We start from the raw sequence: 71,768 nt of genomic DNA on the forward strand, positions 1-71,768 counted from the left end.
AAAGACTCCAAGGGATAGTGATGCTAGAAACAAAAGAACATAAATTGTATCTTTGCACAAGTTCAGTTGCTGCAACTCGTTTGTGTTAGAATTTACAAACGTAAGTTCTGTGAGTAGCTGCTGTAACAAAGAAAAACCCTTCTTCATAGGGGGAAGAGCAGAGAGAACAAAGGAAAGAGTCTTACTGAGTTCAAGAGCTTTTTGGCACTTCTGTGGTCTGGAGGAGAAGCTGTATCAGTTTTTGCAAGTATTCAGCATGACTTCCATGGAGGTCTATTAAAATTAATATAGCCATGAGAAAATGGTTAGATATTATTAAACTAATAAAATATGGAAGCGTTTAATAGGATAAAATGGATCATTCCTAGCAAAAATTTTGCCCTGGTTTTAAACAATAAGGTTGTTTTGTTTGTTGTTCAAATAAGATAGACTAATATGTTTGTACAATGGAAACTGGGAAATAATTTACCATATGAGACCTCACAGTCATGTAGCCATCCCTTGAAACAATGAACATAATCTCTTCATTCAAATTGAGAACAACATAATCTGTTTCCTGACCTTACAGTGGGAGTTGCACATCCTGAATCATTAATTCTTCATTTTATGTGTTCTGCTTAAGACTGTCCTTAAAAATCTAAGTGTGGTTGCAGTCCATTTCTTTATTTCCTATCTTTGCAACTTTTTCTTAAGTTTAAAAATAAAGTATAATTGTGCAATATAACTATTTTTTTCAAGTGCTTTCAAAATCATTTTCATTAAAAGATTTTTAAAGACTTTTTCAAGTGTTAGTGGACTGTGCAACACAAATACTTTAATGGCTAGTTTGTCATTGTAAAAGCTCGAGTTTTGTCACAACTGAGTGATGGGTCATTCTCCCTCTAAAGTTAACATCCATCTGAAGCTGTTCTAAAGACCATTTATTTCTGTTTCTGCAAGCAGCAGGTTCTATAACAATTTTATTCTAAATATTGTCTTTCTGTGCTTAGTTTTGCTGTGGTTTTAGTTTTTAGTTTGGCATTTTCATCAATTAGTTCCAGTAGCATTTAGCTCCACCAAACTAAAAATCCAGATTATGAATGTCAAATGTACGATGTAAGCAGCTTCTCAAACTTGCCAATAAGTAAAAATTTTCAAGTGTCACAAATTCAGAAAAGAAATCTTAGACTGGAAGGATTTTCTGTTGTGATTAGAGGAGAGCTGGGGGTAAGAGTATTTGATTCCTGTTCTGGAAACTGTATGCCCTGTTTAAACATCTTGCTTAGCAAGTACTCAAATTGAGAACAACATAATCTGTTTCCTGACCTTACAGTGGGAGTTGCACATCCTGAATCATTAATTCTTCATTTTATGTGTTCTGCTTAAGACTGTCCTTAAAAATCTAAGTGTGGTTGCAGTCCATTTCTTTATTTCCTATCTTTGCAACTTTTTCTTAAGTTTAAAAATAAAGTATAATTGTGCAATATAACTATTTTTTTCAAGTGCTTTCAAAATCATTTTCATTAAAAGATTTTTAAAGACTTTTTCAAGTGTTAGTGGACTGTGCAACACAAATACTTTAATGGCTAGTTTGTCATTGTAAAAGCTCGAGTTTTGTCACAACTGAGTGATGGGTCATTCTCCCTCTAAAGTTAACATCCATCTGAAGCTGTTCTAAAGACCATTTATTTCTGTTTCTGCAAGCAGCAGGTTCTATAACAATTTTATTCTAAATATTGTCTTTCTGTGCTTAGTTTTGCTGTGGTTTTAGTTTTTAGTTTGGCATTTTCATCAATTAGTTCCAGTAGCATTTAGCTCCACCAAACTAAAAATCCAGATTATGAATGTCAAATGTACGATGTAAGCAGCTTCTCAAACTTGCCAATAAGTAAAAATTTTCAAGTGTCACAAATTCAGAAAAGAAATCTTAGACTGGAAGGATTTTCTGTTGTGATTAGAGGAGAGCTGGGGGTAAGAGTATTTGATTCCTGTTCTGGAAACTGTATGCCCTGTTTAAACATCTTGCTTAGCAAGTACCTGGTGAGATTCTTCTGTCATACTAGTGCTGTATAATTTGGGGCAAGTATAAGTTTTTCGAGTGAATTTTAAAGTTGGGGGGGGTTTATGTTTAAAAAAACTTAAATCTTGCAACCTCCATACGTGAGACACCACTTTATTGCCTGTTTGTGATTCTCAGTTCTGGTAGCATACATAGCTGGAAAGAGGAAATGTGTCTGTCTTTTCTCCTCTCTTTGATTTTAAATAACCAAAAAGGACTATTTTGTGACGTACTGCAAGGTGGTTTCATGTAATTGGACTGAAAGAAAAGCATGGAGAAATTTTCTGTGATGCTTGTGCAGCAGTAGCTCTGTACAGAATCAGTTCATGTCTGTGAGGAATTACTGACAGTAGCACAAACCTGAATGGTGTTGCTGCTTCTGCTGCTTCTGGAAGTAACATGAGCTGGGAGCAGCCTTTGGAGCCTGACCATGGGAAGCAGAGACCTGAGCTGGCGACTTATAGAGCCTCCTGAAATTTCTTGTCATTTATTCCCACGTGCTCCAGGTTCTAGATGGGATTACAAGTGAGGCCTCGTTCCAAATGTGGTTATTGTGTGGTTACAGAGTTTTGTCCCAAAGCTAAAACTGGTTTTAGGCATTCTAGGGGAGTTTTGCATAGACACCCAGGATAAGGTGGTGGGAGCCAATAAACTTGGGGGAAAATGTCTATATATAGGCATTCAGGCATTTGACATTTGCTGTAAATTTCTTCATATGTTCTTAGTCACTTTCTTACATTTTTCAAGATGTCAAGAAAGTGAAAATATTTAAAATTTAGGTCAGTGTTATTTTGCTTAATCTGAGTTCTTGTCTGCAGGTTTAGAATGTTGTTTGCTTTTTTTTTTATATGATTAAAATTGGGGGTTACGATTTTAATTTTGTATGACACTGCTTTTATTGCATGGAGGAGCTACATTTAGCTTTCTGAACTACCTTGGTTTGGTACCATTTATATTAAAGTCAGGCTGAAGAGGGCCCTTGTGTGTCTTTGTGAAGGTAATGGAAGAGTTATGTGAAAGCTTTTTCTCTTCAGTTTAAAGACAAAGAGCAAAACAAAGTGGGTAAATACCTGAAGGGAAGCAGGAGGGGCAGCTGCTTTTACATATAAGTGCTCTTGAATTTTTGGCTTCTTAAATGAAGAGGTTGAAGTATTTGGTTTTAACTCCATTGTAGCACAGATGTATCAATGCCAATCTTTGACCTAATTTTTATTATGAAGTTTTTGTCACTTAAATTTGAATTATAAATAGCCTACTTTTTTTTTATTATTATTTTTCTTTATTGTCATTGGTGTGAATTCTTTTGTGCTATTTTAGGCTGGTTTTTACTTCCTTTGAAGGACTATGCTGGTCAACATTTAATGAGATATTAATGTCCAAGGCTAAACTGTGGCTCTTAGTGAACTAGAAATGAGGCTTACTGAATTAGAAGTAGTCTCTAGGATTTTTTTACAGTTGGCTATTTTTTTTCAGCTTTTAGGCAGTTGTAGAAATGTATGGGTAGTTTAAATACACGTTGTCCAAGAGAACATCCTTAAAAAACAGCTGAAATAATTGATAACAGCAGTTTCTTTCAGTGTCCATTCACCTGCTGTAGACAGATAAGTAGAAAGCACATGTGCCTCCCTACAGCAAGGGAGGCACTAAGAACACACCAAAAGAAACGTTTTACCCTTCTCTGCTGTCCTTGAGGTTATGCAGGGTGTAAAGGCTCAAAAAAAATCAAGGTAGATTTTGAAGAAGGCTGGCATATATTTGAAACTTGGGGCTTTTTCACTGTCATTTTTTGCTGGTAATACAGGGAAGATGTGAGTTGTGTCAGTACCTTTCTTTACAACAACTACTTATAGTGGAGTGAGGAGTCTAAAAATTCTGGATTTCTTTTTTGGACTGTCAGCTATTAAATTCATTGCATAATGACTAGGTAGTTTTGTGTCTTCATCTCTGGTTTTAGCCCCCACTTTGAGAACACCAGACTGTGTTGGTATTCCCTGGATGCCCCTTGCCTGTCAGGGGAGGAAAAAAGCCCAAAAGAAAACAAACCACCAGCAGAGTTTGGTCAAAGGGTACTGGATCATGAGGGAGAAGTCATGATACCAGAAACTTCTGGGCAGGAGAATTACTGGGAGAACATTAGTTTTTGATGTGGTGTTCTTGAAAACTGTATCCTTGAGAAATTAATGTAATGCATGGAAAATGCATCTCTGTGTTCTGGAGTAAAGAAAATGAAAGTAAATGCTCTGAAGAAGGGGATTGTTACATATCAAGAACTGCCGGGGGTGGGAGGGCCATTTGTGATATCAGCTCTACAATAACACAAATTAAACTGTTAAAACTACTTCCTGGAAATTCTGTCAGAGTGAGTTCTCAAATTTCCTGAGCCCCACTTTTAATGGGAGGGTGTGTGTATATATACATATGTACAAAATATTTTTCTTGGTATAATTATATTGTTTATAAATGAGTTGTGTTCCATGGGATTCCTTAAAATCACATTCTTTTTAGATGGTGTTAAAAAACCAATTTTTCAAACAGAAATTTAAAGTTTGTTTTTTACTTTTCAGATGGTTGTGGGGGGAGATCTTCTGTTTCAGATTCTCTGGTAGCAAACAGAAAAGTGAAGATATTTGAGATTTCTAAAGAAAACACATCAGCAAAAAAAAGTATTGATTGCAATGTAGAAAGTTAATTTATGGAATTTTTTACTTGATTCTAGGCCTGTGGATTCTAATGTTCCAATTCTTGTTAACACATTTAAGAAAAGTTTGTTGACTCTATTAGAATGAAAGTTTTATGTTTCATAATCATTTTAATATATATTGAGATAAATTGTTCCTCATTCCTGCTTGTGTGTTAATAAGTTTGGGGTTTATACAGAGGGTTTATACTCGAGGGTTTTTTAAAGTTTTTTAACTTACTAAATAAAGTTTTTGAATGAGAGCAAATGAAGTAGTGAAGGATGATGTCTCAAAACAGCCACACATCAAATTAATGTCACACTTCCGTACAGAACTGTCTGTGTAGTTATTACTCACTGACAAAGCCTTTCCGCATAGAACCAACAGTAACGGTTGGAAATTTGGCTCACAAATTCCTCTAAACTTCTGTTACATCACCAGCAGCACTTGCTACTCTATTACCAGAAAGGTGGTGCTGACTGATCAGTTTAACAAGAGAAGTGTAGATATTTAAAATAAGGGAAAAAAAAATTTAGTCATGTGCATGTAAGTAATTCTGCACAAATTAAATTAAGCATGTTTAGACAGGAACTGCAATTCAAATTTCATTCACAGCTTTGTTTTCAAACTTCTGAATATATTCAGTGTCTTCCTCTTTTGTTTCTGGTATAGTTATGCAGGAGCATTGGAGTGAGAGTTGCAGAGCAATGTGTGCACAATGAGTGCAGCAGGGGAAGGTGAAGAGTCTTACCAAACTAGATGGGATTATACCTGAACTATTTCACATTAAAGATTAAACCTGTATATTAAAAATAGTTCTTCAGTTAATTTACAAGCAGTAAAGGACCAATCAGCCCCTTTTTCGAAGAATTACATTTTTCTGTAGCTCATTTAAATAATAAGCTAAAAAATGTATGGAAAATAATTTTTTAACCAATCGTTGTAATTAAATTTTTTAAATAATCTCTTGTTTACAAAAGCTCCCACTGGAGAAGTTTTTATGGGATTTTTCTTCCATTCTGTAAAATTACATTATATAAACATTTTATCACCTGCCTCATGTCTAAATTTTTATTCTACAAACTTCTACAACATCTGTCACTCTTCTTCCTGTTCTGTACATTTCTTAGAAACTCTTTTGAGTAGATAATTCCTTACACAATTAAAAAACTTTGAGAAATCTGCTAAGTTATTTAATATAAACTATATGCCCTACTTATGTTGGATTATATCACTTCAGCTCTTCAAATGGAGCGAACAGTATAACTGTTATAAATAGTTATGAAATCTGGTTTCAGCACAGACACATTATTAATTTATGTGAACCTGGTAGATCTGCCAGTATTTGGCTGTAGGGATTAAAATTCTGAGCTTGAGGGCATCCTACAGTACTTTAGAAAAACTTGTGCAAACAGTTCTGCCAGTCTCAGAGCAAAGATTGACCTCGTTGGGTGGGAAGAGAGGCCTAAAAGCCTGTGCAGTGAAGAAGTGAGTTCCTTCCATGATGGGAGAGCTCATGTTTAGGGGGACCAGGGGCAGTTTCTCAGAGTCCATAGCTGGGAGCAGAGCTGAAGGTTTCTGAATCCTTTTAGACCAGCAAACCATCATCACATAGCTCTGAAACAGGTGGCAAGATGTCCATCATTTTCCTCTGCTTTTCTTCGTGGGAGGTGATACCCTGTTTCTCTCTGTATCATGTGTTGGCAGAGGACTATGCAAGTAAATCAGTAATTTCCAAACTTGGTGACTTGTGAGAGGCCATCCAGCATAGTTTGAGGTATCTATATATATATATAGATACATATAGTTGATAAAAACTTGGAAAATTTCTTCCTGCTTTGTACATGCTTCCAGATTATTGATATTCCTATTGAAAAACAAGCAAGCAAAGCATTTGGTCAGCTCTTCAGGTCACCTTGCCCTTTTGTGACTTGGCTTTTTCAGCAGGCTGGGCAGTGCTTTTGCTGAGTGTATTCCCCTGCCCTTGAACGTGCTGCAGAAACTCTACCTCGAAATCTATTTGTTTCATTTTTGTCATTGTTAATGTGTTCAGCACTGCTAGAATTGCTTCTCAAACTACAATACAAAGTTCACAAGGAAGTAAAGCACAAGAACATTAAGATCCAGATCAGAGTGACTGCTGAGCCAGGCCAAATAAATTGACAAATTTGGGTTTGTTAGAGTATTTGGATGTATTAAGGGTCATAGAGTGTAAAAGTATAGCTCAATTTGAGAATATGAGTTAAAAAGCCAAAAATACAGCACTTGAAAGATTAGTCACTTACCTGCAGAAGTTTTAGTTGGTTCCATGTGGCCCTCAGAAAATGTTGCCTCTTATCAAAACACGACATACTTGTAGACTTTGAATTACTTGGGAGCACAACTTTCAGTAACCAGTTTGGTAGTAAGTGAACCTTTGGTTCCTTGATGCTTCAAAGAGGTATGAGAAGATCCATCTACACAAAAGCAGCTTTAATCAAAGAAATGCCTTGTTTTCTTTTAAAGTTACAGAAAATATTTGGTGTGTTGTTACCAACTTGTGTACAGAACAGTTCAATTGTGTTTATAGTAGTTGCCTGTTCAGCTGCTCAACAGCTTTTGTTATCTGGATGCACTATGGGCTGACTTCTAAACCAAAGTAAGGACATTTTAGCTAGTTTGGCAAAAATATTCTAGAGTAGAAACCTATATACAGCCCTGAACTGCAGTATGTCAGAACAGAGGTTTGGAGATTTCCAGTTCAGGCTTGTTGTGTAGTTTTCATTTCTTGGCCTTTATATGAATCCCTACTGGATTTGTGTCTGATGTTTTAGCTTTTATTAAAAATATTATTTTTATTTAGTAGTTTAAAGTTGGCTACCTATTTGAGAGGTTTTAGGTGGATTGTTTTTTTAGGGTCTTTCAAATGTCTAGTCAAGTGTCTGACATGACTTTACAATACAGTGTTTAACTTAAAGGAGGGCTGGCAGAATTGCTAAATGTTGTGTTTTCAAATGCAGCCATTTTTGTGTTTTCAAGTTACTTTAACTAGCTCATAAGCATATATCTTACATAAGATAAATGCTACAGAGGAACCACCCCTGTAGAAAACTACTGGAAGTCCTTCAGTAAAATAAAGAAACTGAAGCATTTGCAACATGAAATGAAGCTTCCCTTTCTTTCCAGTCCCAGTGCTGGGATTACCAGATGTTTTGTGTTGGATTTCTGGCCTAGGACACATCTTCAAATGCAAAACGTGTCCTCCTTTTGTTTGTCACAGTGGTTAGGGTGTTTGCCTGGGAGGGAAGGGATGGGATGGGATTTGGGATATGTTAATGCAAAAAAAGTGATTTTCCTACTTTCTGGTCAGCTGCTTTAACCACTTTTGATGTATAAAATGAAGTCATATCTTTCTCTTTCATACTGTATTTTTTTGTTATTATTTTCCACAGACTTTTTTTCAAAGAAGGGGCTGTATTTTGCTTTTGCAAGAAGATGGTTACAAGCTTATTTCTGGCAGGATTCAGCGTTATTTGAGAGAGTTCTTGTTTCTAGATCTGAATGCCTGCATTCCAGAAATGGATATTACTGTGAGCAGTGTTTCTTGTGGTAATCCTAGATGACTGTCCAGTCCAGAGTCTGCCTCCTGGATTCTGTCTTCAGTTGCATGAGGACACGGTTTCATGTTACTGGTTTATCATGTAGGCACCACTAAGGGAGTGCTCCTTCCCCACCTTGCTGCACACTGGTTTGTCCCTGTTGCTTTCCCCATGTCAAATGTGGTGGTCTCACCACTGGGGTGTTTTAGCCATTTCAGCTGGGTGATCTGGTGAAACCCTTATGCATGGAAAAAGAAGGAAAAAAACTTCTGAAAAGGTTCTGAAGAGCTTTTACTTGATGATTACCAAGGTCATTCAAGGGGATTGATAAAAGCAGTTGGGGGAAGTCCTCAACAGAGTAAAGGAAGGTTTTTGCACAGACCTCTAGATTTATAATAAATTCTTTTTGAATTTCAATGTGAGGAACTGTAAACTTTAAGAAGAAAGAGTCTACTAAAACATAATTTTGTTTTTGCTGTGTATTAAAATATTTGTTCACAGTGGTGTGATGAAAAATGGACTAATACATGCTGGTGTTATATGTAGATTTTGTGGAAGGGGAAAAAGATCAGAATTTTCTGTTGGTGTGTCAAAGGGGAAAAGTTCATGGATACACTTAAGCCATTCTACCTGTTTCATGGCAGTGTGTGAGGAATTGTTATACCTAAAGACAGTTTTGTGTGTAGTATAATTTGGGGGCCCTGTGGAATGATCTGTTGTGTATCAGAAGTTTGAAACCATTGCCAGAGTCTCTGAGTTGGAAAGGGTAATTAGTGTTTAACTTCTGAAAACTAAAATTAGATCTAGCAACTAATCCCCAAACCAGGTAGGTGGTAAATGGAGAAAGGGGAATCTGAGTGATTGTATGTGAGAACAAGAAAAAATATCGAATCAAACAAAACCAGACAAAAACTTGTAAATGTTGAGCAATGTGCTCCATAGGCCTCTTAGTGAGTTTTGAATTACTCTAGATGACAGGGTATGAATAAAAATAGAGAAAGGGTTTTTTGGGGGTTTTTCGGGGGTTTTTTTGGGTGTTTTTTTTAATGTTCTGAATTTGAGTTTAAAAATTATATATAAAAAATATTATTTCTGGAACATATGAATTGGGTGACTGTTGACATTGAATTAGAAAAATAAATAGATACATAATACAGATAACAGATACATAATACAATAGATACAGATAATCCCAATGAAAGTTTCTCCTTCAGGGAGAGGGCATGTCTTTATATGTAGGAGATCCAGCTTGGTTGGCATTTTGGATGTTTTCCTCCATAGCTTTTGTGACAGGGCTGTGTTAGCATTGAAGAAAGACCTGAAGATACTGGTGCTGCTTGTATTTTCCCTACTCTGTAAACGATCTGTGAAGCATGTATTTATGGTACAGGACAGGATTTTGTGGCTGTTGTTTTTGATGGAAACAGAAACAGAGCCTCTGCTACAGTAAAAGGACTGTATTATTTCTCTTGCTGCTGGTAGCAGTAGATAATACTAACTTAAATTTCACCTTTGTAACAAAGTGGCCAGTGAGCAAAATTAATGTTCAGTGTACTAGCATGTATTTACAGTTTCAGAAAGCTTTAGTTTCTTATAATGGTCTCTGAACTGCTCAGGGAAAAAAAAAAAGCAGTGAGTTGTGTCTTACCCTGATTCTTGGGTTGTCTTTTCTTAGAGACTTGGAAGGGCATGTGGCCATGTTTTTGAACCTGGCTGAGTTGTGGAAAATAAGCATTTAGTATTAGGTCTTGCAACACCGAAACACCCAAACAAATAAAACTACCACCATCACCACGGAAAGTTAAAACAAAACAGAACCAACAAAACTCCCAAAACAAAATATACAAACAACAAAAACCAAACAATCCACCCCAAAAAACACACCTCAAACAAAAAAATTACGTGTCTTCAAGACTTGGTTGTTTTTTTTATCTAACATCGGCTTGGGTAGTGTTTATGGTAAATATAGTTTGGCAAGCTTTACCAGCATATTTTGTTTAGAGATAGTTAGACCAAAACTACATTTTGAGACAGAAGTACCTAATTTACTATTTGTAATTGAAACTAAAGTGTGTGACCTCAGCATGGATAGTGACCTAACTAAGATAATGGACTCTCTCAACTCTCTGTAGAAGAAATTATGTTTTCAGAAACTGTAATATTTAAATTAAGAAGTCTTCAAGATTTGAATTTTTGATTTTTGTTTCTAAGCAATTGCTCTTACATGGTTTAGTTTTCTGTGTATATGCACAAATATTTGATTATCCCTTGGAGCTAAAAAAAGTTTTGCATAAAATATGAATATTTTTTAGTTCATTTGAATTAAAATGTCTTCAGCTTTTCTAAGGCTATGTGAAAATCTACTTTCAGTTTTTAATAGAATAAAATCCACCTAATTGATTTAAAAGTCAGCATCACTGGAAGAAAAGTCAATGTGCTGATTTACCCACTCTGTAACTCCAAAACTGAATTTGCTCTTCAGTGTCTCACTGAAATTGTTGGGAATTGGTTTGAGAGTCCATCTTAACTACAATATTGTTCTTTTTAAGGGAAGATTTCTTTGAACTGTGAAATTTCTTTGTCAAAAGCACAGAGAAAATATCAGAAGTTAATGGCTTAGAATGATTGTGAGGCAATAACACTAATTTAGGAGTAGAATTTTGAGAATAGAGCATTTATTGGAGAGAATTGACACTTTTTCAGTGCTAAGGAGCTGTTTGTGCCTGAATATTGAAAGCACAAGATTGTTTCTTTCCCTGGTATTTGACTACTGAAAAGTGTTCTTAATGTGTTATCATCTCTGTGGAGTAATTTCATTTTGGTTTATTGGTTGCTGTGAGCATATGGGTTTACTGGTGAAAGTAACTCCTGAGGGAAGACTGATGTTGGGAGGGAAACTTTAATTTTACTTTGAACTTGAAGAGCTTTACCTGCTGCATCACACTATTGGGAGAAAAGGAAAGGGGAAGAAACAACTCTGAATTTCCTGGGTTTATATGTTTTTCGAAGCTTATCATGGCTTTGCAAATTCCTTGTGGAAACCATTTTCTCTGGAAAGAATGCACCCAGTGCTTTGCGTCTGTGCGCCTTGGAAAAGGAGGTGGTTTGTTTCAGCAGCAACTCTAGTAATATATGTTTCTCATTTACAACAAAGACACACAGAGAAGGAAGACACACTGTTTCCTGGAAGAAAGCACAAGAAATGGTGATAATGGAGTCAGTTACTAGATTTTAAAAGCAATACATTGCCGGCATGTTTTCTGATCTGTCTAGTGAGCTTGTCTTTGTTTGCTGCCAGGGGTACTCAGTAACACAGTGTGCAATGGCTCACCTCCTTTCCAAGGGATATTGTATGCCCAAATCTTTAATTTCACTTTTTTTGCATTTGTTGCAAATGTAATGTTGGTCACGGTTTCCATAGTGAGCAATAATCATCTGGATGTATGGAGATTAAAATGCTTTAAGTCTCTTGGAATTTTGTTCATGTTATTATATTAGCACAGTTCATTAAACTGGTCAGTAACTGTATCTGTTCATGGAATCTAAACTCATGCTGCTCATGGGGCAGCACATTTTTTGTGTGCTTTCAGTTGTCAGAGACCTTTTGGAGTATTGCAAACTCTACTTTTGAAAAGATATTTGACTAATGGATTTTTCTTTTGGTTTTCCCCCTGCAGGTTCGATCTGTGGATGAGATGAATCATGAGTTTCAAGCTCTTGCCCTAGAATCTCGGGGAATGGGAGAGGTAATTATTAAGGGCTGAAAATCAAGTTGGTGGTTTGGAAATGTTGATACAATGTAAGAAGTCTGAATAATTCAACATGAAGCAAAGAACTTCTCTTAAGAACTGGTTGCTTTTTCAGGCAGCTGGAGATTTCTGTTGTAAAGTAAAGAAAAACTAAGTCCTTTGCAAGAACACTGGAATGGTTGTTGACTGGATATGCTGTGTCTGTGCCAGTCTTGGTAGATGACTGGTACTCTTGGGGAAGTGACAGGGTGATTTTTTTTTCAAGTGTGTGCAGCTGTATGAAAGGAGGCATGTTTTCAGTGTCACTGTATTTAAGTTAGTGAAACAATTGCATGCTAGTGAAATAATTGCATGCAAGCCAAGAAGACTGGGATCTGAAAAAAGGTTTGGCTCCAGAACTGGCATACCCAGCAGAAATCTGTGGTAATTTACTATTTTTTTTACTGGTAATTACTCCTTAAGAGAAGATTTTAAGCAGGGTGAAGAGTGCAATTGTGTAATTTAGCTAGAGAGAAGAAGGACTTTTTGTCTTATTGATTTGATTTGTTTGGGGTTTTTCAAGTCAGTGTACTTTGTGAGGAGGTATTTAAGATCAAGGAGGATCACTTGGCTCTTTCAAAAGCAGTTCCCTGAGCTGTTTAGAAAGTAATTGACCTATGTTACAGTTATTTGCCCTGACAGGACATGATAAAGAAATAAATGCATGTTGAACTAAGATTTCAAATACTGATCCTCTTGTCTTCTGGATATTTACCTAATTCAGTTAATAATGGAACAAGTGACAATATTTCAGCTTAACTTTCTTAAAATGATGATAGGACTGTGATCTTCATGGAAGCCATAACTTACTGATGAAAAACAAATGCCATGTTCTAATTGCTGAATGTTTCTGAGCTGACACATGACTGTTCTTACTTGATTTTTTTACTTTAATGAAGCATTTAAGCAGTCACTTCGCTTTTCAGCAGTTTTTGCTTCATCCAGGGTTGAAAGATAAAGATGTTAGTGAGGTATCTGTGGTAGTACCAGCAGTGTGATAGGAGTGGATGGGTGAAATTCATAGTGATGTTTGTTCTTTTGACACCCACAAAGTACTCAAAAGATTAAAAGCAGTGAAAGTGAAGGATGGCACACATACCTGGGAATTAAATTAAGGTGTGTATGGCCATCCATACTGCACTTCATTTAAGTTATCTGAGATGAGGGATGTATTTCTGCATGGTCATGATTCTGTTTGTTTTCATGGGTCTGTAAAGATGTTTCTAAAAACACAAAAAGACAGACCTTTGGTACAGTACTGCAGCATCAGAAATTGATACTGTACTGTGAGCCTGCACTTACCAGGTTATTTTGTTGTTCATTTCAAGAGTTTCTTCCATGTATCTTGAGGTGATACAGGTTCACGTAGCTAGGTTGACTTAGTAATTTTCATAAAGTATTGCTCAACAATAAAGTAGTCTGGGATAAATTCCGTGGCTATTTTAACCTTCCTTTTGATTATAACCTTTTAAAATATTAAAGGAAATGTCCCTGCAAATACCCTTGTAAGAATTGGTAGTTGTGTGTTCTTCTGTGCTTCCCTCTATCTGCTTGGAAAGGTGTGAAAGAGAGGTCATGTCAAGCGAACTGCTTCTAGCTATAGGGAGGTTATCTTCCTCATTTTCTCTCTCTGCATAGATTTTTCTCTGAACTGAAATTAATTTCTTGGTCATAATTCTAATCCTTCTTCATGCTCTTTTTCCCAACTGGGTGTCCATACTTGGCATTAGGAGGCTGTTAAGTCTTACTTTTCGTATCATTATGGAAATCAGGACTGTCTGTGAATCATCAAGCAAGCATCTCTTCCATGTGCTAATGTAAAGGACAGAGTATGAAATCTGTTTTCATTGTACCACAACACATTTTGGAAATGTTGTGTACTGGTAATCCTTCTGTTTATTATTGATGTGAGCTTCTTTCAGATGGAGCCTGGTATCAGTCAGTATCAGAAATAGGACAATGTAACCCGAGCCAGACCTGCAGCTTCCTTGATCTGTTTCTGTCCCTCAATTCTTTGTTAATTTATTCTGTAAAGAACAGGCTGAAGTTTTGTTAGCTGTATTGCAGATTGTCTCCTAAACTTTTAGCTATTAGATTGGTTATACACAGATGATGCTTCTGGCTCCAGCTCCCAAAATCTGTTTGTGACCCTTAAGGTCATGTTAATATTCTGAAGAAACAAGGACACGTGGTGCTATTTCTCTAAGCATCTGTTTGCTATTTCAGGGCCAGCATGGTGGGCTTCAGGACCTTAAGTGTGACCCAGTGCAGGCACACATAAAACTTAGTGCCAAACACAGTATAAAACTAAATCTTCTTTTGTAATGTCTGTTCTTATATTAGCTTACAGAGTCGAATCACATGCATTTCATTGTGGGAACAAAGTATTCATTTCTAGTGCCAAAACTTCATGCAGAGAAATTCAGCTAAGGTGTTCATTCAGCTCAATAGGATCAACTTCTGATCCTGAAAATAAATTTTAAAAAATAATTTGAAAATCTTAAATTCAAGAGCCAGTAATCAAGACTGTGCTGTTACTTATCAGAGAGCTGGCTAAGAGGCAGCTTTAGCATAACTCGCTATTATTATTCATGTGAAGTAAAGGGCTTTGTTGATCTGGCAGACACCTAACAGGGATCAGTGCTGATACTGGAAAAGACACTTTTTAGTGTACTGTTGGGAGAACTTAGTAACAAATGTGACAACCTTTTCCATCATTTTTGGTTAGATTTGGATGTATCTTCGTAAAGCTTATTCTTTCTTGAATTAAATACAGGAAATGTGGAGCAAAACGTTATCAAAGGGTAAAGCACAATGATTTTAACTACTTGTGTTTGCTTGTGGTGACTTCCTGATTAAGTTCTTTTCAGTAGAGCTAATCAGGTGCACATTGTGTCCTGTCTGTCAAAGATAGACAGTTGTTATGTTTTCCTGAAAACTACTTTTTTTTTTTCCACAGTTAAATAGTTGACAACTGCTAGGGCTGCTTGTATGACAATCCAATAGCTAAAATATCTGTTTTAAAAAGAGTATAGTGTATGTCCTATCCATCATCTGTCAAAAGTAAATCATAAAACTGAATCACTGCCCCTCAGGAAGCTGCAATATTGTAAACTTTGAAATATTACATTAATTTAAATATTTGAGGGATGTCTTTATTGTGTAGAAATTTTAATGAAAAATAATTTCTGTACAGCTGTTTAATCTTCAGTAATTTAAATTTAGCCTCTTGAGGTATGGATGATGCATTATGTTTTGTGTTAAAAATATTCTATATTCTTTGTGTACCAAAGACTACATGAAGACTGCAAGCAGTTGAATTTATCTGTTTGGAATTTGAAAGTAGTTAAAAGGGAAAAAAAAGGCAAAGCACAAGCACAAAAAGAACAAAACAAACCTAAAAAAAACCCTCAAAACAACAAAATCCCCCCAAAACTTTTACACTGAGGATTATTGCTGCTTTCTACCAGTGGGCAGTTTTTCCTTTGATAGAAATCCTGTGATTCTGTTTTGAAATCGAACCTAGTATTTCAGTCTGTTCTGATCTAAATTTGCTTATTGTTTTTAACATTGAGTTGTCTAAACACCTGTCTGATAGTAGAATTTACTAATTTCAGGGAAAGCATACTTTAGATAATTCTCATTTTATAACATCCAATACATTATGACATCCATACTAGATCTGTTTTATTCTGACAAGGTTGTGTTAGGCTGTGACACCTTTACTTCTGTGTTTCATCTCAGCTGGACACATACTTGAAATTACCTTAGAAAATAAAATGTGATTCCCAAAACCAAGGTTTCATAGATGCTGTTAAATGCTTGCTTTCTGTTCTACCGCTGACCTACAAAATGAAAATTAAGTGATATTGCAAACTTGTTACAAATGCAAAGCTAAAAAGGATGTGTAGATTGCATAAGCGGATCTGGGTTTTGTAATCTTTTGCTTTTAGTTGAAATGCAGTTGTAAGATTCCATTAATCTATTTCTCTTAGCTAGAGATAGTCTTCTCTTAGTCTTCTGATAGCTAACTTTATGCCTTAAATTTGGGGTAAACTTAATATCCTGGTGTTCCCAAAGTGTGTTTGGTTGACACCTGGTGGTGATTCTACAATGCACTTGAGAGTGGGTGTCTCTGTCAGGGCAGGTCATAACAGTCCAGCACTCTTGCAAGAATGGTACTCTCCTGTGGTTTTGTTGAGCTTTGACTGAATCCTTCTGTATTAATGAACTTCTGTAAGGAAACCATGGATCTGAGTATGTTAGCTAGTCAAAATCCTTTGTTTCTGGTGAGAACTCTGGACAGCACAGAAAAACAGCAATCCTGAAGTTACTCCAGAGGAGCTCTTGTCACCTCTGTTGCAGTGTCAGTACTAATTGCTAATTGCAATCTTATCCTCCTCCTCTTTAAGCAAGTTCTTTCAATGTTACACTAAGAAATATCTAAAAAAATACTCCAGGTAGTAGTTTCATCAAGGCTCATACTCAACAACCATCATGTTCAGAAGAGTTTTTTAGTCACTTAAGTTATAGGAGAAACAAATTTCCAGAATGTACTCATTTATTGCAAACAACTTCATCAGATTGTTTGGTTTTTTCTAAGCTTACGAAATTTAAAATTCTAAATTCAGCATTACATTATGCAGAATCTGATGGATTATGCTGCTTTCTTCAGAACTCTTCCCAATATTTTTTGCAAGTTGTTTTCACTTTAGTTTCAGTTGATGGACCTTTTAAAGTATGTAATATATAGTCTGAGAGTACAGTTTTTTAATTACATATTCAAGAGGAAGTATGATATGTAGAGTTTGGCAATTGTACTGTTACTGATGGAAGAAGTTAGAGGACCAAAGTAGAAAAATGCAAGTGACAACTTGACATTTGAGGTATTGTGTGATGCTTCTGTCATGTCCCACTAAGTCCTTCTGTCCTGAAGGAAGTACAAGAAGTGATACTGATCTAATGTGACACTTTTCTGCTTTAGAAGTAGGAATGAAAAAACCAATGGCATTGTTTGTATGTAGAACTTCACATTTGAATGTCACTGATTTGTAACTGATTTAGACCCTGTGGTCTAAAGGAGCTGATCTGCTACTGTGTGTGTTAGTCACTTCCTAGAATTTGTAACGTGATGCACTTCTGAGTGTAGAGAACTTCACAATGAACTGCTGCTGTGTCTAGTTATCATCACAGTATTAGTTAACAGCCAAGCTTTTGAGCCTTTGGAAAGAAGGCACTGTTGGTTAAGGCTTCTGAGAGGATTGACTTGATTTGGGATTAATTTGATTTGCTCTTTTCACAGCTGTTTCTATATTCTGTATTTCTCCCTCATAGCTTCAGAATCTCAGTCCTGTTGCAGTCATTTTGGCTATTCCTTTATACATCATCTGCTGTAACAGGAAGTAGCTTTCAAGTGTTATATTATTCCTCAGCAGTACCTGTTGCCTTATTGAACACTGATTTTGGTATCAGTGTGTGCTTGCAGCCCAGAAAGCCAACCACATCCTGGGCTGCATGAGCAGCAGCGTGGGCAGCAGGTCGAGGGAAGGGATTCTGCCCCTCTGCTCTGCCCTAGTGAGACCCACCAGGAGTGCTGCATCCAGCTCTGGGGGCCTCAGCACAGGAAAGGTGTCAGCCTGTTATAGCAGGTCCTGAGGAGGCCACTAAGATGATCAGAAGGCTGGATCACCCATCCTGTAGAGACAGGATGAGAGAGATGTGGTGGTTCAGTTGGAAGAAGAGAAGGCTCCCAAGAGACCTCATTGCAACCTTAAAGGGGACTTGCAAAAAAGAGGGAAAGCAACTTTTTACAAGGGCAGATAGTGATAGAATGATGGGGAGCAGTTTTAAACTGAAAGAGGAGAGATTTTGATAAGATGTAAGAAAGAAATTCTTTACTGGGAGGGTGGTGAGGCACAGACACAGATTGTTCAGAGAAGTTGTGGCTGCCCTATCCATGGAAGTATTCAAGACCAGGTTGGATGGGGCCCTGCACAACCTGATCTGGCATGCCACTCGAGTGGCATCCCTGCCCATGGCAGGAGAGTTGGAATTAGATGATCTTTAAGGTCCCTTCCAAACCAAACCATTCTATGATTTTATGATGTCAAATTAATTACTTGCATACTCTTAGAAGTATTGCTATTTCTGCCCATTTATAAGCGTATTTAGATAAAAATGTTTTCTCTTTTTAACAGCTTTTACCTGCCAAAAAGTTTTGGGAACCTGATGATTCAGCAAAAGATGGACAAAAAGGGATATTCCTTGGTGACGAGTGGAGAGAGACTGCATGGGGAACTCCTCGTAAGTGATTGTTGTATATGTATTGAAAAATCAGTCAGGATTACTGAATGTTCTTCAAAGAAAATTAATATCAAAACCTGTAATTGTGTATTAGATTTTATTTTCTTTTAATTTTAATTGTGAAAATGTATACTGCAATGGTGATTGTGTGTCAATCACACTTTGTGATTTGGAATTTTTTATTTAATTTAATTTTGATCTTGTTTAATATTGCTGCTGTAATGAAATGCAAAAAACATTACAAATGGTATTTTAAAAAAATACAATAGTTTTATTTATTTGTTTGTTTTTAACAGACCATTCTATGTCCCAACCTATTATGGTACAGAGAAAGCCTGGACAGGGTTTTCATGGAAACAGTGAAGTAAATGCTGTATTGTCTCCACGATCAGAAAGTGGTGGCCTTGGAGTGAGCATGGTAGAATATGTGTTAAGTTCCTCTCCAGCTGATAAATTGGATTCCCGGTTTAGGAAAGGAGCTTTTGTAAGTAATGCAGTGTGTTAAGCTTGCTTAGTTACCTGCAACAGTCTTTCTGTTACATGGTTATATTTTCTACTCTCTTTGTCCGTTTTCTTTTTTAACTCTCTTCTCTTTAGAAGCAAGTGTGTAGTAGCTATTTGTCTGTCTTCCTTGGTTGGAGGGGGCAGAAGAGGGAAGTGGTTTGGGAATCTTGACTAAATAGCTGTCTTAAAGTGCTTTCCTAAAAACATTATTTAAAGGAAAAAGATTGCAAATAGCTTAATTTAAAATGTGTGATGGGCTTTATTCTAGATCTTCCTATTTTTTGTTTTCATGTGGGTTTGTTTTATAACTGGATGTTTTAATTGTATAAAATAAACTTTTATCTAATTCAAAGTGTTACTGCTTTAACAGCACCGCTATAGTTAAGGTTGAGTTAGCTCTTCCATTATAAATCTTGGCATTCCTTTTCACATTTTGGCAGTTATTAATTGCATGTGGTTGAAACTTGACGACCAAGTTACCCACCAAATGCAATTTCATTGACAACAAACTGTTTGTATTGTTTACGTGCACTGTAGTGTAGAATTAGGTCACCTTGTGGTGCTCCTATTGTGTTCTGTTCAATATTCAGAATCAAACAGATTCTTTTTCCTCAGGGCACTAGAGATGCTGAAACAGATGGACCTGAGAAAGGAGATCAGAAAGGCAAGGCTTCTCCATTTGAGGAGGACAAAAACAGAGATCTTAAACAAGGAGATGATGAGGATGTTACTAAAATAAATGGCAGAGGTTTGCCAAATGGAATGGATGCCGATTGCAAAGATTTTAAGTAAGCTTTTAACTGTTTCTCAAGAAGACGAGCATGTCTCTTAAGGGCATTATTACAGTTCTGGTTTGTGTGTCAGCTTTAAACATTACCCAGCTGCAGACTGATTCTTTCCACCTCAAGTCCTCCCTTTCCCACTGTGCCACATGTTTCTTAGGATGTCATTAATGTGTGTGTCACTTCTCATGAGACAAATTCATCTTAACATAGTTATTATTCAAAGTAAACGGGTACCTTTTGAATGTGGTGAATTAAGGAGAGATGAAAACTTTTAACCCTTTTAATGTCAAATAAATCCCTATCTCTCTCTGCTTCTTTTTAATACTCTAACTTTTGCATCTGAGTGTTGTTGTAGAGAGTAAGTCCTACCAGAATTTTAACTTTCCTTCTGATTTTCTTAGTGGATACCACAGCCTAACACAACTAATTATTTCCCCACGAAAGTCTTTCTAGAAACCATATCTTTGACTTTGGTGGAACAATGTATTTCCCTATTCACATAGTTAGATATCACCTATTCACAGTGTAGAATGGTGTTGTGGTTTGGTTGTTTGCTTAGGGAACAAAAGATTGGACCAAGCTCAAGCTTTGGAACAGTGAACTCCCATATGACAGTACAACCAGTCTGGGTTTTCTTCCTAATACTAAACTGCGTTTTAAATTTGGTATTTTTTTAAGGACTAACCTTTCTTTTTTGAGTTACTGTGATGCATTTGTGACTGTCATACAGAAGAATTAACAAGATAGAGAACTAGAGTGCTGCTCATAAATTTATCTTAATGTGGTGAACATGACCGAACAGTTGTGCTTTCATTAGTTCATTACTGAACAAGTATATTAAAATGCATGTTTGAATCCCATATGTAAGTTTTTCCTACCCTTTAAAAAATGTATTTACCTGAGGCTAAGAAGTAATTCTTCAAGTCTGTTTTTCAAGACATATTATTGAAAATAATATAATACCAAGCATATTAGAGAACTCACATTAGCTCCTTTCGGATGCATGCTGCAATATGCACAATAAACAAAAGTTACCTTCAATATTATATGTAGAAAATGCAGAATAAATATTGTCCTGCTTTTCTTTACCAGTATCTATTACAATTTTGAAATAGTTGTTTGCAAAATACCTTCTGTATTATTTAAAGAGAGAAATTATTAAAAAATACACAAGTGCAAAAAAGCATCCAAAGCCAGTAAACCTCTCAAAAAAAAAAAAAGGCCATCTAATTGAAGTGGGCCATATAAAGTGGTACTAGCTCTCCAAACAGAAGTTTATAATTGAAGTATTGACACAACTTTAACTATAGCAACAGAACAGCACCAATATAAGGAGCAACCTATATTAGGTAAACATAAGTATTAACAAAGAAACTTTGTCCTGTCCTCCTCCTTGTATTTTTATTGTACTTGCAGCGTTTTTAAACTAAAGTATGTACTGAAATAACTGCCTTTTTTCCTTTTGTTCTTCACTTTGTTGATGCTGTATTTCATTTGGGAAGAATAGGGAATATTAAATGGCTTCATACTCAAGTTTTGTACATGGAGCCAGACATGGTTGCTAGATAGGATCCTTAGATGATAGCCAGTATGGTACAGGCAATTGTCGTGAGGTTGGTTGTTATGTTAAAAAAACTCTAATGTACCTTCTTTATCTTTGAAGTATTTTTTCTAAAGTAATTCTGAAGTGTTGCAATAAACTCACTAAAAGGCTGATTTCTAGCTGTGCAGGCTTCAGTGTTGGTATCAGCAAATACATAAGTGCCAGTAGTTTTCTTTGCATTAGTCTTGTGCTTCAGTGAGGAACAGATACTTCAACCCTTAGGAACCTTGAAGAGGAAGGATAACAGGCAGTACTGAGGCTGTGTCTCTGTCCTAGAATTAGCAGTACACCAAACTGGACTGCTGAAATAAACGTAGGTTCTTCCTGCAAGGTGACATTCTGTATTGGAGCCCAATGGTCACAAATAAAGCAAACTTAACTACAACTTGTACATTTCCTGAGAAACAATATATAATAACCAAGTTCTGCCAACACAATAATGTTGTTAAGAGATCATAGATTCTCTCACACAACTCTTTCCTAGTAGTTAACTTAGTAGAAATCAATAGTCTAAACACTGTGGCCTGACACAGAAGGTGAGGTACCACTCCAAATTAAGGTACCCTAAATCTAACCAAATACAGAGTTGGGAGTCTCTTTAGGATGTGAATCTGTTGACATCTCGCTCCACGCGTTTGCCTATAGGCATTTTTAGGTGCACAGAAACTCTCCTGTAGTCACTGGGTATGTGGGTAATATAGCCAGTGCAGATGAGAAAGCAATTCAGCTTTAATATAATTATATATATATATATAATGTTGTATACAATATTCAGGGTTATATTAAGAACACTTTTTTCCCACCAGTCATCACTGTAGTTTAGTCTATTAAATGAGTGGTGTAGGAAATGAAATGTTTTAGTCAAATACTAAATGAGGCAGCTGTTAGTTCATTTTACTTAAGTTAAAAATAATATCTGCTTTTCAGATGTGAAAAATATTTGCTGTATTGTATGTTTGTCTTTTCCAGTTGAAATTTTACTGTGTTTTTCTCTCTGTTGGCATAAGATACACTTAGCCATTTCCTTTTATTTTTGTTTTAATGTCTCTTCAATACATTTTCTAATAATTCCTGTCACTCCCAAAATAAAATAAAGAGCCATCCCAAAATTTTGCAGATAACAATTTATTCCATTTGACTCAAAACAACCTTGAAATTTAGTTTGTTTTTCTCATAGCGATTCGGAGATTGTATAGTCTTAAACTTTTTAAAAATACATAAAATTATGTTTTGAAGTGAAATGTGCCCATTATCTTGAGCCATCAATGCATGCTGGTTGAAATAGGTAAAAGCAGTCTGTCAATTCCCTTTGTAAGGTCTCTTGAATTCAGAGGTACTTTTAAAATAGAAATGCTGTACTCTGTCTATGGACAGCATTATTTCAGACTGAAGAGTCTATCTCAAATTTCTTCTAAACAGTCGTACCCCTGGAAGTCGACAAGCCTCCCCAACAGAAGTAGCTGAACGCTTGGGCCCCAATCCCAGCACCACAGAAGGATTAGGTCCACTTCCCAATCCTGCAGCCCACAAGCCTCTGGTAGAAGAATTTTCAAATCCAGAAAATCAGAATCTAGATGCCATGGAACAAGTTGGTCTTGATTCTCTACAGTTTGACTATCCTGGCAATCAGGTACAAATGGACTCTTCAGGAGCTACTGTAGGACTTTTTGACTACAATTCACAGCAGCAGGTCAGTAATGGACTTGAAAATTGATCCTTTGAGTTGTTCATTATCCTCTTTTGATAATCAGTCTTTTAAACATATAATTCATTTAATTTTCTTTTGTCTGTGAGTCAGTCAAAGGCAAATAACTGTATAATTAATCTAGAAGAATATTGGTGCATAGTTTTCTGGTTTAATGCATAATTTTCTAGTTAGTTAAGTCTAACTTATTAGTATAGAAGCCTGGTTTGAAATTTTTTTTTTAAGTAAATCCCGGTATATTATAACTCTGATTTCTGAAAACTGAAATGCATCTTTTTTTCTTTTCCAATAGCTTTTCCAGAGGACTAATGCTCTGACTGTTCAACAGTTGACAGCAGCCCAGCAGCAGCAATACGCCCTGGCTGCAGCTCAGCAGCCACACATAGGTGAGGTGTCCCTGGCAAAAGTGGGTGTGTTGCTTTGACAGAATCCTCTTGGTGTTACCCACCGTATTCTAATTCATATAGGTACTGATCACTTGGCCCATTTTAGCAGTTCTCATGAAAACTGCTCAGAATGGCTGCATAAAACTGTTCTGTCCTTAGAGGAAGTTTTCTGTTGTTGTAAATTTTCCCCTACTTTGAACAGTTGTATACAAAGAAATAAAATTTATATTTGCTCATGTAGCACAGTAGTTGAATTTTGATGCGAGTAAAAGTAAAAAAACATTACTGCTACAAGCAGTGATGGAAACACCAGCATTCTCTGCTAAAAACCAAAAATATGCAATTCTAAGATTCTATTGCAGTTTAGTATTTTTAATAATCCAGTTAAAAATCATTGTATAGTCGAACTTGAAAATCATATTGTTGTGTTGATCAAGTCATTATTCCATGGCACCTTTTAAACAGACAGCTATTTCTTCTTGCAGGCACCTTTGTGAGGGAGTTATTCTTTAGCAGGCATTTCTTTTCTGTCCCTCTAATTCAGTGAGTTAGTTAAATACATAAAGTTCTTAGTGCGCTGCAACTCAACAAGAAGGCTTTATTTAATTGACAGCAGTTTTATTTTCTGCTGCAGGGAAGCTGTCATTGTTTAGAGTGAGGAACGTTGGAACACACATGGAAGCAATTCCTTGTTTGAGGAAGGGAGGTTCTCAGATTCTGACACTGTAGGGGCAGGCTTAAAGATTCCTGCCCCTCCTACTCTCCACCATTGGGCTGTTGAGGTGTATGCACAAATCCCTTTCCTCTCTGAGGGAAGAGGAGTTCTCAGGATCAGAAGGACAGGCAGAAGTAGGAAGCAGTATGTGCAAGGGGATGTGTCCATGTTCTCCTGTCATAGGGTGGCAGTTAAGTTTTCCCACTGGCTTGTTTAGCAGCATGGTGAAGTCTGTCCAGACAGGGGTCAGCAGGCTGTAGCTGAGGTTGAAAAGTGTTATGTAGCTGAGTGATGCGATCTGAGAGCTGGAGACATGGCAGATTGAGATAGGAGTCTACAAGTCCTGTCTTTGACTGCAAAACTCTGGAGAAGCTCCTACTTTGTATGAAATGCTGACTAAGCAGTCATATAAATCTTGCCCCTTTGAAATTTAGCCTCTTCTGATATGCATATTAATAGAAATCTATTAAGAAATATTTGGAAGGAGGAACATAATTTGATGTACAGTCCTTGCTGCAGCAGTTTCTGACTCAGTGTTGGATAAAGTATGTGAACCTGACTGACGGGAAACTCTGGGTAGCAGTGCTTTGTTTGACTGAGTTTCTTCTGTTGTTTCCTTCCATTACAATGCCTATATGAAATTAAGATTCTTGGAAGTAAGATTATCATCTCATAACTGGCTGTTTAAAAGCCAGGTATCTGATTTAAACTATCTGGTTAGAATTTTTTCCTAATTGTCAGTGAGGAGAGATTTATATCTCTTGCAAGTGGTTCATTTTATCTGAGTGATTCATTTAAGACACTAGATGATTTGTCTGATTCAGATTCGTTGCAAGACTAGTGTAGCTTTTAGATAGTTAAAGCTGGGCAAGATAAATTCCACTTCTATATGAGTGAGTAGATACATATGAGATAAATCTCCTTGGAGTCTGTAGATCCAACAAACAAAGCTGTTCGGCCTTGGGTTTAATAAGAAAGGACTAGTGAGAAGACACAGAGGTGTTGATTTCTGTAATGAAGTACCTCCTTTTAAAAGCTAAAATACAAGCAGTTCCGATTTTAGCAGATAGGCTTTGTTATTTGGTTTGAATATGATGAAGCTTGCCAAGTGTGTTAGCTGTAATGAAACTCTGTTTATTACTGTAGCAGGCGTATTCTCCGCAGGCTTGGCCCCGGCTGCTTTTGTGCCAAACCCATACATTATCAGCGCTGCTCCTCCAGGTACTGACCCGTACACTGCAGCTGGATTGGCTGCAGCAGCTACCCTAGCAGGTAACTGAACACTTTCTAGTGTCTACTTTCATAATTTTCACAGAATGAAAAGAGTAAAAACTGAAATCCATCCTGTTTATTCTCTGCAAATGTATGTCTAGGAAGGAGAGACTTGTAGGAAATTAATATAGCCATTTGGAAAATTTTTACTAAGAGATAAAATGTTTCTGTTATATTTGGATTCTGAGTTTCTCTTTCCACTGGACTTTTATATGCAACAATTAGGTTTTTTTTTCTGTTCTAAAAATGTTTATCCTTAATGAGGTTTCATCTGACGTTATAATATGTATTATTTTCAAAAGATGAGACAGCCTTTCCTGATATGTTTTCACTTGGTGAAATAATTTTCTAATTTCAGGTTTTCTTATTCCTGGTGGGCATGAGAATAAAGATGGCATCCAGCATGCTAAAAGGTCCAAACAACAGATAAACTCCAAGCCCAGGAAAATCTCTTAGAAAGTGAATAGATGTCGCTGTGAAACAACACGACTGAATATTCAAGTCCCAGCTAGTGCTCAGACTCCAGCATAACGTTTTTTAAAAAAAGCCCTGTATTTCCAGTTGGTGGTTTCACAGGAAAGGCAGTAGAAAAAACTAAAATACACATATACATAATGCATTATCTGTACAATGCTGTGAATATAGAGAGATTATTCTTCTATGGGTTCTGTATCAATAGACTGGAAGAGTTAAGTGTGCCCACTCTGAAGAGCATCATGTAGTATGCAGGGAAGGCAAAGGCAATAGTTATGTTTTTAAGCAAAGGCATGAAAAAAGGACAAATCACAGATGATGAAATTCTCAGCATATCACTATCAGGAGGATCAATTTTGTTCATTCTGTGATGGTCTGAAATGATCTTTTTTTCCAACCATGAAAACTTGATTTTGAATGTTCTTTGATATACAAACTCTGAATGCTTTTAAGTTTTTTTCTTCATCATCTGAGTCTCACAAGGGTATTTATTCTTTCGTAGAGAAGATATGGTTTGGTGTGAATTTTTTCAATTAACTTGTTTGTATTCATGAGTCCTTTCAGTTAATGTGGGAGTTCATTCTTCTCCATACTGATTTCTCTTTGGACATTTAGAAGGTGGATCAATGAGGGATGCTATGAACAGTATTTTAACTGGCTGCAATAGATGGAATAATCATGCTTTCTGGTTTTAGGTCCTGCTGTGGTTCCGCCTCAGTATTATGGTGTTCCATGGGGGGTGTATCCAGCCAATTTATTCCAGCAGCAAGCTGCAGCAGCAAACACCACAGCAAATCAGCAAGCGGCTTCCCAGGCACAACAGGGACAGCAACCGGTATGTTCTTTGTGAAGAGCAGATGTGCAGTTTTCTTACGTTACTGATTGTCATTGTCTTACACCATCCTAAATGTTTAGGTTATTTTACAGTCCCAGTTTTTAAAACAATAAGCATTAAAAATAGTTCCTTTAATTCAGGTAGCAGTGCAGTTATGTGTATGTCTGTACACAGGAAGGTAATGCTTCCTGTGTAGTAAAGTATTGTAAAGTTAAAAACTGATCTAGAAAACCAACATACGGGGATGAAAAGATGCGTTCTGTTAATTTTAGGAGGATATTGTTTCTTTTGAGCTTGGGAAAAAAATTTGTCTGTGGGGGTTTTTTTTGTAAATTAGCTGGAAACTTGAGTGCCAGACATTTTTTTCTGTCTCTGAAAAGTAGGGAATTAGTTGTTATCAGGAGTTTTGATGTTCCATGGGGAGGAAGGATTGCCCATATTTTTCTATGAGAGAATAATTGTATTGCAACATCACAATGTACCGTGTTATTTTTGCCTTGGTAAATCAAGAGTGAGCAATTGTTATAAGCACTTGTTAAAATTTCCATTTCTTTAAGTAATTTTAAGAAAATGCTAATTTTCTATTGTTACTCTGGGTGCATTTTTAAACTATTATATGATCTTTCAGTGTAAACAAATGGCCTTTTTTCACAGAGGAAAACCACAACTTTTCTAATCTTATGCTTGAATGAATGTAAATATTTTAATTTTTTTACCAGCAGTATGGTTAATTTCAATGCCATTCCTAGAAATTTAATATAAGCAGTGGTTCTGAGATACCATGGAATTACAGAGTGATTTCATTACTGTTTTTATATTCAGGTGGATCTTTCTTCCTACTGTTCATTTTTGTCAGTGACCTGCATTGATAACTAAATGTATATCATCTCTCCAATGTCTTTTTTTCTCTATAAAATTAATATCAAATTTATTCAAATCACATATAAGATACTTTGTGGGGGTATATTGTGAATTGTATTTCTCCCTTATTTTGGACCTGAAAGAGATGATTTTAACCAAGAGGAACAGAGTGGTTGCAAGAATTTAGATTGCTTTTCAATCAGATTCCCGGAGATACGCTGTCAGAACATAATAAAATATGCCTGTGCTACATGGTGATGGAGCGTTATGTGAATTTTTAAAACTTAGTGGGTGCATTATTTACAGGACTGTTGGCAGTGGAGTGTTAATTATTTAGACAAGTTACTACAAGCGCTGAAATATTCAGATTTACATCATTCAATTGCCTGGAAATAATGTAAACAAATGTGTTTATCAAGAAGGATCAGGTGTTCAGTTAATAAATAATGTAAGTCATAAATGTATCACTCTTACAGATTTTTTTCCTTACTTTGTACTCATTACCATTGATGGAACATACATGAGTCCTGCTGTCCAGAGCAGGGAAGATGTTTTATGGTCGTATTTGTCAGCAAAATAATATATACTTTTTATTCTTTATATGTATATATCCTTGAAAACAAGATGGAGTATTGCCAAAATTAAATTCAGAGCTAAGAGGTATCAAATACACCAAGCAGCTGTTCTAGACCTTTTTTAACATACAATGGACTTGCTTCCTTACCTTTTAAGGACGTTCCTTACCTTTTAATTGGCCTTTTCCAGGTTCTGCGTGCTGGAGCAACTCAGCGCCCACTTACCCCCAACCAGGGTCAGCAAGGGCAGCAGGCAGAGTCACTTGCAGCAGCTGCAGCAGCAAATCCAGCTTTGGCTTTTGGTCAAGGTCTTGCTACAGGCATGCCAGGTATGTATGTTATCAGTGGATTAAGAGACTCGCTGAAAGTTACAATATTGGAGTTATTAGGTAACAGATCAACACGGTCCTGTTATGTTTATAAGCTGCTTAGAATTGAGTTTTGTAGCTTTATGTTGTTCAGTTGGTTTAAAATGCTGGCACACTATTCTTGGAACACAAGAAACTCCTCTAGCATTTTTTATTTGGAGCATTTTCTCTGTATTTGCTGTTAAAAATATATGAACAAGGAGTATCATAGATTTTTGCAAGATAATGTCATATATAATGAACAATAGCATGCTGTCTTCAAAGGTTGTGTGTTCTCTGGTTCCTCTGCAACAGGATGTATTAATTTTTTTTCTATTATAACTTCTTATTTGTGACACAACAGTAATAATATCTAAAATTCGGAATCCAAAATTAGGAAATTTAAAACAAAAGTACTGCTTAATCATCTTTGAAGATCACAACATGCTTGAAGTGGAAACCCTCCCACACTTGGAGCCTCCTTTTAGTGTACATGGCTTCTGACTCATCAAGGGGGGGTTCATGTGCCAGGGAATAGTTAGCTTGAAGTTCAGCATCACTTCTAAGTGTTTGGAACAGTTACCCGAGCAAGAACAATTTCAGTATACCTGGCCCTTCAATATGAAAGTTAAGATTTTTACATGGTTAAGTTACATAACATGGATGGTAGCTGCATTCCTTTCACCTCTGCAAATTCTCTCCTCGATCAGCACCACTGTGAAATGCCACATGGCCTAGAGAAGAGAGAGTTGTTTGCTGCATGCTCTGGGGCTGCACTGTGCACTTTGTCTCATGTGATCAAATTTTAGACCTCTATCTGCAGAACTGACTGGCTATTGTGTTCTTCTTGCCTGTTTTATTTTGTAACTGCCATTTCTCATGCAGCAGCACCTTCAGCTTTTAGCATCTTTCTCCTAAAATGAGGAACCAACAAAGTACTGTCCCAGCACCTGCCAAATGGTATCTCTGCACCTCACCAAGGTGTGCTAACAGTGAGGCATATCAGAGATGTTATAAGCATCTTTGCACAAGCCTCAAAGGCTTAGCTATACCTTCTTTATTTTTTTGAGAGGGAGTGTTGTGTGGTTTTTTATACTTACTTATAAGTTCTTACTTTGGGCTTGGAGCATCTGTCTTAATTCAAGAGCAGCTCTTAAAACCCATAAAAAGATCCCCCCTCTAAACAGATGATTCAGAGTTATTACTTTGTGGTCAAATACATAAACTCTGTAGTGCAAGAGCCTGTCCTGTTAGGAAGGTACTTGTAGACCTTTTTTGCTCCTCTGCAAGCCCCAAAAGGTTTTCTGTGAAGGCAGGAACCTTTTTATCTAGTTTCCATTGTAGGTTGCTGCTTTATCCCATCTGTTGCTACATGCCTGGATGGCCAGAGAAGAATTCTTGTGGATATATTTCAGACTGTTCTATAATAAGAACTGTGTGCAACTGAGTTCAGCCCTACTCACCACACTCTTACAGAGAATAGAGCTCAAAGTGTAAACAAAGACATTTATTTTATCAATCATCGTAAAATAGGTTTGTAGTGAGTCACAGGGTGTGCTGGTGATTTCTGTTTTTGTGTGAAGCAGAAGGATATAGGATGATGAAATGAATACAAGCCATTTTACATGGGAATCCTCATACTGGTTTAGATGTCTGTATTTGAGTGAGATGAGATACTTGGGCTCCATTTATAGCTAGCAAAGAGAAGTAGGAACTTTTAATGTTGATTTGTCTCTATTTTAGTTACCTGATTTAGAGTTAGGTGAGTTTTACTCCAGAGATGCCTTTTTCTATTTCTGTACTAAATTGAGTCAAGATGGCTAAATAACATCACCATACCAAAATGTGGTTCAGCAAATCCCAGGTAGCAACCACTGAGCAACACATACAATGTAATAAACAGGAGGAAAATGTGTGGAATTCTTATTTCAATGGACTGAGATGTTTTACAAGAAAGTAAAGGTCCAGACTGAGTTTCAAGCTTTTAAATATTCTTTACAGAGAGAATATTTGTAGTTTGGCTTCACTGTGAGCTAATAAGGGAGAGTGTATTGTTGAGCTTGTCCACGCTGTTGTCCTTAAATTGTTAGAGCTGCTTTCTCCTTGCCACAGCCTTCATGTTGGATGACATTAATGTTATCCCAACTGTGCAATTGTTTTATTTTCAATTTTTATATATCAAGTATTTCTTTATTAATTATTTAGGAGCTGTATTTCTGTATTGCTTAAGGCACAGATCTCATTCTACATGCAGAGTGAAAGTGTCTGAAATTCAGGTTAATTTTCACATAATGTTGTTGCTAAGTCTCTTTTCAGAAAAGCATAGAATCACAGAATGGTTTGGGTTGGAAGGGACCTTACAGATCATCTCATTCCAATCCCTTGTTGTGGACAGAGAACCTTTCACTAGACCAGGTTACCCAGAGCCCCATCCAGCCTGGTCTTGTACCACACCATAGAGGGGCTGTTCACAGCCTCTCTGGGCAGCTTGTTCCAGTGCCTCCCAGTAAAGAATTTGTTCCTAATATCCCATCTGAACCTATGCTCTTTCAGTTTAAATCCATTCCTGCTTCATGCCCTTGTAAAAAGTTGCTCTCCAGCCCTCCGGTAGTCTCCTTTGGGTACTGGATGGCTGATATAAGGTAAAACTTCACATTCTTGTTTAAAATCATTAAATGTGAAATATATTTTACATTAGAATTGTGCAATTACATTTTAAATTCTTCCAGTCCTAATTTAGCAGTTCTTTCAGTAACAAGGATTCTTAAAAAACAGAACATTTCTGATTGAATAAATGTGTGAGACAGAGGGCATTCACAGTTTCATAGGATGGTCAGTATACATTCTTTTTATGAATAAAACCAGTCCTCATCACAGAAAACATCTAGATTCAGCTTAATTGTCCAGATTCAGCAATCTTGTGACATTAGTTGTCTAAGGAGCCATTGTGCTCGGTGGAGATCTCCCTTGTGCAGTTACTGTTCAGAGGCTGCAGAGCTACTCAGCTTACCTTAAAATAGATGTTGAGCAGCAGGTCTGCTGAATCCCTCCAGAGGCTCCACTGACTGCACCGACTGTGTCAGATACAACTTTATTTAATTCACACAGTGAAGTTGTGATGCTGCATCTGGCTTTCAGGTGGGCATATAAAGTGAGTTGTCTGCAAAAAAACCCATGTATAAAACATTAAAATCAACAATTTCTATCTGTTGGTATTGCATTTTTTTTTTTAATTACCTAGAAGCATTTCAAGTGTGACATTGCAGTTGGTTGTATGTTCTGTGCCTCCAGGTAATAAGAAGTAGAAATCAAATTTCATTATAAATTTCATATACAGAGAGTTACAGTATGGGCAAAGTTGCAATGGTTATAGGAAGTATAAATTGTTTACTGGTAGGATAGTAAGTTTGAATTTGATTTGTGAGAGGACCCGTGCAGAGATAAGGCTGTGCATATCTTCATCAGCACAAGCAAAAAGTTATAGGGGTTCAGATTTTGGGGAGGGAGGGGGTCAGGATGGCATTGTTAAAAGGGGCAGATAATTGAGTTGGCAGTAAGAAATGTCATGTCTGTTAAATTGTGTAGAGAGAAGTGACAAACTGACATGAATTTGGATGTCATCATCACTGAGAGAAGTTGCATTACTGGATGGGTAAGAGCAACACTAAGGATGGGCAGCACAAACCAAGAGAACAGATTTCCTGCCTCTGGTTCTCTTGTTCTTTAAGTACATTCAAGATTTGTGTGCTAATCCAGAAAGTTTTTCAAAGTCTGTGGTTTTTGGAGACATTTAGAAATCATTTCAGCAAAACACCATATTGATAAACCAGATTGTTTACTTCTATATTCCCTGCTGATCTGGAGAGAGTAAATGTAGATAGAGCAATTGAACTCTAAAATAAAAGGTGTGATTAGGAAACAGTATGTTTTAGTTTTGTGATTGCGGTGGAAGACCACAATAAGCTTCAATGTTGTGGTGGGGGAAGAAGTTTTCCCCCTGGAATTAAAAAAATGGTAACCCCCAGGGGGTGGTGACCCTTGGGGTTGAGCCAATGAGAGCTCCTGCAAAATATAAACATATCACAAGCAGACTGGAAGGGAAGGATGTTGTAGTTGTTGTTGGAAGAGAGTGGCCACGTTCTGAGGCTGCGAGGAGAAGGCCCAGAGCCCCACTGGGGGCTGCAGGAACCTGGAATGGTGTTAAGACTGGGCCAGGTATCTGTAGCCAAGAGCTGGGGGGAGTTTCTCCCCTGTGAGCAGCAGCAGGAGACACTGAGAGTGGCGGCAGAGCAGCAGTGGACGGAGAACAGTGGCAAGGAGCCAGTAAGAGATAAAGAGCAGCAAACAGGCATTGCAGCCAAGGCGGGAAGACACAGAGATCTCTAATGGAGAAAGTGAAGACTAAACTCTATGGAGAGAGTTGGGGTAAGAACTGAACCAAACCACCCAAAATCCCTTTGAGACCTCTCCTAGGAGGAGGGAGATGGACTCTGGCTTGAAAGGAGTCTTAGAGTGCAGCATGCACCAAAGAGAGGAGCTGAGAAGCTCAGGCATCCTGGAAAACTGAACCAGGACAACCAGATGGAATGCGGAGGGGTGACCTTGGCCTCCCCCGCTGTTGCTGCTAAGCTAGCAGCCTGAGACAGAGCACGGGAGCTCTGCAAGGGAGCTTGAATCCCCTGAGGAAAGAGACCATCACGAAGATGCCCCTGCACTTTGTGGTATGACGTGGCGACGCGAGCTTGTCCCTGATATCGCAGTCCACGGAAGAGAGGGGGGAGAGGAGACCCCCCTTGTGTGTAGTGGAAGGAGATCCACCTACAAGAGTCCAGCTACAGCTGCTGCATGGAAGACAGAAGAGAGGCTGCTGCCCTAAATATGAAAAGGATCTTTCCTTTTCCCTTTTGCACTTTTGTTGGAGGGAGAAGAGATTGATCCATTGTAAATACTGATTTATTATAGGAGAGATAGTTAAGATTGTATATGATGTATTATAATATTTATGTGTACAGTGATTGTAATATAATTCCCTTTTCCCCCCATATTGAGTCTTTTGTTGTGTCTGGAAAACCCATCTCACACTAGGTTGAGATGTGGGAGGGGGGCTTGGACTTGGGAATTGGATTTTAGGGGTCTCAAACCAGGACAAATGTGAAGGCACTGAAGTAAGCTTTGATAATTGTTAAATTGGAGGGGAAATTGCACAGGCACGGGGAGAGAGAATGATGTGATGGAGAGGTAATAAAAACTGAAACAGGAAGAGAGAGGGAATTAGAGGAGAAGATCTGCCAAGTCACCACCTTATCTTTGATAAGAGAGAAGGCTGGGGAAGTTTTTATCTTTGTGCTCACCTTTGTGGGATGAGGCACAAAGTTTGTGGAATAGTGTAAAGAAAGGGAAGATTTAAGTTTTGCTATGAGAGCTGTCCTTAAATTACTTAATCTGATCTGAGATGGTCTCTCTGAAATTATATTTTTGATGTCAAAGCAAATAATTTTATACCTTTGAGGCTGTAGATGCACTTAGCAAAGTTTTAGCAATTTCACAAATAGTCCTACATTGCTTTGTTTTGGTAGATTTAAGTAGAAAGCTGAGGCCTTCTATTTCGGGTCAGAATGTATTCATTTCTGAGACTGGGAACACAGATGCACCCATCAGTTTTCATGCATAGCTTGAACCTTCTGTATAGACAGTATCTTGATGCTATTGACCTAGCCTGTCATTACTAATTTTAAGTGCCCTGTCTGTGGGTGGATCACAGGTTAAGATAGTGACAGGGAAGTGTCAAGAGAAATTGGGTATCTTGTAATGTAAAGAGCAAGTCCAAGTTGCTTCCATTTTTTAATTTAGCAGTCATACAAGTCAATTATTTTAGAAATTCTAATATTAGTGTATTAAATGGCATTAGTATTAATCTCAGTAAATTTAATTTATGTAAAATTGTGAGTTATCCCCTCCCCAAAGCATTTTGCATTGGAAAATAGGCTTGTTTACATCATGGGCCTGAAGTCATATATAATGCTGTATATTAGTTTCAGATGAGCACAAGGGTGTAAACATATGATCAGTGCTTTTTTGTACAGTTACAGCATTATCCATGGGTGTGTACGTTTGTGGACAGAGTAAATACTGGTAGATATTGGCCAATTCTGAGCTCTGAAGAAGTGGAAGTAGAAATTATGTAGGTACGAGTAATTAAACATTGCTAATGTATGCAGGTGCACTTTATTATAAAAAGCTTTCCTACTGTGTCACTAATCTTCTAATATTTTATGATGTGTTCTCTACAGAACTGCAGTAGAACAGACAGCAATCACTCATCTTTCATACATTGGAAATGTTGCAGTCTTTGTTAGTGGTGAAGGTAGAGCAGCATAGCACATTTTTATAGGTGGAAGAGTCAGTGGCACCTATACCAAAGGTTTCATAATGAATTCAATTGTAAAAATATGTTGTGGTTGTTTTTAGCTAGCCAAACTTTCAGACAAATGCTGTGGAGGACAATTGTCTTCCTTTGCTGTTGGTGGGAAAGAGAAGGTAAATGGAATGCAAATCAAATAGTGAGCAGTGAGAACAAACAGGTTTGTAACAGTATAGTAATGACAATTTTTTGTAACCAGTATAGTGCATTCACCTCCAGAACTGTGAGTTGAACCTAAAGATCTGGATTTTCATTGCTTCTCTCTTGTTCAGTTACTCTGAGTCACCTTTGTATCTTTACATTTTCTTAGTATGAGAGAATTTGGACCAGTGTCTCCTGCAGAGCACCAGGCCAGTAGGCAGATGATGTTTCCATCTCTTTTTTTTGGAGCAAGGTGTCCAGGCAGAAGAGATTACAGAGGTGTTTTAGAAACTGAGGAGGAGAAAATATGACTTGGAAAGCTGGTGATTGTGGTACTTACCTGAAATTGGAGGCCCAGGTCTTTATGTTCCAGTCCATTTGCATTTCAGAGAGAACTCTGCTAGACCTAGTTCTGAAGATACATGGCAACTGACATACAACTTAGAATAATATGCAAAATCTTTGTTCTTACATGCACAAAAATAGATGTGTGATTTTTGCAATCTTGGCTTTTTTGTTATTAGCATTAGTATGGATATGAACATGGGAGGAATATTGAAACTCTGTTGGGTTTTTTTTATTGCTTTATATAAGAATAGCCAACCTAACAATTGGACATCGTTATATTTTAATTGACAGCACCCTTTCTTGGGTTATCCTGGCTCATCTCCAGTTTTTTAAGAATTCTTATTCCAATTCATCTACTTCACTATAAAGTGTCAAGAGCTTTAAAATGAATTCTCTTGTTCTTGTCCTAAATAAAGTTTTCCTGTTTTGCTTTTTTTGTTTCTTTTGCTGTCCTTCATTCATATATTGTATCTGTTTGCTTTCCTACTGCTTGCTTTTTTCCTTTTTCAACTCCTCCTTTTATCTCCCCATTCCCTCTCTTAACTGTCAGCTGAATTAAGTGTTATACTTGGATTACAGCCTTTTATTCCCATTAAACTGACTGGTACAAGGTAGTCCTGCACATACAGCATTCCTTTCCTAATGTGCTTTTGCAGATGGACTTCTAAGTGTGGCTGGGTAATGTATGGAATTGCCAAACTTTGCATTTAGTTCAGCCCTTTAATTGTACAGACTTCAATAGCTTTTCCATGTGCAAAGAAGTACAAGAGAAAGTTGATTTGATAATGATCCAGATATGGCTAGTTGTGTTGTGCCTGTACCTTCTCACTATACTGTTAGAACTTAAACCTTGACAGTAAATTCAACTTTAGATAACTAAATTTAGCTGTTATTCTAGTTGTAAAATATTAAATGAAGCATTTCTAAGTCCAACTTTGTCACAGTGTTTTACAGCATTCAACTGTTTTTTCATTTTAAAGTCCAGTTGCCTTTCAGGGGCAATGTGGAAGAAAAGATCTGGTTTCATCCTTGTAGTTTGTGGTTAGAATATTTCCAGGAGAGAAGAAATGCTGCTTGTATGAGACTGTCTGTACTACTAATCTTCATCTTCTGTGTTGTGTAGGCTATCAAGTACTGGCTCCCACTGCCTATTACGATCAGACTGGTGCCTTAGTAGTAGGCCCTGGAGCGAGAACTGGCCTTGGTGCACCAGTCAGATTGGTGGCCTCAACTCCTGTTCTAATCAGTTCTGCAGCAGCACAGGCAGGTAAGTGTTTGATCCTGCATGGAGGTTTCTTTCACTTCTGTACTGAGTCTTAACAGTAATGTTGATTAGTATTTGATATTATTGATGTTTTCTATGCATCTGTGACGTTTCCTAGTTGTGAAGTATATACCGTGCATGCTTCCTTTCTTACTTTGTCTCCTCCTGTTCTCTGAGACTGCTGTTTCTCAGATGTGGTTTTCCATTTTTAATTCGAATTTAGAGTCCTCTCCCCATACATATACAGGCATGTTTCTGCAAATGTTGTTACTTGTCAGATAGGAACATTTTCTCCTTCCGCTGCCCATGCATATAACATGCACTTTTCATCAGTCCTCTAAATGGTGTCCTCTAGGAAGCATCATTTCATTGCTTCGGCCTGGCAGAAGATGGACTGCTCTGGAGCCTTGCTATGCTTTTCTTCTGAAAGTATTTTGTCCTGAAAAGTGTGACAAGGAAAATAAGTATAGAACGGACAGCAGAAGAGGAGAGTTAGTTATATCAAAAGTCTCTAGTTTTCATCTTTTTTTTTAATCAGTTCTATGATCTAGTACTACTTTACTGAACCATTTATTGCATTTGTTAAATTAAAATCCAAAATACTAACCCCAGACTAATTAACTTAATCTGTTCAGAAAATTAGATTTTAAGTTAATCTGTAAGCTTCTTTCTCTATGCAGAACTCGCTTCTGACATTAGTAGCTGGAGATGTCTTTGAATGACTCTTAGCTGCAACTCTGCTATTGCAACTTTGGATATAAAAAGTTCAGTAAACAGTAATGTGTTTACACTGAAAATTCCCTCATTTACATTAAAAGTTCTACAGCCTTGATTACTCTACAACATATGCTGTCTTCATTTTTTTCCTTGAGTAATTAAGATTGTGTAATACTACAAAGTCTCTTTTAGTCCTTTAATATATGAATTTCTGCTTGTTTAAGAGAGCTTCAAAAAATACAGTTTAGCTCTGAATAGTCCATTTTCAGTCAGAAATGTTTGAGAGAGTAATTATGATTGAAAACGTGTGTTTTACAGCTGCAGCTGCTTCAGCTGGAGGAACAGCAAACAATCTCGCGGGAGCCACGAACGGTCTATTTCGGCCACTTGGTGCCCAACCACAACAACAGCAACAGCAAACAAATAGTAGCCTACAATCCAATTCATTTTATGGCAGTAACTCTTTGACCAGTAACTCCCAGAGCAGTTCCCTTTTTTCACATGGTCCTGGCCAACCAGGAAGCACATCTCTTGGCTTTGGAAGTAGCAGCTCTTTAGGAGCAGCTATCGGCTCTGCACTTGGTGGATTTGGCTCATCAGGTAGGTTGTTAATATAGTGAGGACATTCTGTGAGACTTTTGTGTTAAGCAAAAAAATGTATCTGCATCAGGCATACACGTAGATGTCTACAAAGAATGCAAAAATAAGTTATTCAAGCTTAAAACAAATTATAGGGGAGTAAAAAGGGTTTTTTAAGTTCACTCGGGCTCTGTATACAAGATGCATTTTTGAACAATATCTTGTAGTCATAGATCTCTCCAAAATACTTCTCCATACTGATCACTGTACTCTGGCCCAGAAGTTTGTTACTGTTTTTTAGTAAGCTTGCTTTTATTTTCAAGGAGGTCTTTATTCTGTGCTTAAAATAACAATTGATGATATTTGCGATATGCATTCTTTTGTTGTAATTTTCATGTCAGGAAAATTCTTAATTTTTTTCAAACAAATTAAATAGCGTATGACTTTCTAAATTTGATCTAATATTGAAATGTTTGTTTTATAGGATTTATAAAATAAAAATGCTTAATACACAAGAATAATCCTTGTTAACTCTAGTAAATTTAATCTTAGATTTAGTTAAGCCTAAATAGTTCTGTACAGATCTGGGGCCTTAAATTATTTCAAAATGCTCTTAAATGTTATCAACCCATTTATATTAAAAAAAATTAAAATAATTGGTTTTGTCATGTTTCTGCTGTGTAGCAGAAATTTCGTATTCATACAGTTTTTAAACATGTGAGGTAGGTTTTCTTATGTTCCAGATTCAGTATTAGTGAGGCAAGAGAAACACCATTTTTTTAAAGACTATTTCCTTTGGCTATTAATCTCTAGGTTTACAGCACTGAATTGCCTCTTATTAATATTATTCTTTTAATGAAATCAGTGAAGCGTGTTTATAATCTTACGTATCTTGCAGATGGGTAGAAATTGGGGGAAATGTGTATACTCTAACAGTATTTTTTTCAAAATTAAATGCCCTAAGGAAAGTAATTTTTTTAAAAAAAAAACAAATATTGAAAGAAATGTTAAAAGTGAAGAAAAAAAGAAGGAAAAACATGCCCTTCAGTGTTAAGACATGATACTTGTTATTTGCTAACTAAGTGTAAGTGACTAATGACATCAAATATACTGCAAGCCAACACAGTTTTTCTTGGTGTTGTTTTTCATAAAATAATTGGAAAAATTATTTACTTTAACAAAACTAATGCTGGGAAATCCAGAATCAGGTTTTTACACTGATCCTCTCTAATATTTCATTTTAAAAAGGAGACTCAAAACATTCCATTTTTAATTAAAAAAAAAAGACAAATTTTGAGGCTACTCAGTTGTGTAAAGTTTCTTAGTTTTCCTTAATGCCACAGCAGGTAAATTTTATTTACAAAGTAATTGTGCTTTCCAAGTGCTATATTCTGTAATATAACTTGTCCTGAGCTACTTGCAGGATTTCAGTGAATCCTTAGCAGCTGCATTTCACTCTAGGTACAGTTTCAATACATTGGTAGATAGTGATGATAAGTATATCTGCATTTTAATGCAGTGCATCCATTTAAGCCTCTAGATAAAAGAGATTTAAGTCATGAAAGTTTTTATCCAGCTTTATCATAAAGGACCTCCACAGAACACAAATTTTAGTTGTATATCTACTTAAGAACAATCAGCATAGTTCTTTCTGGTGCAGGAGAGGAAACCTTTTTCTTGTAGCAAAGGTCAGTTCCAGAGCTTTGTCCAAAGCCCTGAGCATGGAGAGCACATGCTGAAATCTTGCAGTATCTGAGGTGATTTAATTAGCATGGCAGTATCCACAGGGAAGCAGGAACCCTGTGCTTTTGCAGTTTGAGAAGTGCTGATGAAAGGTGCTGTCTAAACCTGAAATATTTTTAGTGGTATTACTAGAATAAAAGTATATTGAAAGTGCCCTTCTGCCAAGTATAAATTGTACTTGCTCTAATAGCCACTTAAAAAATCCTTTCTGATTATTTATTTTTTTAGAGAGCTCCTGAGCTATATATATATATCTATATATATATATAGATATGAATTGAATTACACAGATGAATACTTACAAAAATGGTATTAATGCATGTTGAGGCAAATTGAAAACAAGGTTAATTTTTTATCTGCCAAGGTTTCAGCTTCTTTGTAACTCCCCTCAGTGTGTTGAAAAGGTTGAATTTCAGTTAAAATATAGCCATGAGTACTGATAGATGGCAGTACACATCTTGCCCTTATGTTTTCAGTTTTTGCAGGGAGGAAAAAAAATAGCTCTGCAAAAAAATGTAAAGGTGAGCATGTTCTAGCTTGAATGACTGAACAAAGTAACAACTGGAAGTGGCAAACATAACGTATGTTGCTGTAATGGCTGTATGTACTTACAGTCTCTGTTCTTTTATTAAAGTTATTCATCCTCCATTTTAAAGGTTTAGGTACATGATGATAAGTTACTGCAGCTTAACAGGTAGCCGAGAATTAGACCAACTGTGACAGCTTTCCAAATGCCTTCTCCTGGCTTGTAACAGCTGTAGAGTAATTGCATTAGATTAGGCAGGGGCAAAGAGGAGTAAGCTAGTGCAAATTATCTGCTGGGTTTTGTGAGCTTTGCTTGTGTGTGTGAAAATGTAGCTCAGCTGCATTTGGTAACTTGGTAAGCTGCAGTAATTTAGCTGAGTAAGAAACCCTGAAAGATGGAAATACAACAATCCATCGTGTAGCATTGTATTAACATTTATGTGGTTTACTGAGCCAGAACCTGTAGAACTGGTCTCAAAGCTTGAGATTTCTTTCAACTGTTGCCTTAATTTGCTCTTCTGGTTTCTTATTCTCAATCTCCTTGTCTAGTTAGTCCAGTATCTTTTCCTTCTGGCTTCTCCTCTAGTATGTCTTCCTTCCCAGTTTCCAGGCAACATTTATCTCCTGCTTCCCCTTCCTAAATATGTTTCTGTTTCTGCTCGTACTGTGTAATGTTCCCATCATCAGCTTATTATTCCAGTCTTTTTGCCCCACAGTCACATATACCTTCTAGAGCCTAACTTTTCTTCAGATCTGCTTTCTTCTCATCCTCACTGAAAGTGCTTTCTAGTTTTTCTTGCAGTCTCCTTGTTGGCTCCTTTGTCTGACCTTTCTCTCCTCCTTCTTCTGGTTTCCTTTTTTCTCTTTCCCCCCTCCCTGGTCTATTTCTTGTGTTTGGCTTTTGTCTCCTCTGCACTTGAAATAGAAAATATCCTTTCCACATTGCCTGATGGGCCTTCCCAACACAAGGTGGAATCTTGGACAGCAGTTTCAAGAGTCTGTTTTTGACATGGCAGACAGAAGCCTAGAAATTCAATTGCAGGGAAAAACCTTTATCAGCCATCTCAGAAGCCCTGTGTATGGTCAGGAGTTTTCAGCTATGAGTCTGTAGCAGATCTGTGCTGAACTGGGATGAACTGTGATTTTGCAAAGATTTTTAGTTCAGTCAAAGAGAATGAAAATAAAGGTCTCCTGTTGCTGGCATATTTGGTCTGAGTACATGAAAACTTTACCTTCTCAAATAGGTAGCTGGATTATTTTAATAAGGATAAAACACTTTTCCTTGACAATATTTCTGAAATGACAGTGTTTGGACAGAAGCTCTTTGAAGAATGTTGTCCAAGTAAGTACCTGCTGTGAAAAAATATTAGCCAAGTTACTAATGTGATGAGAAAACAAATCAGTTTCTTAAAGTCGAAGTATCAGGCGACCTTTATATTGGGCCATGCTGCCAGCTTTAGTAGAAAGGTACTTAAAAAGGGTAAAGATCATGGAAGTATAAATTCCAGCCTTTCCTTTTTAAATTGAAGTAGAAATCAATTTTCCAAATTCAGCTTAAGAAACATATTTGTTATTAAAATATCCATAATCTTGGTTTTTTTCATAAGTTCATTTGTTCAATGTTCTAGTGTTTAAAATAAGCACTCTAGTTTAATATTTCACTAGTATGCAGCAGATACTAGAATTTAACATTTCTAAAAATTTTTTATTGTTCTCCTAATTTGTCCTAGACTGTTCATCGCCCTGCTGAATGATGCTGTGCAGGATAACCAGTCCTTCACTAATACATTGTTATCCAAAGCCTCTAGTCTAATTTGACTTTCAGAAACACTGATAGCAGTAAAATCACATTTTTAATTTCTCACTTTAATTTTCCTATCTCTGTTCTGCTTCTCATCTTCTTCTTAGCCTGTTCCCTCTTTTCAAAATACTTCTTTGAGAACCATAATTCTCATAGGGAATTTTAAGTAGTCATTTTTTTCCTACAGGTGAGGGGTTCACAAACAAGAGGAAGTTCAGAAACAGCTGAACAGCAACATAGATCATTCTGTGAACCCTTAAACAAGTAATTGCCTCTAGACTTTTTCCTGAAATGAGTATCACTGTCTGACTAATAATTTATGATGGAAAAAGTTTTATCAAAGAATTTCGTGGAAATATTTTTAGAATCATTTATTCTATAAAGTGACAGTGTAATCTAATCTTACAAATTCCATATGTCTATCGAAGCCTGAAGCCAGGCAGTTAAAACAGAGTACTGCAATATTACTGTGAGAAGTCTAGTATGAAATGTTGAAAGACGTGGACATTGGTGAAATTACTTGCCAGTGGTGTGTTTATACCCACTTAGATTTACTTAAAAGCATGTGTGGTTATCACAGTAATTGTCTTTGTCATAACGATTGCTGTAATTATTGTGATCGCATCTGTTGTTGCCCAGCTGTAGTTGGGGATAGGTTTTATTCAGTTGACACTGTGTAATTAGGGTCTTTTTATTTCTTCTTCAGTTGGCAGTTCTGCAAGTAGTAGTGCCACAAGGAGAGATTCTCTATCTACTAGCTCTGACTTGTACAAAAGATCTAGTAGCAGCCTAGCACCCATAGGGCAGCCATTTTACAATAGTCTGGGATTTTCCTCCTCTCCAAGTCCAATAGGCATGCCTCTGCCAAGCCAAACGCCAGGACATTCACTTACGCCACCGCCATCACTTTCATCACATGGATCCTCATCCAGTTTGCATTTAGGTAAAAAAAACAAAAACAAAAAACCAAAAAAACACTTTTTGTTTGTATGTGTGTATGTATTTCTATGTGTAAAATATATGTTGCATAAGAGATGTCACATTACCTTTGCTGTTAAACAGTTTTGTAATGAAGAAAGGTGAAGAGCACGCTCAAATGCTCATTGATTTGACAGTGGAGAGCACTCAGCTTTTGGCAGTATTGGGCCAACAACTGATTTTTCTTCCCTTGCAGAATCCTGATAGAGAGCCCAGTAAGAATTATTGGTGCTTTTTCTGTTATGTTTCCACAATATGACAAGCAAAGGTGCATTAATTTTGTTTCTCCTTCAGTGTGTTACCACTTTAAAGACATTTTAAGATGATGTGTTTAATAGTGAAGTGACTTTCACTAGTGCCCCTTACCATGACAAAGTAGAAGAGTGAGCGGTGCTCTCAATGTAAAATGTATTGAAAGGTGATTTTTGAATCAGTCAGCCTACAACTCATGGCCCAGATGGTTGGGCAGGAAGACAGTTTATCACCAGGCTGGTGGAATTAAAAAAAAAAAGGCATTTGTGAAAGAAGTAAAAAAGGCATTGTCAGTGGTGGCTCTCTGTTATCAGATCTGTTTTTTAAAGGAATGCTGATAATAATCTCTTAGAAATTTTTTTGGCTACTTAGATGACATGGAGCTCAGCCTTTCTCTAAAAAAATTAAAAATAAAATAAAATTAAAAATCAAAAAAAACCCCACCACAGTCTAGAGTATATTTAGAAAATAATGCCTCTAACCTGAGGTTACCTGATAAACTTTTTCTTTTTTTACTGTGAATATTTTTGGTCATTTAATTTGGATGCTAAAATCATACAGTGAAACTGGATGTAATTCAAGATTGAGTTGCCTGTTGCTCCAGTTACTGTTCAGGGCACAGTTCTATGCTTGCAATAGGCAACTTAATTTCCTATACTTCTCTTAGTGCAAATAAAACAGGAAAAACTTTTCAGAAGTGTCTACCGGGATACACTTTAAGTGAGAAATGTGTGAGTGATTTGTATAACAAGGTTAAATAATTAAAATATATTACATTTACAGTTCAGTATCACCTTCATGGTTAAGTGCTGAATACCCGAACTAAAACTGGGCAAGGGGATGTTTCAGCACGTTTTATTTTTTTTACTTACCTTTTTTCCTTTTTCAGGTCTACAAAGTGCACCTTTGGGCTGAGACCAAGCATGGAAAGTTTCAGCCCAAATGGAGGCTTTTGAGAAAGTTCTGAACATCTGACAATGGGGTTATCATGGAAATCTTTTTCTTTCTTTCTTTTCAAAGTACTCTCACAATAGTTTTCATATTGCTGAAAACTATACTTAAATCAAATTTTGGAAGGCATTATCTAAAATTTAAAACATTCAAAGTTTTGTGTTGTTTCACATTTGATAAATGTTAAAAGACTTTTTTTCAGTTCTGAGAAAATAAGCTGTGATCAGTATAGAGGATTGCCTCTATCAGCAGAAATTGTTAAATACTGACTTCGACCCATTTCAAACTGTTTGGCAGTGTGAACCAAGCCTAATAGTTTGTTAAAATCATGTACTAGATCAGTGTGTAATGGCCAGAATATACAGTTGTACTCTGAAAATTGACACAATCTCGTTGGCTTCCATGTGTCCTCTTCATCTGCCAAGTGAAGTGGACCTTGATTACTGGTAAACTTCTTGCTACGTTACCAAATCAATCTGAAATTTGGAAATGGAGGTAGTTTGGATATTTGCTTTCACAAAAGACGCAGTAATTTTTTTAACCTTTCCTGCACCTCTACCCTCTGTCATATTTTTGCAGTTATATCCAAGGTGCACCATGTCAGAGTTAAAGACTTATTTCTGCAGTTAATTGTCTGTCCTGTTACATTTATTCTGGTTTGTTCATCAACCACTCTTGGAAGCATGTATTTTGTTCTCACATATAAAAAATTAAAAAAAAAATAATCAAAGTTTTCTCACCAAATGAGAAGTTATACCTGAAATCAAACAGCGGCAGTGTATTTTAAGAAGGATACAATTGTCATGTAGTCACTTTTCAGAGTAGAACAACATTGTAAGTTCATGTCTGCATGCAGTTTCCATTGGTATTCTGATAATGCCTGTCAAACACAGCTCTCCCTCCACCTTCAAAACTTGTCCTGCCTGCTTGTATCAACAGGTTCAGCTAAGTTTAACTCCTGTTTTAAAATGGGCATCAAACTCGGTTGCTCCTGTTTCAGCCACCAGAATCTAGAGCACAATACTGGGAAAGGGTGCATGATTTTATAACCCCTTTGTCAGACACTGCTGCAATTTGTAGCTTAAAAGACCAATTTCCCTTTTACAAGAAATTAATGATATTTTACTGTTTTCATCTCTTCTCACCAACTTTTATCCAATATCCTAAAATAGGAATGTGCTAATGACTTTGTGCTAGTGTCAGTTTTCCTATATTTGAAGGGATTTGTCAGTTGTCTGTAACTGCTTCTTTACTGTAATCAGTTGGAGCAGTAAGGTCATGAATTTGAACTACCCTTTCACTCCCAGGGACAAAGAACTGCAAGAGGAAGTGTTTTTCCTATGTCATAAAAATCCTTTTAGGTTGGTAGTGCTTACTCTAATGGTACATTGCAGCATTAGTGTAGAGAAGGATTTTTAAATTCTGGGCTTTTTGAGGTAATTATTTTCTGTGTTGCAAGCCAAACTTGTTAGTAGTTTGGATTGGTGTTGTTTTATCTTCAGAGGTGGTCATTGTGGGTAAGAGTAAAGGCTGCTTGGCCGAGGCAGAATGGGGAGCTTTGCTTGGCCTCTGCTGTTGTACCTACTCTGTAGGGCTGCAGTAAAACAGGCATAATAAACACTTCCATCCATTCCTAAAGTATACACAACGTGTACATAGATATGTGCAATTCTGTTTTCCATATGAAGATGAAACTTTAAGCTGAGGATGAGATGAAGCTACTTGTTTACAAATGAACAAATACCTTATGGAATGTTACTAGAAAATACTGCTGACACAGTAAATACTGTAAAAACAGTTACTGTGCGGTAGATCTGGTTTCTGTCTTAAGTAGAAACAAATGAAAAAACACTTTGATAAGTACTAACAGACTAATGCTATCAAAATAAATGTGCCTAAATCTAGTTTTTAATATTTTTTCATGTTCTCCTTAACATTAAATACGCTATCTGTGTTAAGGAGTTAATAATTTTACATGCTTTGTGTTTTTAAAGCTTAGTAAGATGCTGGTTTAGATGATCTGTATCCCCTTTATATCTCTGTGCCTTCTCTATGGACTAGCCACAGGGATTTAGGTTCAATTAAACTGTAAAACAACTTAATATTATTCAGTGCATCTTTGTTTTATGAGACCAGAAGTGATAGCTAAATGATTATGTGAAGAATGAACTGCACACTTCATTCCCCAAGAGTTTGGAATTGTGTGGCTATACTGATGCCTAATAAGTATTTAAATTTTTTAATGCTTTATTCAGTAGGGTATGTTCCCCAAGTACCTTATAAGACCTAGTTCCTAGTTTGGAATCAGAATCTGTAAAACAAGTGTCCCGAGTTCTTGAAGAGCATGTGGATGCTGCAGGCTAACCAGAAGGATTTGGATAACTAGAATTCAGGTTTCAGGCGTTTTTTTTCTAAGCTGTTGACACTGTTTTCAGGAAGGAGACCAGGTATCTGTAATGTCCACACTAATGCTTTGGGGATTTTGGACTAAGAAAATAATAAGAAAATATGCCATTGTACACACAAGTATGTCTGCATGTAATAAGTACCTCTGACAATATGCTTTTATTTTGGGGGTTTTATTGTTTTTCAAATCTGCAAAGTTGACACTGAGCCATAACATTCCTGTAATGTGAAAAGTTACATGAGAAGAAAAGCTAATTACTTATTAGATTACCCTTTTGTGTAATAGTGTCCAGTATTTTACGAGGTTAAGCTTTCTGTGTGCTTTTGGGTATGACAGGTTCTTGTAGGCACAGTGGGTATGCTTTCAGCCTTCTTGTATAATGGTCCTGCTTAATGTGATTGTCTGAAATAGTTTCACAGGCGAGACAGGAGCCTCCCAGTTGCAGCATAGTCGTCTTACAAGTCTTAAAAGGTGATGGTTCCCAAATTAGACTGAAAAAAGGCTTGATAATCCTGAGTGTGAAATGTATTGTATACTATACATACATAGCATATTTGTTAAAAGCTACCAAGTTTCTTAGTTTCTGGTTTAGTCGCTGGGTAAATTGTCACTTTTAATTTATACAGACATGAAGGCTCAGGTAAAAAAAAAGCTGAAACAATTCCTGATTCACATGATCAATTCTATAACTGTATGCTGATTGTGAGCATATGATCAAAACTGCCCTGTTAGTTTCTGGCACAGAATTGAGCATGTGATGAGTGGAGCGATAGAGATGCTACAACAGAGGAGTAGCCTTTAACTCCCTTTCAAATGGGCTTTGGTGCCCTCTCGTGATATTAAATAGTGTTACTGCACAGCATTTACAGGGAAGCCAGGATTGCATTCTTATATTTACATAGTCTAGATGAGAAATACCATAATTTCAGCTGCATAACTTTTTGTTCCTTGGAAGGCCTTTCCTAGAACAGAAATGACCATAGAGCATCACTCTTCATACTGCTTCACCTGCAGAATGTTGGGTTTCTTTTTTCCTTTTGTTTGTTAGTACCATGTTGCTGTCACCTCTTTTCTGGAAATAGTGTTGTCAATGGAAACTAAAAATGATAGTTTCTGATTTTTCTAGCTGAAAAGAATTAAGAGGCTTTAATTTAAAAGAAAACGTAGTGGTTTTTAAAAGGTATTGTGGGGCATAAAATATTCACTGATGCTTATCACTAAATTTTGAAAACTAATCGTAAAATAAATACTAATTGTTCCTATTTTAGGGCATAATACCATACAGTGCAATAATGTGATGCTTGATATGTCTTGCAGAGCACTAACGTCTCAGATTCTGGTATTGCAATTTGATCTTTTGAAAAAGATAACTTTACCATTAATACATTACCAGTCCACCATAACACTGTTGTTGCCTGGCCTTATAAATACTTGGAACTAAAAGAAGGCTTGGCTGGGGCACTGTCAGCTGTTTTCTTTTTATTTTTTTTTAAATTTTTTTCCTTTTTTTTTTTTATTTTTCTTTTTTTTCCTTTTTTTTTAAATTAAGTTTGTAATAGAGCACCATTCAAACAGCACATACTGCAATTTGTTTTAAATTCAAATGTCAATATTTATTCTGTTGACGTTGAAAGGGCTTCAGTTACTATGTCACTTTCCAGACAGGAAACAAATTCTTTCCTTTTCCAGTTCATGCTCAGTACCTTTAGGGGAGTTTTTGGGTTTGATTTTTTGTTTATTTAGTTTGGTTTTAGTAGTAGAGTTGAGGTTTCTAGGTGGCAATTGTCTGACTATTTCTGCTTGCAGTATAGTAAGAGTTTCCCTTTAGAAAGTCAAACTGCAGTTGGGAAAGATACTTTGTGTGGTTCTTCCTGCTTGTTGTAAAGTGGAGGGGAGAGGCCTACTGGAGGAGTTCAGATTGACACAAACTGACCAGAGAGAGGAGAAATGCACAGGACCTTGAGGTGATGAGCTGTGGGTGGAATCACTAGCAAAAAGGAGTAGGACCCAGACATAGGAAAGCAATTCAGTTCTTCGAAAGTAAGGAAGGATGAAGTGTAGTGTGAGTGATGAGTGTTTGTGCATCAAGGAAAGGAGCTTCAGTTTGATATAGCTGTAGTTGGTTTAGAATTAAGTAGAACATTCTGAGTTACCTGGTTTGAAATTTGACATATTTAGTGCTTACAAGAGGTATCAGGTTAAAAGCCTGGGATGCTAAAGTCGTCAAATATCCTGCAGGACAGGTACAGCATGACAAGAGGCACCACACGTGCCTCCCCAAAAATGCCCTTACACACTGTAATTTGCAAAGGTACCTCAGTAGGGACTGAAGGGTAGTTCAGATTTCATGGTCTATTTTGAAACAATTGGCTAACTTCAAGACTACTAACAAGGGTATAAGCCAGTATGACTTGTGGAGTACAAATCTGCCCACTAAGCTTAAGACCCACGCAATTCTAAAAGTTTCTGTAAACCTGAGTGGGTGCTCACTTTACCTGCTTTGATACATTCTTCTAATGACATTTCTTTTCCTGGTGCCCTTCACATAAAATAAAAATGAGGAGGAGAATGGTTTTATTTATTGGAAGATAAAACTATCTAACTCCTCCAACCGTAATGAGGTAAATGCCAATAATGAGACAGCACTGTTGTTTTCTCTGGCTCCAGGGTGTACCCGTAGTTCTAGTACACTTGCTGGTTTTGCTGTTGCTTATTTTCCTCACGGCCTTTACTGACAGAGCTGCTTCCTTGTAGGAGGACTGACAAATGGTAGTGGTCGCTATATTTCTGCAGCACCCGGAGCCGAAGCAAAGTATCGCAGTGCAGCAAGTACCTCCAGTCTCTTTAGCTCCACCAGTCAGCTCTTCCCTCCTTCGCGCCTCCGTTACAGTAGGTCTGACATTATGCCTTCTGGACGTAGCCGACTGCTGGAAGATTTCAGAAACAACCGTTTCCCTAATCTTCAACTAAGGGACCTTGTCGGACATATTGTTGAATTTTCCCAAGACCAGCATGGTTCTAGGTAATTATTATAGTACAGTCAATGACTTAATAATATTTTACTGCTTTGATACTGTTTTATTAGCATCGAACGTTTGAATGAGCTGCTAGTCATCTTAATTCAAAGCGTGCCATTAGTTGGAGCACATGCTCTTATGATGACCTTTTTCTTCTCTAGGAAATTTCATTATAAAAGTAGTATTAATTTAGCTGCCTATAGAAGTTCTCAGTGTAGAAATAGCCTCATAACTAGACTTGTAAACTCTAGCATTTAGGTACCAAAAAGGTGTTGATTAAGAAAACAAAGTATGTTGCATCTGGAATGCAAAACTATTTTTCATCAGTACATCATCAGGTACTTAGTTGTTGTTATTCTTTTCATCTTTAATCCTTTTCAAATGAAAGGTTTTAAGTCTTAATTCTACTGAAATGTATCCTTTTATATGCAAAGGCACTACTTTCATTTTAATAAATTTTGTAAATGTTGAATGCTTTCTTTAGAGTTTTGAGGTGTCTCATTGAAACAGTGTTTGAGAGGTTTTCCTGTTGTTGATATAAAGCATAATGTACTATTTTTGCACTTAGATTTATACAGCAGAAGCTGGAGCGAGCTACTCCAGCTGAGCGCCAGATGGTATTTAATGAGATCTTGCAAGCAGCATATCAGTTGATGACTGATGTGTTTGGAAACTATGTAATACAGAAGTTCTTTGAGGTAAGCACAGCACTAAGTGTATGGATGGAAATGCAAACAAAATGCTGTAAATCTGATGAAATTTAACTGGTTTTGTCATAACATCATAGCAGAATTCTACTGGACTTCCATGGAACCTGAGTGTATAACACTGCACGTGTTTTTCTGTTCTGTATCTCCTGCTTTTTGTGATAATGGGCACAGTTTCTCTTTACACTGGATTTGTTGGTGAACACTGTTGAAAGTACAGGCTGCACACTCAGGCTTTGCAAGCCTTTTAGCATAACTTACAGAGACTTTCAGCAGATGAAAGGGAACATAAATATTTGAAAGATACTTTTTATTGATTATTGCATCATGGTATAGAGTGGGTCTGGAAAATGCTCTTGCATTCAAATAGCTGTGTGAATTTCATCTGGTGCTGTATATGAGGAAACTCAAAATATATTGAGGTGGAAGAATTTTGAGTAAGGGGTGTCCAAAGATTCATCCAATATTACAACAAATACTATTTAAAACAGCTTTGTTTTGTGTTAAAAACTGTGGTAGATAAAAAAAAGCCTTATCAAAGAATTTGTCTTGCACAGAGAAGAAAAAGCAATACCCGTGTCCTGGAAAAAGTTATATGTAGGAAATGTATCTAGCATAGTGTTCTTTAAATCAAGGATCATATTAAAGTGTCTTAGTGGATAGAAGGTGAAGCTGGAAAATGTCCAGTAAGAAATAAGACAGTTACTGTAAACAAGAACGTAGTTTTTAGTGAGTAGTCTATGAAACAATGTGCTCACTCTTTTTATATTTTTTTTCCTTTTACAAATCAAAATATCTTCTAACAAGTGTCACTGATGTGTGGTATGTAAGATCTTAATCTTGCTCAAGGGTCATCAGTTACTGTTTTTTTCCATAATATTAAGTTAGATGGATACATAGATAATTATTGCCAGTGAAGTGTTCTCATCTTAATTCTGAGGAACAGTACTCAAGAAATGAGTGCACTTGGCCTTACATGTAGAAAGGGACCTTAGTTCCCTGTTTAGGTAGGCGGGTGAAGTTGTTTGAGCTTTCTTTGGAGCTCACTACAGGTGTGGAGTTCGACAGTTCTCAGCAATGCTGTGTGAACTTGGCTGCTGCTACCAGCTGGTTGTCCAAGTGATCACTTCTATGTCCTCTCTTGTACTGTGCCAACTGAGGAGCTTGTGTGGGGATCTGGGGACAGGGATATGTGTATTAGTTATGAAGCTTGACTTCTACTCTGCTCAGTGTGGAGCAGCACAGAAGTTGCAGTAGCGCCATGAACGGGATAATAAAGACAGGAATCAGCTACTGGTGAGAAACATTGGTTGAGTCATACTCTTAACACAGCTATTGTATAAAACTGTTTTGATTTTGCTCTGCAAAACCCAAGTTTCCTAAATTTCCCAAAGTGCCCCTGCTAAGAATCATTGTTCAAGAAAGATATGAATGAAGTTACCAAGAATCTACTCCAGGAGTTGACATACCTCCCCTCACTCCCCTGTCCCCTCCTGTTACTGTATACAAATGTGTACTGTAAGCTTGGGTGCTGTGCAAGATGTGAGATCCGCTGGCCAGTACAAGTTTGAGATATCAGAGAAAATCTGATTTGGATTCATACATTATAGTGACCTGTAATAAATTTTCCTGGTATAATTTGTCTGAATAAGTGGTTTATTACATTTAAATATTGCTACATACAGACAAGTATAAACTATTTCGATTTCTTCTGTTGTCTTTCAAGGTCATGCATTTGATAGCAGGTATGTGACTGAATGTGGAATATTAGAAAATGTTGCATTTAGAAAAGATTCTGATAAATATACCCACAAAAATACAAAATGAAAAATCATTGAAGTATTACAAACAAAATTGTACTACCATCATGTAATACCTTGTGAAAATACTTACTCTGACATATAAATTCCAGCATGCTGCAATATGTCTTCATTTGTTTAACTGCATATTTATTTTCTTTTAGTTTGGAAGCCTGGATCAAAAGTTAGCCCTAGCAACACGCATTCGTGGTCATGTTCTGCCATTAGCCCTCCAGATGTATGGTTGTCGTGTTATTCAGAAAGCACTCGAGTCAATCTCACCTGACCAGCAGGTAATTGTAAGTTAGAGCAATACTTTTTTATTTTATTTATATTTTTTTTTAGTGTATCCATTTTCTTACTTGCTTAAATTGTTTATTTTAATTGTTTAAGTAATTAATCCTTTCATCATGAAATGCCCTAGGGCACTAAAATAGTTGTTTAAGTGAAAATACTGAGACACACAATTAACACCAGTGAATAATGAAGATTTGAGTTAGGATGAAATGAAATTTTTTCCCCCTTTTGGGGGGGAGGAGGGGAAAATCATTGTAAAGACAAGAATAATCTTTTTTTTTTTTTCCAGAACGAAATGGTGAAAGAGCTGGATGGCCATGTTCTGAAATGCGTGAAAGATCAAAATGGAAACCATGTTGTACAAAAATGTATTGAGTGTGTTCAGCCCCAGTCCCTGCAGTTCATCATTGATGCATTCAAAGGACAGGTAGTGTCAACAGTTCATTTCCTTTTCTCGGGGTTGCTTAGATTTGCAGGGCCCTGTCCATCATTTGCATATACAAGATAGTGTTTGGCACTTTGCAGTCAGCTTGTTTTAAGTAAGATGAAAATGGGGATGATAAAATGGAAAAGCTGTTGAAGAGACAGTTAACATACTGTGAAAAGATGAATCTGTTGGAGAGGAGGCTCTAAAAAGACCTGTTTGGATATATTATAAATACACCTGGTGAATGTAATATAAATACATACAAGGGATTTGGTGTATGGCCAGGCTTTATGTTTGTGTTTTGTGATAACACCATTTCAGATTTCCTTCATTACTTTTGACAGTGCCATTTTTGATATAATAGTAAAGTATGTGCTCTCTAGAATATTTTTCATTAAAAATTCCATTCTCTTCTTCTGTTGCTTATGTTGCATATGTCAGTTGTTAAGGAAACACTGTCGTGAAATACAGTGATCTGTTCCCTACATATGGGCTGACGTTGACTGAAGGAGAGTGGTATTTGTTTACTTAAGATTGGGGTTTTTGTTTTGTTTCCAAAAAAGTTATTAATATAAGATGGATACTGTGCTGCAGGCTAGTGAATATGCTGCAGCTAAATAACATTTTAATACTCTGAGACAAGCATGTACTTTCATCGTCTTGAGAAGAATCGTAAAAATCTTACTAACTTGGCTGTGGAACTAAATTTTACTTTAATGAATGACCAAATGTATTTCCTAATAAAATCTACAATATCTTTGATATTTTACAGAACAGCAATACTGAATTACTGTGGTACATAGTAGTAAATTGCACACCAAGGTTTTTGGGTCGGGGCTTTTTATATCAAAAAATGTGTATGAGGTACATGAGATGCAATTTCTAAACTGTAAATAGAGCCCATTGACTGAAGTGTGACTGTTTACTGAACATTCATCCTAAGCTCCAAGTAATTATATATAGAAAATATTAGCTAGTATGAAAGTAGCAAATGAAAAATGCCACACTTTAGTCATGTTACCTAACAGTTTTCACCTGCCTGCATCGTTTAGGTTGATGTCTAATCAGACAAGATTCTGTGTTCAGTCCTGACCAACACTTAAATCTTCTGAATTAATCCCCAAAACACAAACCTAGTTTCTGGAGAAGCAAGCAAAAAGAATAAGCAAGATTTTGGCTGTACCTTTTGAATAGTATTTACAAACTTTGTATCTATAACAGGGAGCCTGTATATCCTGGAATGTGAAATTGTTGAAAATCAGCCACCATAACAGAACTCGTCTTTGTAATTGTCCAAATCTTAAAATTTGAAAATTAACTACAAAGTTCAAAGCAAAGCTTGGAAGTTGAACAGTGCTTAACCAAGGGTCATATTTCCAGGCTTTCCTTTGCAGCTACGTAGACTAGAAACATGATAATGAACACTTGAGTTCTTGGTTGTATGGGTACTGGAGTCCTTGACACACAAAAACCTGCTTTTTCATCTTTTCCTGACTTTGTCTGGAAATGGAATTATGTATGGTCTTGACAGGCAAAATGTTTTTTAATAGAAGTAGTTGACATCTTCAGTTCCATTTTGATTGCAGTAATATTACTATATCTGTGAACTTCAGTTGTCTTCACTTCAATTTACAATCCTATTTCAAGGTGTTTGTACTTTCAACTCATCCATACGGTTGTAGAGTAATTCAGCGTATTCTGGAGCACTGCACTGCTGAGCAGACTTTGCCAATCTTAGAAGAACTGCATCAACACACAGAACAGCTAGTGCAGGTTAGTGCATGTGTACTCACTTCTTACTGCACTTTAGAGCTTTTTGTTGTTATCATAATTTATTCCTATGTCCTAGTTTAAGAAATAGTCTAAATGCATTTGCCTCTTTTTAGTTTTGTAGACATTGATTTTTTGTTTTTCTTTCCTTCCATAGTTTTAATGAAAATGAATTTGGAAGTTGGGAGGCAAAGAAGATATAAAAAGCCTTTTTCTTGCACTTTTGGCTGTAGCTTCGAATATACATTGTAAATGCACAGAATTAGCATATTTTTATTGCAAAGATTGCCTTTTTGTAGTTGGTCTTGATTCACTCTGATGTTTTCCAGATAACTTCTAATAATGTCTAAACACCAATACATTGTCAAAATACTGAAAGGGTTCCTGTGTTCAGTAGGAATTTCTACCCAGAAAAAGGCAAGAATTGCCTTTTGCTACATATTCACAGTCAAATTTATTTCTCAGTGGTTTCTTGCATATACAAGTCTCTAGTTAAAACACAACTGTCTCGGGGAACCCAAGTTCAGGGAGATATTACAGCTGTTAAAAAAGCATGACTCTAAATTTGAGGATTTCTTTCTTTAAGAGGATAAAAGGTACTCTAGCAAAACACTTGTTTTACAGATTATTTATATTTTTCATGTAACATTTGTGATCCGTGAAGTAATCCTTGATGCAGTATTTCTTGCATCACTTTGTTTCTGTAATGTTGACATTATTGTATTTTCCTTATATCTATTCAAATAGTAATTTGAAACTTTATGCTTATGTACAAAAGCTGTAATTATTAGTTGGTATGAACACAAAAGAAAATTGAAGTAATCTTATTTTCAGGATCAATATGGAAATTACGTTATCCAACATGTACTGGAGCACGGTCGTCCTGAAGACAAGAGTAAAATAGTTTCAGAAATAAGAGGAAAAGTTCTAGCTCTGAGTCAGCACAAATTTGCCAGGTATTGCACAGCCTTCATATATTAAAGATTCACTAACCTAGTAAAGCTGTAGTGTTGGATTTATTTATTGTGTTTCAAATAGGATATAATTTTTTTTCTGTTGTGTCACTTTGCCTCCTGAAATTTCATATTTTTATAGAGATGAATGGTGGTGGCATTTCTATATTAGATTTGGGGAAGGGAAGGGGCAAGTGCTGTTCTATAGCAAAACAAAGGAAATTCTGTGGGTTTATGGGATGGCTTTTGTTCACTTTGTGCATGTGCAGGGAATGGATTCCAAGTCTCCATATGAAGATCTCAGAGCCAGGTGAAAAGCTCTCCTAGAACTTGTGTGATATGATGACAATAAGATGGGACTTCCTAACTATCAGTCCAGCCAAGCAATTTACAAGTATAACAAGGCTCACATTAAAAAGTGATGGTTCAGTCTGAGAAGGATTTTCTGCAGTAGGAAGTCTCAAAGACTATTGTAGGAGTCCTGAACTATTCTGAAATTAGAACCTAAAATTCGTCCTTTCACCCTATTTGCTGAATTACAGATTATGTGCCTTTTGCTTAAGGAAAAACATACCTCACAATTCATCCTGTATGATTTAGTGAGACTAACTTTGTCATCAGCATTAAGTAGAAATGCACTTGAACATTATGGAGGCATTTGTTTTAAAAATTGTTTGCAAACTAGCAAGTTTTTATCTGGATTTTTTTCTTTGTCTAAGTAGAACTGTTCATAATCCTCTAACTTGCTTTATTTCTAAAGCACAAATTTAAGACTGGAATGACTTTGCTGTGTTGTAAGCTTTGATGGCCTTTCCAGCTTCTGAGGTACCTGGAAGGTCAGAGACTTCCTCTACAAAAGGAATTTGACAGAATCTCTGTAGGTGTGCTCCTGGAAAGCACCTTTATTCAAAAAGCAGGAAGCCTCTTGTCTGGTTTTCTCTGTTGTGTCTTCAAAGGACCCACAACCAGAACAGATGTACTAGAACACATCTGCAGCCTGAGATTCAGTATATCTGCTGCAGTTCCAGTAGAAAATCTCTCCTACAAGATAATAAGTATCAGAAAGTAACTTTTTTTACAGGGGTAGGGATGTTTAATCCTGTAACTCCCTCAGTCATTACAGACTGAAGCTTTGGAGATCCAGACTTGATGTGTTTGCAATACGGTTTTTACTGACATTAAAATGCCTGAACTGTTCAGGAAAATTTAAAATTGCCATGTAAAAGAATGTTGTATCTTCAGTCCCCTAATGCATTTATGTCTTATTTTTCAGCAACGTGGTAGAAAAATGCGTAACTCATGCTTCTCGTGCTGAAAGAGCTTTACTGATTGATGAGGTGTGCTGCCAGAACGATGGTCCTCACAGTGCCTTATACACCATGATGAAGGACCAGTACGCCAACTACGTCGTGCAGAAGATGATTGACATGGCTGAACCTGCCCAGAGGAAGATAATAATGCACAAGGTACATTTCTACATGGTTGTAGTGATTAAAAAACATTATATATGTGAATTTTTCTGCTAGAGCACCTTTCCCTCTAGATGTGAAACTCACTACTTCTGTCATCTGGAACTTGATGCATAAGCATTAAATTCAGTGGAGCTTGGTAAAGGAGAATGCATTGAGGTCTCTGAGCACTGAGCTAGAAATAGAAACTACAGAAAAGTTTCAAAAGTTGGATTTTGTAGCCTCTCTTTGTGCCAGCTTTTATATGAAAATACTCTTAGTATGAAAATGTAGAATCTGTCATCATTATTAATGTAACAGAAGAAATACAGGTAAATACAGGTTTCTTTTTTTTTTATTTTCTGGTTTGGGTTATAAATTTATTCTGCAGTTCCCCCAGAAGAGATTCCCACACTTGGTAACATAGAGGCACATTTTCTACTTAAGAATATCCAGACATGGAGAAAAGTGCTGTTGTCATAGTGGCCCTGGGCTGTTTAACACAGGGCCCAGGATATTCCTGCAGCTCTACTTCCACCAACAGGACTCTCCCACAAAAGTATCATCTCCCTTCTGCAATGGGTGGTGAGTCAAAATCACCACCCTGACATCTTTACAGAAAATTCCAAAATTTTGAAATACAGGCTATTAGCATCTTTTTGTGTAGTATTTTGAAAGTGTAGTCACCTCTACTTTAAAGTTTGGATGTTAAAAAAAACCCAACAAACCTGTTTGTTATTACAGATTCGACCCCACATCACGACTCTGCGTAAATATACCTACGGCAAACACATTCTGGCCAAGCTGGAAAAGTATTACCTGAAGAACAGTGCTGATCTGGGGCCAATTGGTGGACCACCAAATGGAATGCTGTAAAAGAGAAAGAGAAATGGAAAAAAAATTAAATTGTGAATTATCAAAACGTACAACTTAACTCTAAATGTTCTGATTTTTTTAAATCTATTTATTGACTTTGTTCATCCATTTGTAAAATTTTTATTCTTGTGTATATTTTTGGGGAGTGAATTATTAAAAAAAAAAAAGAAAAAATATCTCCAGCCCTGATCCGGAGACCTATCAGATTGGATGGCTGGCAAAGCACAGAATGCCTGTATATGATGTAATTGTATCAAAATAGCTGTCACATATTTTGTAAATTTTTACCTTGTAAAGTCACTGAAATAGTTTTTAAAGGGAAAAAGTACAGTATTCTTTTAATACACTGGCTTGCAATCTGGTAGGTCTACCCAGCATCATAGCACAACAGGTTTATAGAGTTGTATATAGAATTAATCCTTATTTTTCCCTTTTGTGTGAAGTCTTTTATACCAGATTAAAATTGATCAGCTGCATAAACATTATTTAACATGTTGAAAAGTTAAGTTGTATTTTGGTGGTTCACAACATCCTATCCAAATAACAAACAGGGCACAGCAAATTAAAATAACAAAACAATGGAAACTTTAAAAGACTAGCTTTCGGCACTTGCTGTGGATACAGGCTTTTTTAAATGGTGCCCTAAGGTTTTCTCTAGCAATGTATTAAAAATAAAGTGCTGTATATACTTATATATTTAATTGTTGTACAAGGTAGAGGGATGAAAATGATGGTGGTACTTCCATTCAGTAAAGTACACTGTTGAAAAGGAGTGAACCCTGTATTAATTTACAGTCAGTTTTACAAGCAGGAAAAGTAGAGATTTGTATTTTTTTATTTTGCATATAGAATTGTAAGGATTTGAAAGTGTTGAGCATTTATTTTGCTTTCTCACTGTAGATGCAAAAAATAGGTAATGATGAAGAGAAAAGGGGCCACTGAAAAGTAAACTTGATAGCTCAACATTTAAGCATGATTGATTAAATATTCAGATAGCTTTTTGCTTCCTATAAATATATGCATTGTATACGTGTAGTTAATAGGTGTAAGTTTACAGTTTGAAAACAAATCTCTCGTTTCGATGTTTATTACAAAGCCTTGCTAATTTAGTAGTGATGCTTACCTTGGTTGTACAGATGTACATTTGTAAACCTTCATGCTGTAAATGTAATTTGTTTTACCCCTTTTTGGGACAAAAATTTGCATTTTAGTGTATATTCATATCCCCATTCCCTTCTTTCCCCCGGCATATAGTGTTGTATAATGTAAATTTATTTCAGCAAATCAAGAGTGATTTTTTTAAAATTCTATCTTTATATGGTTTCAAAAATACGAACCGGCTTTCTTTTTATCTATTGTGAGAAACATTATGTTTTGTTTATAACACAGCTGTTGATTCTGTTCATATGGACACTTTGGGAAATCAATCTGTTCAAATTTTAAATTGGGATAAATAAGCATAGTAAAAAGTGGACTGAAATATTTGGTTATCACAGAAACCAATGCTTCTTCCATCTTAATAAATGTGGCATGATTTTTTTGTACAGAAGAGTACTGTATTTTTGAATAGCCTTCTCCCAGCATATAGCAAATATGTATGATACTGTCAATTTTTTTCTCTGGACATATGACATTGTAACAGTAACATAAAGATGATGTACATTTACAAGCGGCCTTATGTACATTTCCCAATGATCTTTTTAAGGCAGAATTGTGACCATATGTGTATAATTAAAATCCTTTTTAATCCTTTGCCTATGGAAATATTTTGGAAAAAGCTTACTTTGTATATTCAGTTTCTGAAAGATAAAGAAAGTGCTTTGTATGTTGTTGAAGTAAGTATTTTGTGTAAAACGTTGGATGGCTTAACCTAAAGTTTTGATCAACATGATAGTTTGGAAACAATGTCTTGAGCATTGACCAGATAAAAGGCTATTATGGTAGGGGTGTGATCACGAGGAAAGAAAATAGCAGTGGTATAAACTTGTAAAAGGATTTCTGTCATGTTACTGTTGATACCAGGTTTACATAACTGTTACTAAAGCGTACATCTGAGGCGCTGCTTTCCCAAGGGTAGCGTTAACTCATTAATAGGCAATGGGAAAGTTTGTCCTGGCCTGCTTCCAGTGCCTGCATGAAGTGGTGTAGTAGGCCTTGTTATTTTGAGTAAGCACAATTCTAATTGCCAAGTAGTTTTTGCATGGCAGTTCACAAAGTCCCTCTCCGGAGGTACAAGCCCTGTCACTGGAGCCAGAGCTTTCCCGTAGTCACCCAAAGGATGACTCCTGAGCCACTTCCTTGGACACATCAATTCCCCTCAGTGACTATCTGTACCCTGTGTACCTGTGCCGTGTGTTATAATCCACAGAGCTGACATTCCTTCAGCATGTAAGACAGTACGTCAGGCTTTCGGGGGTGTCCAGGCAGAAACTGATAATGTCCCAGTACTTTGTCCCTGTAGCACTCATGCCATGGTTGAATTTAAACAGTCCTGTAACTGTCATCCTTGGTGCTTTCAGTATCTTGAACATAATCTTCCACTTTCTCTCCTAAAATCATTTGTGCAGAAATTCTGTCCAGGAACATGAAAATCACTGGGTTTCCTTTCAACTATTTTAGGCTTTGGGTAGAACCACTAGACTTTTTGCTCAAGTATTGCTTTTTGATATAGATTGTTTATGGACCAGTTTGATTAGGTTTGACTCCAGGTGGCTCGTATTGAATAATGTAATGTTCACATGTATATACTGTAAAAATCAAAATGAAAATGTGTGAATAACACTGTGTGAAATACATTTGGTCTTGTGTTTTTTCCTGTAGGAAACCAGCCATATTGTCAGTTTTGTGACTTGTCTGTATCTGTGGAGCTCAGTTTTGGGAAGGTGCTTGCTTCTAGTGATCTGATGGGAATTGGGCAATTATTGAAGAACCCTGGATTAGATCATTAAATCTCCAGAGGGCAGTTCTGAGCAGCTAAACCTTCCTGTTGTCTTACGAAAAATCTTTACTGGTGTCTAGTTAAGGCTACAGCGTGACAACAGTTTCTTCATACATCCCTGGATCCAGGATGAGTTCTGGAGTGTTTGAGACAGCTTTCACATGAGAGAGATTGTTAGATCTCTGTGGCATCCCTGGATCCACACTAGTTTCTATTACTGCCCAGGATTTTTTCAAGTGAGAGAGATTTTTAGCTCTCTCTGCTATACTTGGATCCACACTCACTTCAAAGGACCATTTTTAGCTTAAGGTGTAGAGCAAAGTGATCTGACTGCAGAAGTGAGCCTGCTCTCTGGTGTTATACAACTCACCTGTGGACAGAACAGCCATAATGCTTTTGCCTCCATCCCAGACTTTTCCATCAGAATATGGGGAAGATTGAGGTTTTGGGGTCATGATGCCTAGATGTTTTAAAGTGCTGATGCAAATTCAGAAACCACTCTTCTTCATGCTGCCCTAAGGAACAGGCATTTGGAGAGATGCTCATGACTCACTGCTGTGTAGTAGCATTACAATGGGGAACGTTGATGCTCAACATACCACTAACTAGGAAAGTGGGTAAACCATGAGGTGACAACAACTCCCACCATGTCATTTGGGGAAGTAAAGCTGAGAGAATGATTGCAAAAGGATTTTAAGATCTAGTGACTGGTCATTAAAACTAGGTTGGATGTAAATCATATGCCTGGGGAAGGAACCCAGGGCGAGATCTCCAGAGCAGCACTTTGCTCCTGCAGTCCAGGCAGCTGCTGCACTCTGGTGTGGAATTTTGTACAGAGTGGTGGCTGGTCATGGTCTGTTCTGAGAGCAGCAGATCCCTTTGTAGTGCTGACACAGTTCTCTGTTGCTGCTTGAGGAAGGAACAGGGAAAACCATGTGCTGTATCTGATCTGAGCTGTCCCGGCCCACAGTAGGGTAGGAGCACCTGTCACTACAGTAGTTCCCATTGTACCAGGCTACTGGTACACTTGCAGTGACCCCGAGGTCTCATTAGTCTGTGGGCAACATAGAGGTTGTGATGAGCTACAGGCAATGCTTTTACTCTGCACAAAGAGTTTCAGAAACAGGCGCTATCTGTGCCCAAAGGTTACTTCATTCAAGCACCTCTTGGCTTGGAAATGCGGAAGTTTGGTTCTTGTCAAGGATATATCCCTCTTGGGGCTCCTCTGGATTCCTAGTCTTGAGCTGGAGAGGTTTGGGAGAACTTGGCAAGTGTAGATCCTACCACCCAGTAAGAGACAATTTGAGAGCTGCTGCAGTGAGCCTGGGGTGCTGGCACTCCTGCATGGCAGAGCAGCCCAGGCCTCCCTCATGCCGTCATCAGAAGGGGTTAGAAACCAGCACCACTGTCATGGAAAGACTAGTCACACACGAAAGGATGGAAGGATGTCCATCCAGTGTTGATAGGACTCCAGAGCCAGTACAGGATGTGGGCTCCCCCCTGTTGGTGTGGGAAAGGAGGTAACTGCTTCAGCTGAGAGAATGAACCAGATCCCAGCATCCCATATTACATGTCAGAACACAGAGGCTTTTGGGAAGTGACCACCCTGTGTCAAGGCAGGGAGCAGTAGGGAAAACGGAGCTTATGGGTTTAACTGAACTGCAGTTGTTTCTCAGGGAGGTGGTGCAGGAGTGTTTCCTCCATCAACCCATTGGACAGAGCCTGCTCCCTTTGCACGCTGCCCCTGTGGTCAGGGAACTTGCCCAGCAGAAGAGATGCTTGAATTAGTTTCCTTTACCAGCCTCAGGGTTTTGAACCCACCTCCCTCACTTCACAGGCATTTTCCTAACCACAAGAAGCTGGGCGGGTTCACTTGCTACTCCTGAATTTGGGCTGGGCTTTTAGCACAGCTTGAACCATTCATTGCATCACAAAGAGCACAAGATGGAGCATGACTTCTAAAGCGTGCAGGTGGGAGTGGGTGGGTTCTGTGCTTGAGATCCTTGTCTCCACCTCGATTCTCCCAGACTCTCTTAATGCAAAATACATCTTGGGAGCAGCATTCCCCCATCATTAACAGACTGGAAACTTTCCAGAGGCTTTAAAAAAAGCAGCTGAAATGTAGGAAAACCTATTTTAAAGACCCTCTTCCTTTCATTACTATGAAGAAACGTTGGAATGAAACGTTCACCCTCTCACCAGCATTAGTACTCTGGGCACAGGAGGACTTCTGCCTCTTCCTCGTCTGCTTGCACAGTGCCTACCCAACCGTAAATTCCCTAGATCTGTAAACAAGAGCCAGGGGCACATTGCAGGTGACACAACTGCTGTACTAGACCATTGGACAGGGAGAAATCCCTTACACAGCTGAGCTGCGTAGCCCTAATGAGCTTCATTTGAGCTTCAGACCTGCCTAGAGGGTTCAGATTTCCTGGCAGCCGCACAGCACCGCAGCCCTTCCTCGGCTCGGCTGCTGGATCGTTTCCCAGCCGAGCCTCAGGGAGGCAGGGAGGGAGCCAGCCCTTCCCCATCCCAGCAGTGCTTAGGTGGTGGAGGCTGTCGGGGAAGGCAGCCCGCTTGTCTGCTATGGCAGGGCAGGTTCACACGCTTCAGTTTCACAAACACTCGCCTCGGTTACTAGCTACAGATTTGTATCTACAGCGCGGAGCTCCGAGGTGCTCGACCGCTGCAGAGGAATGTCACTGCTGGGGACTGGCGAGGAACTGGCCAAGCCTGATGAGGTCCCTCTCCATACAGGTCACATTAGCTGTGCCCTCTCAGGGTGCCAGGCCACACTGATCCTGTCAAAGGGCTTTTCACAGCATTGGGGAAGCAGAACCGTTTCAAGTATCACTTAAAGTAGGTCCCAAAATGAAGTAAGATCCCCAAAGACGTACAACTGCTTACTGAGGGCTAATGGAAAGTGCAAGAAGGGGAGTGTTACAGCAAGGGAACACACAGGGAGGTGGTGGCAGAGAGCACTAGCCAGCCTGGGCAGCAAGGAAGATGGTGAGAGCACGTTCACAGCTCCATTCTCTTCTCCCACGAGTTCAAATACAGGCACCTTATTCCTTATCTTGGAATCTTGGAAATTAGAGATTCCCTGGTGGGAATGAAGACCTCTCTTTCCTCCCCTGTATAATCCTTATCTCCCTAACAGAGCTGAAATACAGCGTTGTAAGTATTTGCAATTGTCTCCCTGCAGGATCAGTCCAGGAGGAGAGGTTCTCGGAGGCCATCTGCTTGTACAAGCTCGGATCTTGGGCAAGGATTCAGCCCGGTGCTGTTCGCTGCTCCACAGCTGTGTGTCTGAACTGGATCCAGAGGCTGGTACAACAATCAGGGCAATCACTCATTAAGCAAGAATTACAGAGACCTGAAGCTGGGCTGAGGAGGTCAGGATGGACAAACTCAGTGCAAGCCACAGAATCAATAACAAACCTCTGCATGGAGGGACAGAATAAATGGAGGAGAGTTCACCCCTGTCAGAGCTCCAGGCTATACACTGATCTCTTTCAACTGGGCCATTTGGCTCTTAAAAAGCCTTTTTGTATGAAAACTGGCTATCTTAAGTACTCCAAAATTCACATGATAGCTCTTATTTCCTTGAAATGTCATGTGTCTCATGAGAACCAAGGATTTGATTGTTTGGGAGTCATACGAGCTCACATCCTGCTGGGAAAGGGTCTCTCATCCAGCCCTACCCCATGTGTCACCCCTTCCACATGTAGGGAACCAAAAGCCCAGAGGTTTGATCAGGGTGTTAAAGGTCACCCACTCCACACTTCAGTGAAGTGCTGCATGGCTCCTGCTGGCCCCTTGGAGAAGGGATATTCCCACAGGGACCACGCAGCCACACCTCATCAGCAAGGCTGTGGGGGGGACACCATTCCAGTTTAAAACCACTTCTGTTTAGGTGTAGACACTTCCATGCAGATACATACACTGGGATCAGATCTTGTTGCCTACTTAGGGATCTGGTGCCATTCAAGAGTCTTTTGAGCATCCAGGACATCTGGACAGAGCAGAGGAACATTCCCTAGGAGCTTGCCTCAGCCTAGCCCCTACCTTCTGTTCCAGAAGATCATCTTAGATAGCACTGGACACCTCCATAGGCACAATGGGTCTCTCAACCTAGCAGGGATCAGAAGCCAATAAGTAGCATTTCATAAATCAGTGATTACAAAGAGGAGGTAGGGAAGAGAAGATGACTAGGCCCAAAGGGTTTGTTGGGGGTGAGAGTGAGAACAGCTTTATACTGCAGAATAGGATGGGATGAGAGATGAAGAAACAAAGCATCCACATCCCCACACACATGCTCAAGGTATAATAAACAACCATAAGGACCCTTTGGTTTGCCAATACTTGGAGAAGGGGAGGGGGAAGGCAGAAGGAGCACCTCAAGAACAAAATGGTGTCTTTAAAAAGTATAAAAGTAATAATAATAGTAATAAAACAGTTTATGCACAGCAAAACCTTGATTCCAGGCCTCCCTGTAAAGTATTGCTAGTTTCATCTAAATCACCTAAAAAGAAATCAAACTACAGAAAAGAAACATAAATGCAGAAAATATTAAGCAATTAAAACATCTGTGTTCACCCTCCAAGGTCAGTGCTGCTCAGAGTGGGGCAGGCAGCAGGCACACATGCTACACTGAGCTTAAACCTGTGGTAAACCCCCCTCTCTCTCCTTCCCATAGACATGTTGGTCAGCACTGCAGGAACCCACCCCACAACCCAACCAGAGTCACAGCCCTTGCTCCCCTCCGGCCTTCCAGTTCCTCTCCCACATGCATCCCCTCCTGTACCCCCTGCCCTCCTCCCTCTGGCCATGCTCGTGCCTCCCCCCTGGACAGATGCTCCTCTGGTGATGGTTCATCCCCAGTTACAGGTGCTGACAGGCAGACAGCTCAGGCACAGCTGCTCCAGCCTTGCATCAGCTCCATTGCTGCAGCACACGAGCACCAACCTGCCCAGGGTAGGGGGTTACACCAACCCCACTCCCACATGGGGTGACAACAGGAGCTGGGCACAGGCATTCCCCTAATGAATGCGTGAAAAGGTCCAGGGTGAAGGATGAGGCAGGATGGGTGGGGAATCGGTGAGTGAATCAACGCTATGACAGCAAGGGCAGAGAGACTCTCGTACCGCCTGGAGGGGCATGGCTGTGGGGTGACTGCACACCGACAGACAGTGTCTGCGGAAACGGGTAAGTGCCCTCAAAATGCTAAATGAAGGATGATAATTACACCAGGATGCATCCTTTTGGTTAATCAGGAAGAAAACCTGTGTGCTACATCAGAGCAATTTCCTGGCATAGTCACGGTTGGCAGCAAGAGTAAATGGTAAAACCTGAAGCTGGCCCTGGAGCAGCATTCCTCAGAGACCCTCAGCCAGCCTGGGGTCCAGATCACATCAGCTTGATGAAAAGATAAAGAACTAATAGTATTTTTCACAATGCTCAAAATATCTGCTCTAACCAGCAGTTACTGAAATGGAACTAAAACATCTGATGCAGCTAACCCTGCTCTCATGACTGCTCTTCTGCAGCATTTGCTTCTCCCAAGACCACAGCGTTTTTGCATATGTAGGAGTACTAAACCTGCTTAGGCAGAATTCCTGGAGCTAGAAGTGCTTACTCAACTTCTCTTTGTAGCAGAAACACCTAATCCAAGTCACTTAGCTGTTTAAAAGTGACAGTCTTTAAGCACACAGTTAACATGTTTCATGTGGACTGAATACTTCTGTATTTTGGCTAAAATTCTTTGATTTTCTCCTTCATTTGGAACTTTTTAACCAGCAGTAAAGCACTAGTTTATGCAAAAACTGATAGCTAACCTCAACAGTACATTGTATATTTGGTACAGTCAGAGAGGTACAGGCACCACATTGCACAAGGAGAACGTTTATTAAAGTTTTATGCAAGTTATTCAAGCATAACCTATCATAAGATAGAGCATAAGCCTCTCTCACAAATCAAGTCAATAAAGGAATACACAGAGAAAATACAGGAGTCCTTTGATAAGAGATTATACCTCATTTGACCTGGAGTCCCCATCTCTCCCAGGCAAATAATGCATCTCTGTGGCACTGCCAGAGCCAGCTGTAGGATTAAAACTTCAACATATTTTATTGTCACAGCACTCATCGAGGTAGTACAACAGCACTAAGTATCATAGCCCCTATTTTGCAGGGTGGTAGGAAGCTATGAAGGGTCCAACTTCTCCCACGTCCAGAGGGTTTGCAACGGAAGCATCCGACCTGCAAGTCTTGATCTCAGTATTTCCCCACTGAATGCACTGAAGAAAGCTCTTGTTCCTTGTGATACCCTTCTCTCTGTGCTCATTTTCATGCCAGGGCAAACCCCATTCTGTGCTCAAATTATTTGGGGTCACAGAGGTTGAGGGATCACGCACTGCAAGCCAGAGTGAGTCACTGCAAGTGAGTCACCCTGAGCTGACCACATGAGTAAGTGTATCACAGAAATGCAGGAGAGCAAGGGAAAAAACAACAAAAAAGTGGTTACTCAGGTGAGTGCTTTGAGAAGTACCTGCCTAGTCCGCAAGCCCTGAGAGAGGTGGGACAAAATTGTTGAGCAGTGAAAACACCAGCCAGCATTACAGCAAAAGGCCTCATTAAGAAAGAGCGAGTCAGTCTTTTCTTGTGGGCAACACCTGTGTAACTTTAGGGTAATGGGAAATCCCTCGGTAGATTTTGATGCACCAGCCTCCAAAATCCAGCTCTGAAGCTCACTGTAATGAGCGTGCAGGATCCTACCAGGCCCTCACATGCAGCATCAAAGCAATGCAGCTGGTTTTATTACAGATGTTTATGAAAACTATCACAAAAGTGGCATGCCACTGCCAGCTGGACTTTTGCCAAAGGAAGCTCTGCTTAATTAGGTCAAGAATTATTTGGTTAGTGGCACAGACACTGTTATATATAGTTTTCAGTGTCCACGCAGGAGTTCTCATTAGCAGGACACAGGGAAAAGGGATGGAAGAGAATGAAAAAAGTCACCAAACTCCTGCGAGAGGCAGCCAAGTTGATTCAGTAGTATTTATACAGCCAAGACTGACACTTGGACCATTAAACATTTCATTGTTTAAGCTGAAGAAAAAACCCTCAGAGTTTTTGCAAGAGGGCTTATTCTTGTCCAAATAAGCAAGGACATCCCTTCCATCAGAGTATTACATTGGGAAGAAGAAAGGAGAACAGAGCAGACATCGCCTCAGGCTAACTTCACACTCCACACCTTAGGGTGGGCCACAGGGGAGTCTCCTTTGGTCTCCAACTTCCTGGGAGTGAAAGCCAGGAGGCAGATGGAGTTGCTCAGAGATGTCTGACTCACTGCAAAGGCTGCTGGACAGAACAAGCAAAATCAGATATCACTGTGCAAGCATTGTGGGTGGGTTCAGGTGATCCTGCTGTAAATCACAGTCGGCATTTGAAAGGGTCAGAATCAATTATGTCTGCATTGGTGCAAAAGGACAGCCAATCCAAACTGCACAGGATTTGCCAAAGCATGCAAGGAGTCAGGAAGAGAGTTAAGTGTATTTGGTGGCACCACCCAGAAGTAACAGAGATGGTCTTAGGAATAGGGGACCCCTGTGTCTCTCTCAGAAGATGAGTGGCACACTGGATGCCAAATACAAACTTTTGGTAATGCAAAGTTGAAGGTCCAGGCTGCTTCCTCTGCAGACTTGTTCTTACACTTTGTATTGGTTTAATGACTGGGCAGATTGCTCTTTTGTTACTGCATGGAGTTAGAAAGAGGAGGATGTGTTGTGAACCATGGATAATAGAGGCACTGGCCAGAGGAACTTCAAAGGGGAACAAGCTCTAGGCTAGCAAGAAATGAAACTTTGCAAATCTTCCCTTTCTATGCAGTCTCCAAATAGACCACCAGCCACACCGTTCTAACCTTCTCCTGTTGGGACAAACAACTTCCTCTTCCATCTCCAGGTTTTAGCCCACTGATCAAAACTTCTCATTGCCAGCTCAGCATTCTGAGGCCTCATCCATGGAAAAAAACCTGACATTGAAAGGAAATGTCAGCGACAGTACTTCAATCTCTTCCCAGACACCATCCATTGTTTTGGGTGCATCTCCTACCTCACTCCAAGAAGTTTCTGGGGCAGACTGAATCTGAATGCATTTAACTTAATGTATTTAACATGCTGTAGCTGCCCCTCCTGTCCAGAGGCAACCTCTTTCCTCTCTTTTCTCTGCAGCAATCACCACACAAATTCAGGCTTTCACCCAAAACCTTGCCTACACATTATAGCTGAGAAGTGAAACGCATGAGAGCTCTGTGGGTTTCCTGTTCTTATAAGCCCCCTTTAGTCAACTGAGGTAAAGGAGAGGGGAAGAAAGTATTTTCTTTCTGTCACAAAGGCAACAACAGAGAAAATGGCAATCATCAGTGGGGAAGCCAACTACCTGAAGCCAACTAGGGATAGCACCCATTAGCAGTGAGCTGTCAACTCCACCACCCCAGGAGGTAGACAGCCTGGACACTTAAAGCAATCTCAATATTTTCACGTACTGTAACCTCACACTGTGTATTAGGGAATATGCTCCTCTTCTTCATCCCAAGGCATCAGGCTGTAATATCCTCAAACAAGTTTATCAATAGATGAAGTCACCGAGATGTGATGAGTGAGCCTGTCCAGCTTGATGTCACAGGTACAATCCAGCTCTCATTAAGGAACTCGAATCAGGTTTTTCTAACCCTACCCCACTTGGTCACAGTCCATTAATAAACCACGTAAGGACACACAGCACCAGGCTCCTGGAGAAGCTCGGCAGGCTGCACCACTGCTGCAAGGTGAGGACACACGGTGACAGTGGCCACATCCTCACACACTACTGTTGGAAGGTCCAACACCTGGAAAGGCAGGCAGCTCCTGCTGCTGCGTGATGCTCACGTTCACTGGGGGAGAAGGGACGATGGATTCTGCTGCTGAACACGGGGAAGAATGGTGGCGGTTGCCCAAGAGCAACAGTTGCCATCCCTGCTCCCCTCTTGCCTCTGGTGGTTGCGGAAGCAGTGGGCTGGATTCCTCCTGCGGCTGTGTTTCCCCTCTTCTCATGGCAGGACACAGTTCAAACCAGCCCCTTTTCCCTGGGGAGGCTGGTTGGGCTACGCTGCTGGAAGTTCAATTGGGCTACGCTGCTGGAAGCCCTTGATCCAGTTCTGGGAAATCCCCACAGCTCCACTGTACTGGGCAGAGGCAACCAACTCCTATGATCCCCTGAGCTCTGAGCTGCCAAGAAACTCCTCTCCATACAAGTCTCATCTGGCTTTTCAGCATGGAGCTCTTTTGACTGAAACCGCAATACTTAACATGCTTCAATGATCAAGCGGAGGGCACGGGAATGTCACCGAAAACACTTGGCTTCCAAACACTGCATTGTTCTTCCCTTACCCCATTCACAGATCCCAACCAGAACATCCCAATCAAGCTCTAAATGTTTTCTAACAAATCCAACAAGGAGCACCAAGTGCTATTTGATCTACTGAACACACACGCGCACCCATGCTGGCATGAAACCCATACGCCCCACAACTCCACCAGTGCCCCGCCTCTGGCCCCAGGAGCAGCCCTGTGGAAGTGTTTCCTCCCTCCTCCATGCTGCCAGAGTCCACCATACACAGCCCTGGCCAAACTGGCCCCTGCTCCACCAAAATCTGCCAAAAAGGCTGACCTTGTCCAGCACGCATTTCCCAATTCCCAGTGACAACAATGCAGCTCGATGTCACCATCTGTCCACCAGGCCCGGGTGACGTTTTCAGCCTCATGCTCTGCTGGTCCTACCCAGCACCAAAGACCTCTGTCCCAAGACCCATCCCAAAAGTCTCATCTCCAGTGTTCTGGTTATATCAAGTTCAAGACACGGCAGGGAGAAGCACATGGTGACCATGGCTCATCTGAGGGAAGGGCAGCGTGGTAGGAGTCGTTCCTAGGAAGGCTGCATGAGTAATTTAAGAGAGAGGGAAAGAAAGCAAGCTAATTAAAGACGTGATAAAATCTCAACAGTTTTAGCCACATTGAATATCCAATTAGGTCTATAAAGCCTTTGGGCCACAGCTGTGGGAAGGGATTCTGTGTCTGGCAGAGATGGACCAACACCCACTGAGAGCCTCGGGAGCAGCCAAGAAACACCAGTTATGGCTCTTTTTTGGTTACTCCTCCCCCAGGCAGCCCTGGGACAACAGGGCCCAGTGCCTGCAGCCTTGGCTGCCTCCCTCATCCATGCAGCTGCTCTGCAGGCATGCAGTGCCCCTCGGCTGTCTGGCCAGTGTGCTCCTACAGTTCCCAGAAGCTGTAAAAGTTCCTAAAAACTGCCTCTTTTTTTTTTTTTTTCTTAAATAACGTTTGCACACATATTGTGCTGCAAACACTTCAACAGGAGCTGGCACACGCAGAGAAAGAAAACCAAGACAACTGAATGGACTGAAAGGCAACAGGAACTCCAGCCCTGACCGTTTGCTGGGGTGATAAAATCCATCCTGCGGTGTGCTTTTGCAGGATGGTTGTTGCCGGCCTCATTTCTGCCATCGCTGGCGGGATGCGCAAAGACCAACCCGCAGCAGTGCTGAAGCCGCTTTTAACTCCAGAAAAAAAGAGGGTGACTTGCAGGAGGGCGCTTCTTTCAAAGCAGCATTTCTTGCCGCAAACCTCCAGCAGCATTTTATACTGCCAGAAATCCTGTTGGGAGAGGCAGAAAAACGGGAGCACGAAGGCACGGGCAGAGGCTGCGGGGCCGGTCCTGGGGACCCCCGGGCAAGAGGGAGGACACCCTCACCCCCCTAAACACGTCCTCTTGGGGGGAGAAGCCCCCGCCGGAGGTGCTCGGGAGCCTGGGCACCAGGGGGGTGTTGCCCCACGGTTTTGCCACCGGGGAGCGCTCCCGCCCCTCTCCCCGGAGCGGCGCCGGGGGAAGGGGGAGACGGCCG

At 38.5% G+C, this 71,768-nt stretch overlaps 1 protein-coding gene across 6 annotated transcripts; it reads left to right on the forward strand.

Moving 5' to 3' along the window:
* Positions 1–11,945: 11,945 nt before the first annotated feature.
* PUM2 (pumilio RNA binding family member 2) lies at positions 11,946–60,663 on the forward strand. Of its 6 annotated transcripts, none has more exons than XM_018088791.2 (20): positions 11,946–12,040; positions 18,280–18,385; positions 18,682–18,869; positions 19,505–19,677; positions 22,697–22,967; positions 23,275–23,368; positions 25,230–25,355; positions 26,525–26,664; positions 28,291–28,429; positions 36,481–36,624; positions 37,657–37,938; positions 42,693–42,929; positions 49,329–49,596; positions 50,160–50,289; positions 52,262–52,396; positions 52,684–52,821; positions 54,469–54,594; positions 55,426–55,547; positions 56,818–57,010; positions 57,737–60,663. In XM_018088791.2, exons 1-20 carry the CDS (start codon positions 11,990–11,992, stop codon positions 57,866–57,868), a joined length of 3,195 nt encoding a protein of 1,064 aa, XP_017944280.1. In that variant the 5' UTR covers positions 11,946–11,989; the 3' UTR covers positions 57,869–60,663. The 6 variants fall into 6 exon arrangements, with proteins under 6 accessions (XP_017944280.1, XP_017944283.1, XP_017944281.1 ...); XM_018088794.2 differs by having other exon boundaries at positions 52,262–52,390; XM_018088792.2 differs by having other exon boundaries at positions 25,233–25,355.
* The last annotated feature ends 11,105 nt before the right edge of the window (positions 60,664–71,768 follow it).

The sequence above is a fragment of the Manacus vitellinus genome, unplaced genomic scaffold, assembly GCF_001715985.3.
Source record: "Manacus vitellinus isolate BGI_N305 unplaced genomic scaffold, ASM171598v3 scaffold_11_pilon, whole genome shotgun sequence".
In the NCBI taxonomy this organism is placed as follows: domain Eukaryota; kingdom Metazoa; phylum Chordata; class Aves; order Passeriformes; family Pipridae; genus Manacus; species Manacus vitellinus.

Bases quoted from the DNA above. Each gene is read 5' to 3' on its own strand.
- PUM2 (XM_018088791.2), top strand. From the start codon at position 11,990: ATGAATCATGAGTTTCAAGCTCTTGCCCTAGAATCTCGGGGAATGGGA. The intron at 42,930-49,328 runs GTAAAAAAAACA...GCTTCCTTGTAG, and splicing joins CTCATCCAGTTTGCATTTAG to GAGGACTGACAAATGGTAGT. The intron at 52,822-54,468 runs GTAGTGTCAACA...TCCTATTTCAAG, and splicing joins TTGATGCATTCAAAGGACAG to GTGTTTGTACTTTCAACTCA.